Genomic DNA, 70,543 nt, shown 5'->3' with positions numbered 1-70,543 from the left:
CCCTTCTCCCCCATCCCCCAAGCCCTCCCTTCTCCCACATGCCCTTCCGTCCCTCCCACCCACAAGCCCTCCATACTCCCCCACCCCCCTAAGCTCCCCACTCTCCCCCACCCCACCTAAGCCTTCCCCTCTCCACCACTCCCCAAAACCCTCCCCTCTTCCTCAACCACCTCAGCCTTCCCTTTCCCCCCACGCCCTCCCCACTTTATTGCCCCCCCCAAAACCCACCCCCCCAACCCTCCCCCCCTCACCCACTCCCCCTTCCCTCCCCCTCCCCCCCCTCACCCACTCCCCCTACCCTCCCCCTCCCCCCCCTCACCCACTCCCCCTACCCTCCCCCTCCCCCCCCTCACCCACTCCCCCTACCCTCCCCCTCCCCCCCTCACCCACTCCCCCTACCCTCCCCCTCCCCCCTCACCCACTCCCCCTACCCTCCCCCTCCCCCCTACCCCCCCAAGCCCTTCCTCCTCCACCAGTCTCCCCATACCAGATCCTCCCAGCTTCCGCTCACCCCAGACCCCACAGGTCCTCCCCAGAGGAGAAGCAGAAGAGAGTTAGTTTCAGGGCAATGTACTCGAACATAGATGGGATCACAAGCAAGGCAAGTGAACTAAGGGAAAGAGCACAAGAAGTGAACCCAGATGTAATTGGACTCACTGAAACAAAACTCTCTGGAATCATAACGAATGCCGTGTTTCCCCAGGAGTACACAATAATAAGGAAAGAGAGGGAATGTAGGGGAGGAGGAGGAGTGGCCCTACTCATGAGAAAGGAATGGAGTTTTAAGGAGATGGCTATCCCGGGCTGTGAGGGTTTCAGAGACTACATAGCAGGCACCATGACAATGGGAGGACCAAGGATAGTAGTAGCAGTAATATATAATCCTCCACCAAATGACAAAAGACCCAGTCTACGAAAGCAACAACATGGCAGTTAACATTATAATTGAGAGGGCAGCCTCTTCTGCCTGTAGAAATAGATCCCCACCTGCTCATCATGGGCGACTTCAATCACGGCAGGATTGATTGGGAGAACAAGGAACCGCATGGAGGCGAGGATACGTGGAGAGCCAAACTACTGGAGGTGGCGACTAGAAACTTCTTAACCCAGCATGTCAGTGAACCCACAAGGATGAGAGGAAACGACGAACCAGCGAGGCTCGACCTGGTTTTCACCCTGAACGACTCTGACATAAGAGAAATCAGTTTTGAGGACCCAGTAGGAATGAGCGACCACAGTGTATTGGTGTTTGAGTACCTGATTGAAGAAGGGTTATTGAACTCGAGAAGGGATACCGAAACCAAAAGGTTAGCATACCGAAAGGGAAACTATGAGAAGATAAGAAAATGCCTAGCAGATATAGCATGGGAAACAGAGCTCAGGGAAAAGACGGCCCAAGATATGATGGAATACATCACGCAAAAATGCAAGGATGCTGCAAACAAGTTTGTCCCAGTGCAAAAGGAAAACAGTGAAATGAAGATGAGAAACCCATGGTTTAATCAGAGATGTAGGCTAGCTAAGCAGCAAAGTAAAAGGGCATGGAGAAACTATAGGAATAACAGGACACTGGAGAGCAGAGAAAGATACCAGAATGCCAGGAATGAATATGTTAGGATGAGAAGAGAGGCAGAAAGACAATACGAAAATGACATCGCAAGCAAGGCAAAGACTCAGCCTAAATTGCTGCATAGCCACATCAGGAGAAAAACAACAGTAAAGGAACAGGTTATGAAATTAAGGTTAGGGGCGGAAGGATTCACTACAAACGACAAGGAAGTGTGTGAGGAACTGAATAAGAAATTCCAGGAGGTCTTCACCTTGGAGCAAGGAGAAATCCCAGAGATAAGAGAGGGAATAGCTAACCAGGAACCACTGGAAGAGTTTGAGATTACCAGCGGGGAAGTAAGGAAGTGTTTACTAGAATTGGATGTGACAAAGGCTATAGGTCCAGATGGAATCTCCCCTTGGATACTAAAGGAAGGAGCAGAAGAACTGTGCCTCCCGCTCTCCATGGTGTATAACAAATCACTGGCAACAGGGGAACTGCCAGAAATTTGGAAAGCAGCTAACGTAGTCCCGATATACAAGAAAGGGGATAGACAGGAGGCACTGAATTACAGACCAGTGTCCCTAACCTGCATACCATGCAAGTTGATGGAGAAGATTGTGCGAAGAAAGCTAGTGGAACATCTGGAGCGAAAGAACTTTGTAACACAGCATCAACATGGATTCAGGGATGGCAGGTCCTGCCTCACAGGGTTACTTGAATTCTACGACCAGGCAACAAAAATAAGGCAAGAAAGAGAAGGGTGGGCAGACTGCATATTTTTGGATTGTCAGAAAGCCTTTGACACAGTGCCACACAAGAGGCTAGTGAAAAAACTGGAGATGCAGGCTGGAGTGAAAGGGAAGGTACTCCGTTGGATACAGGAGTACCTAAGTAACAGGAGACAACGAGTCAGTGTGAGGGGTGAGGTCTCAGATTGGCGAGACGTTACGAGTGGAGTACCGCAGGGGTCAGTCCTTGGACCTATACTGTTTCTGATATATGTAAATGATCTTCCAGAGGGTATAGAATCGTTTCTCTCAATGTTTGCCGATGATGCAAAAATTATGAGGAGGATTGAAACTGAGGACGATAGTAGGAGGCTTCAAGATGACCTAGACAGACTGAGTGAATGGTCCAACAAATGGCTGTTGAAGTTCAACCCGAGTAAATGCAAAGTAATGAAACTAGGTGGTGGAAATAGGAGGCCAAACACAGGATACACAATAGGAGATGAAGTACTTAATGAATCGAACAGAGAGAAAGATCTAGGAGTTGATATCACACCAAACCTGTCTCCTGAAGCCCACATAAAAAGAATAACGTCTGCGGCATATGCGAGGCTGGCTAACATCAGAACAGCGTTCAGGAACCTGTGTAAGGAATCATTCAGAATCTTGTACACCACATATGTAAGACCAATCCTGGAGTATGCGGCCCCAGCATGGAGCCCGTACCTTGTCAAGCACAAGACGAAGCTGGAAAAAGTCCAAAGGTATGCCACTAGACTAGTCCCAGAACTAAGAGGCATGAGTTACGAGGAAAGGCTGCGGGAAATGCACCTTACGACACTGGAAGACAGAAGAGTAAGGGGAGACATGATCACAACCTACAAAATCCTCAGAGGAATCGACCGGGTAAACAAGGATAAACTATTCAACACTGGTGGGACGCGAACAAGGGGACACAGGTGGAAACTGAGTACTCACATGAGCCACAGAGACATTAGAAGGAACTTTTTTAGTGTCAGAGTAGTTAACGGATGGAATGCATTAGGCAGTGATGTGGTGGAGGCTGACTCCATACACAGTTTTAAATGTAGATATGATAGAGCCCAGTAGGCTCAGGAATCTGTACACCAGTTGATTGACAGTTGAGAGGCGGGACCAAAGAGCCAAAGCTCAACCCCCGCAAGCACAAATAGGTGAGTACAAATAGGTGAGTACCAGTTGATTGACCGTTGAGAGGCGGGACCAAAGAGCCAAAGCTCAACCCCTGCAAGCACAAATAGGTGAGTACACACACACACACACACACATATATATATATATATATATATATATATATATATATATATATATATATATATATATATATATATATATATATATATATATATATATATATATATATATATATAATATATATAAATATATATATATATATATATATATATATATATAATATATATATATATATATATAATATATATATATATATATATATATATATATATATATATATATATATATATATATATATATATATATATATATATATATATATATATATATATATATATATGTATTAGTATATTTTGGTAGCAGTCTTTCCTGTAGACATATATTATTCAATATGACCGAAAAAGTAAGATTAATAATTCTAACACGAATTTTCTCAATCTTTCGTACATTACGCTTCACTGTTGGAGGTAAATCAAAAATCAATTCTCCAAAATTCATTTTTATTTCTAGTCTGACGCGACACGGGCGCGTTTCGTAAAACTTATTACATTTTCAAAGACTTTAGTTCACAAATACACAACTGAATAGAACTTACGTATCTCCGATTTTATATCTACATTTGAGTGAGGTGGAAGGGGTGATGTGGCATTAACACAAGAAAGAACGAAATGTGGTATTAATAGGGTATTAATTTCATCAACACAAGACAGAACAAGAGTATTAATAGGGTATTAATTTCATCAACACAAGACAGAACACGAAACAATGGATATTGAATAGAAGTGTTTGTAGAAAGCCTATTGGTCCCTATTTCTTGATGCTTCTATATTGGAGCGGAGTCTTGAGGTGGGTAGAATATAGTTGTGCAATAATTGGCTGTTGATTGCTGGTGTTGACTTCTTGATGTGTAGTGCCTCGCAAACGTCAAGCCGCCTGCTATCGCTGTATCTATCGATGATTTCTGTGTTATTTACTAGGATATCTCTGGCGATGGTTTGGTTGTGGGAAGAGATTATATGTTCCTTAATGGAGCCCTGTTGCTTATGCATCGTTAAACGCCTAGAAAGAGATGTTGTTGTCTTGCCTATATACTGGTTTTTTTGGAGCTTACAGTCCCCAAGTGGGCATTTGATGGCATAGACGACGTTAGTCTCTTTTAAAGCGTTCTGTTTTGTGTCTGGAGAGTTTCTCATGAGTAGGCTGGCCGTTTTTCTGGTTTTATAGTAAATCGTCAGTTGTATCCTCTGATTTTTGTCTGTAGGGATAACGTTTCTATTAACAATATCTTTCAGGACCCTTTCCTCCGTTTTATGAGCTGTGGAAAAGAAGTTCCTGTAAAATAGTCTAATAGGGGGTATAGGTGTTGTGTTAGTTGTCTCTTCAGAGGTTGCATGGCGTTTCACTTTCCTTCTTATGATGTCTTCGACGAAACCATTGGAGAAGCCGTTGTTGACTAGGACCTGCCTTACCCTACAGAGTTCTTCGTCGACTTGCTTCCATTCTGAGCTGTGGCTGAGAGCACGGTCGACATATGCGTTAACAACACTCCTCTTGTACCTGTCTGGGCAGTCGCTGTTGGCATTTAGGCACATTCCTATGTTTGTTTCCTTAGTCTACACTAAGACACTACACTTAGTCTACATTCAGTTGTGTATTTGTGAACTAAAGTCTTTGAAAATGTAATAAGTTTTACGAAACGCGCCCGTGTCGCGTCAGACTAGAAATAAAAATGAATTTTGGAGAATTGATTTTTGATTTACCTCCAACAGTGAAGCGTAATGTACGAAAGATTGAGAAAATTCGTGTTAGAATTATTAATCTTACTTTTTCGGTCATATTTAATAATATATATATATATATATATATATATATATATATATATATATATATATATATATATATATATATATATATATAGATATATATATATATATATATATATATATATATATATATATATATATATATAGATATATATATATATATATATATATATATATATATATATATATATATATATAATATATATATATATATATATATATATATATATATATATAATATATATGTATATATATATATATATATATATATATATATATATATATATATATTATATATATATATATTATATAGGGGACGGGAGAGTTTGGGATGGTGGGGACGAGGGGATGTGGGAATGGAGAAACATGGGGAGGACAAAGGGACAGGGGAGTGGGGCATGGTGGGAAGGACTAGGGGAGAGGGAAGGTTGCTGTGGCTCATGTGCTCAACTCACATGGGTTGTTGAACAGTGACTGCCTAGACAGGTACAAGAGGAGTGTTGTTAATGCTTATATCGACCGTGCTCTCAGCCACAGCTCAGGATGGAAGCAAATCGATGAAGAATTCTATAGGGTAAGGCAGGTCCTAGTCAACAACGGCTTCTCCAATGGTTTCGTTGAAGACATCATAAGAAGGAAGGTGAAACGCCATGCAACCTCTGAAGAGACCACTAACACAACACCTGTACCCCCTATTAGACTATTTTACAGGAACTTCTTTTCCACAGCCCATAAAACGGAGGAAAGGGTCCTGAAAGATATTGTTAATAGGAACGTTATCCCTACAGACAAAAATCAGAAGATACAATTGACGATCTACTATAAAACCAAAATAACAGCCAGCCTACTCATGAAAACTCTCCAGACACAAAGCAGAAAGCTTTAAAAGAGACCAACATCGTCTATCCCTTTAAATGCCCACTTGGGGACTGTAAGCCTAAAAGAACTCAGTATATAGGCAAGACATCTCTTTCCAGGCGATTAACAATGCATAAGCAACAGGGCTCCATTAGGGAACATATAATCTCTTCCCACAACTAGACCACCACCAGAGAAGTCTTAACAAACAACACAGAAATCATCGATAGATACAGCGATAGCAGGCGGCTTGACATCTGCGAGGCACTACACATCAAGAAGTCAACACCAGCAATCAACAGGCAATTAATGCATAACTATATTCTACCCACTTCAAGACTCCGTATCAATATAGAAGCATCAAGAGGAAATATAGGCCAATAGGCCCTTTGCAGTTGCTTCCATTCTTCCCTTTCATCTATACCCCTTGAAGCGTGTTCTGTCTTGTATTGAAAGTTTGTTCACCTCATCCAAAACTGTTGTAACATATCACCTCACCCAAATGCGAGTATATAAGACAAAAGCTGTTTAAATATTAGCATAGTAAAACTCTGTTTAGTGTTTGCAAGTTATAGTTGTGTGTGTAAACTAAAGTCTTTGAAAATGTAATAATTTATTACGAAACGCGTTCAAGTGTCACGTCAGACTAGAAATTAAAATGAATTTTGGAGAATTGATTTTTGAATTACCATCAACAGTAAAAAGAAACATAAGAAATATTGAGAAAATTCGTGTTAGAATTATTAATCATACTTTTTCGGTCATATTTAACAACATATGTTTACAAGAAAGACTTCTACCAAAATATACTAATATATATATATATATATATATATATATATATATATATATATATATATATATATATATATATATATATATATATATATATATATATATATATATATATAGAAGATGTCTGCTATATACTCTGTACATATAACAAAAAACATAAGCTATCCCTGTTTTGTTTTTGACAACTAAGGAAATTTGGAGTGTGTTTGGCTTGAACAAATGGTTCTGGTATAACGACATCCAATATGTATCTGTCAGTTAACTCAGACAAGAGAATAATTCTTTCATTCCTCTTTCAGCTGTAGACGATACGTCGCTGCATACAATGGAAAGCCAAGCAGGATAACTGTAGCTATCATGTTTTGTGAGTGAATGTGTGTATACATATATACATATATATATATATGTATATATATATATATATATATATATATATATATATATATATATATATATATATATATATATATATATATATATATATATATTGGTGTATACTGGCAGCAGGTTTTTTTTCAAACATGTTTCATTGAATATGACCGCATATTCTGTATTTATTATTTTCTGGTTTAGGGCTTCTATCCCTCTAACTATTTTCTTAGCATCAGGGCTTAATTGGAATAGGAGTTCTCCAAAACTCATTTTCGTACTTTTAAGGTGAAGAAAAGAAGTGATTTACTATAGAGTGTATTACACTTATTTGTATAATTTGCACGACGTTTCGAACCTCCATGGTTCATTCTCAAGTGAACAGATCTTACAATACTAGTTGATTTTATACCCGCATTAGGTCAGGTGATAATACAATGAAGGTGAAAAACATGGGGGGATACATAAGGGATAAACATAGGGGCTGCAGAAGGCTTATTGGCCCATACGAGGCATCGCCTATCTAAACACAAAGATTAATCCAGTGTAATTGGCCTGTTATGTTGGACATTGTCTTCTGTGTTGGCATCGATATGTTCTTGTCTTGTCCTTACTCTCATGGTGGGTAGAGTAAATAGTTCCGTGATTTGGGTGTTCATGGTAGGTCGCTCTATTCTTATGTGAATTGCCTCAAGAATTTGTAATCTTCTTGAATCTTGGGTTTTGTCTATTATGCAAGTATTCTTGTTCAACATTTCTCTTGTTAGAGTAATGTCATGGGCTTGTCTCATGTGATTCCTAGGGGCACCAGATTGAAGATGGCATGTCAGACGCCTCGTCAGCTTGGTCGACGTCATACCTATGTACTTACATTGAAGGTTACATCCTTCGTGGGGGCAAGTGTACATGTATACAACGCTTGACTGCTGTAGAGGGTTCTCCGTCGGCTTCGGGCTGTTTTTGATAAGGAGTTCGGAAGTCTTCTTGGTTTTGTAGAATATTATCAGGTTTATGTTTTGGTTAGGAGTAGTGCTTTTTACTCCTTTACGGATTATTTCTTTCATTATTCTTTCCTCTTTTATATGTTCACTGTGCATGGTTGATTTGTAATATAATTTTATTGGGGGTGTTGTGGTTTCTGTTCTAGGTTCTGAATTATACCAACGGTCCAAGTGTCTTCTTATAGCAGCGTTTATTTCCGCTTTGCTATATCCGTTGTTCACCAATACCTGAGTTACTCTTTCAAACTCTCTACTCACGTTGCTCCATTCAGAGCAGTGGGTAAGCGCTCGACGAATATAAGCATTGAGAACACTGGCTTTGTATCTTTGGGGGCACTCACTTCTACCGTTCAGGCATAATCCTATGTTGGTGGGCTTGGTATATACGTTGGTGCTTAAAGAGGTTCCTGTTTTTGTTATTAGTACATCCAAGAATGGCAGACTGTTATTTTCACTATTTTCATGTGTAAATCGGAGTACTGACTCTCTCTCTTCCTTCATTGAAGGATTTCCTTCACCAGGTTGTCAAACCCCACTGAAGAGGACAGGAATGCTGGTACAGCAATTTGTGTTGCTGTGCGCACGCCAAGGCCCCCGAGTCTGACAGGAAGGGAGGCCTGTTTCCACTGTGAGTCGCTGAGGGAAAGATTGAGGGCTTTTTCTAGTGTTGATTTCAGCAAGCTGTCATACTCTTCTAATTTAATATTGTTGAAAGATGGCGAACATCTTAGAAAGTAGGTCAGCCTGGGAAGGGACAAGCATCTGGTGATGAGGTAAAGTGCATCATGAGCATCGATGTCTTCAATCCTCTCGTTCATCTATATATATATATATATATATATATATATATATATATATATATATATATATATATATATATATATATATATATATATATATAAATATATATAAATATATATATTATAAATATATATATATAAATATATATATATATATATATATATATATATATATATATATATATATATATATATATATATATATATATATATATATATATATATATATATTAGTATATTTTGGTAGCAGTCTTTCCTGTAGACATATATTATTAAATATGACCGAAAAAGTAAGATTAATAATTCTAACACGAATTTTCTCAATCTTTCGTACATTTCTTTTCACTGTTGGAGGTAAATCAAAAATCAATTCTCCAAAATTCATTTTTATTTCTAGTCTGACGCGACACGAGCGCGTTTCGTAAAACTTATTACATTTTCAAAGACTTTAGTTTACAAATACACAACTGAATAGAACTTACGCATCTCCGATTTTATATCTACATTTGAGAGAGGTGGATGGGGTGAGGTGGCATTAATAGGGTATTAATTTCATCAACACAAGACAGAACAAGAGGTGGTATTAATAGGGTATTAATTTCATCAACACAAGACAGAACACGAAACAATGGGTATTGAATAGAAGTGATTGCAGAAAGCCTATTGGTCCATATTTCTTGATGCTTCTATATTGGAGCGGAGTCTTGAGGTGGGTAGAATATAGTTGTGCATTAATTGGCTGTTGATTGCTGGTGTTGACTTCTTGATGTGTAGTGCCTCGCAAACGTCAAGCCGCCTGCTATCGCTGTATCTATCGATGATTTCTGTGTTGTTTACTAGGATTTCTCTGGCGATGGTTTGGTTGTGGGAAGAGATTATATGTTCCTTAATGGAGCCCTGTTGCTTATGCATCGTTAAACGCCTAGAAAGAGATGTTGTTGTCTTGCCTATATACTGGGTTTTTTGGAGCTTACAGTCCCCAAGAGGGCATTTGAAGGCATAGACGACGTTAGTCTCTTTTAAAGCGTTCTGTTTTGTGTCTGGAGAGTTTCTCATGAGTAGGCTGGCCGTTTTTCTGATTTTATAGTAAATTGTCAGTTGTATCTTCTGATTTTTGTCTGTAGGGATAACGTTTCTATTAACAATATCTTTCAGGACCCTTTCCTCCGTTTTATGAGCTGTGGAAAAGAAGTTCCTGTAAAATAGTCTAATAGGGGGTATAGGTGTTGTGTTAGTTGTCTCTTCAGAGGTTGCATGGCGTTTCACTTTCCTTCTTATGATGTCTTCGACGAAACCATTGGAGAAGCCGTTGTTGACTAGGACCTGCCTTACCCTACAGAGTTCTTCGTCGACTTGCTTCCATTCTGAGCTGTGGCTGAGAGCACGGTCGACGTATGCGTTAACAACACTCCTCTTGTACCTGTCTGGGCAGTCGCTGTTGGCATTTAGGCACATTTTATTTGATACTATTGGGACAGCTGAGTCTCATAGACATGAGTTCAGTTGTCACTTGTGTTTGATGTCAATTATTTAATATCTTGACATTTTTAGGGATAAATAAGTTATAAATTTTGTTTCTCCCTTTCTATTAAGGCTGTGATCCAGAAACACACTGGTAGAGGTCTCCAGCAACACGCTGGCAGGTCTCCAGCAACACGCTGGCTGGTCTCCAGCAACACGCTGGCTGGTCTCCAGCAACACACTGGCAGGTCTCCAGCAACACGCTGGCAGGTCTCCAGCAACACACTGGCAGGTCTCCAGCAACACACTGGCAGGTCTCCAGCAACACGCTGGCAGGTCTCCAGCAACACACTGGCAGGGGTCTCCAGCAACACGCTGGCAGGTCTCCAGCAACACACTGGCAGGGGTCTCCAGCAACACACTGGCAGGGGTCTCCAGCAACACACTGGCTGGTCTCCAGCAACACGCTGGCAGGTCTCCAGCAACACACTGGCAGGGGTCTCCAGCAACACACTGGCAGGTCTCCAGCAACACGCTGGCTGGTCTCCAGCAACACGCTGGCAGGTCTCCAGCAACACACTGGCAGGGGTCTCCAGCAACACGCTGGCAGGTCTCCAGCAACACACTGGCAGGGGTCTCCAGCAACACGCTGGCTGGTCTCCAGCAACACGCTGGCAGGTCTCCAGCAACACACTGGCAGGGGTCTCCAGCAACACGCTGGCAGGTCTCCAGCAACACACTGGCAGGGGTCTCCAGCAACACGCTGGCAGAGGTCTCCAGCAACACACTGGCAGGGGTCTCCAGCAACACACTGGCAGGGGTCTTCAGCAATACACTGGCAGGGGTCTCCAGCAACACGCTGGCAGAGGTCTCCAGCAACACACTGGCAGGGGTCTCCAGCAAAACGCTGGCAGAGGTCTCCAGCAACACACTGGCAGGGGTCTTCAGCAACACACTGGCAGGGGTCTTCAGCAATACACTGGCAGGGGTCTCCAGCAACACGCTGGCAGAGGTCTCCAGCAACACACTGGCAGAGGTCTCCAGCAACACACTGACAGGGGTCTCCAGCAACAAACACTGGCAGGGGTCTCCAGCAACACACGCTGGCAGGGGTCTCCAGCAACACACTGGCAGGTCTCCAGGAACACACACTGGCAGATCTCCAGCAACACACACTGGCTGGTCTCCAGCAACACACTAGAAATATATAAATATATATATATATATATATATATATATATATATATATATATATATATATATATATATATATATATATATACAGCTCCCAGTCCCTGACAACGTGAATTATTACTAAATACATTTTCTTCCTTCCGCGGCTGCCAATCTAATTTATGAGCATGTAACAAGGGTTATCACCTGAACGATAACTTAATTCCTTGAGCAATAAATTGTGTTAAGCCTCTGGTCTTATGGCAGAATGTGTGAGCAGAGTTTGGAAGATATTTTAAGGCAGCTTGGTGAGGGAAACTGTGTCTTCCTGGAGCGTCGTGACTCACATTCTTAACCATGTTTATTGTTATTAAACATTTTATGATTCTCATTATAAGACTTATCAGCTTTCACTGACAATTTCCAGCCTGTGAACAGGCGAACTACATCACTAAGTCACTGAAGTCACTGTAGGTCACTGAAGCGTGTTGGCAAGACAAGAGCTTGAATGGGAGAACGACAAATCTAACTGGAAAATGTAAGTCCATAACTTCAAAAATACTTTTTAATTAAGTAAATTAATAACAATAATTATCTTTGCAATCCTCAATAACTCTGTAGTCTCGGTTAGAGTCAAAGGTGTCAATTATGAACACTACTGACGGGTCACATGTTAGATCTTGCGGCCGGACGAAGATGTTTGGGCATGTTTACTTTTCCCTGATGCTTCTGATCGCCAAGCAGTCAATATGTACCCGGGAGTTAGGTATCTGTTGTGGGTTGCATTATCGGGATGGTCCAAAATTGACATAGTTAAACCTAAATAAGCCTAACAGTTTTCTTGTCCCAGACAACAGAATGCAATTATTCGATCCTCAGCTTAATGAACTGATATAAATCTCCACTAGTGTTTTAGTTTTATTATTATCAAAAGTGAACTGAAGATATAACGCAACTATAAGATGTAGTTATTAATACTGAAGCCATAATTTTTGGGCCCAATTTACTCAGTGAATGTTTTGTTATATAAATACGGTGAGCTTTACTGCAACAAGCTTCTCAAAAACGTAGTTCATAACATGGCTTGAGACCAACAGAATCAATATCTTCTAACTCTTCATCCAGATATTCAATAATATTCAACAACTATATATATATATATATATATATATATATATATATATATATATATATATATATATATATATATATATATATATATATATATATATATATATATATATATATATATATATATAATGCTCACTGCATCCATGGTTCCTGCCCGCCATCTGAGGAGCTGGAAGAGCTGTACAACTTGTGACAAGCAGCCTTGTACCCTGCATGTAATCAATATTGTAACTTTTTTTGTGTAATGACATTTTCAAATAAAGTTAGATAAATATACACACATACCAAAAGAATAGGGGTGGTAGGAGAAGAAAATATCAAAGTGTTCAGTGAGGATCCACAAGGTCCTCTCTGAGTACTCTTTATTTTCTTCTCCGAGGCTATGGGTCCCTACACTTGCACCAGAGGTGCAAGCACTCTAGGCACTCTAGGCAGCACAGAGGCCTTCCAGCAACTGGTATAACAGGTACGCCTTTAACCCACTGCACCACGCTCAGACCCCTAAAAGAGATGGACAGGTTCGGTGTGATATCAACCCCCCAGATCATTCTCTATATTTGACTCTTGCAGGATTTCACCTCCCAGGTGGTACCTTGTGTTCAGCCTTCTGCTCCCTTCGCTTAATTTCATTACTTTACACTTTCTTGAGTTGAACTTCAGCAGCCATTTTCTTGGCCATTCCTCCAGTTTGTCCAGATCATCCTGTAGTCTCTGTCTATCTTCATCCGTCTTGATTCTTCTCATAATTTTTGCATCATCAGCAAACATTGAGAAGAACGAGTCTATATCCTCCGGAAGATCGTTCACATATATTAGAAACAGGATGAGTCCAAGTTCTGAGCCCTGTGGGCTCCGCTGGTGACATCTCGCCACTCTGATGTTTCCCCCCTTACCGTTACTCGCTGTTTCCTGTTGCTTAAGTACTCCCTTATCCACTGGAGCACCTTCCCTTTTACTCATGCCTGTTGCTCCAACTTTTTTAACAGCCTTTTATGGGGTACTGTGTCAAAGGCTTTATGGCAATCTAGGAAAATGCAGTCGGCCCACCCTTCTCTTTCCTGCCTAATTTTTGTGGCCTGGTCATAGAATTCTATAAAACCTCTGAGGCACGATTTACCATCTCTGAACCCATGTTGGTGGCGCGTTACAAAGTTATTTCCCTCCAGATGCTCTACGAGCCTTTTCCTCGCGATCTTTTCCATCGCCTTGCATGGTATACATGTTAGGGAAACTGGCCTGTAGTTCAGTGCCTTTTGCCTGTCACCCTTCTTGTATATTGGGACTACGTTAGCAGTCTTCCAACTTTCTGGTAGGTCTCCTGTTTCCAGTGACCTGTTATACACCATAGAGAGTGGCACACTTAGTGCTTCTGCACCTTCCTTTAGTATTCATGGTCAGATTCTGTCAGGCCCAACAGCCTTTGTCACGTAAAGCTCCAGCACATACCTTTTGACCTCATCACTGGTGAGGTCAAATTTCTCCAAGGTTGCTTGGTTTGCCTCCTTCTCATTTAGTGCTGGGGCTTCTCCTTGTTCTATTGTGAAGACCTCCTGGAATTGTTGAGTTCTTCACACACCTCGTTGTCATTCTCTGTGTATCTGTTCTCCCATTTTTTTCAATTTCATCACTTGTTCCTTCACTGCTGTTTTCCTCCTGATGTGGCTGTGGAGCAATTTTGTTTGGGTCTTGGCTTTACTCGCTATGTCATTATCATATTGTCTCTGCTTCTCTCCTTACTCTGAGGTACTCATTTCTGGCCCTCTGGTATCTCTCCCGGCTCTCTGGTGTTCTGTTATTTCTGTAGTTTCTCCGTGTTCTTTTACTCAGTTGCTTCGCTACCTTACATTCCTGGATGAACATTCCATGCGGTTTTCTGTTGTTTTTCGTTTTTGTGTAAGTGAGTGCAGCTAGGTCAGTACAACCAGGTGAGTACAACTTGGTGCGTACAACTAGGTGACTACAGTTATGTGAGTACAACTAAGTGAGTACAATATGGTGAGTACAACTAAGTGAGTACAATTTGGTGAGTACAATTTGGTGAGTACAACTAGGTGATTACAACTAGATTATTACAACTAGTTGAGTACACTAGGGGAGTACAACTAGGGGACTAAAGCTAGTTGAGTACACCTAGGGGAGTACAACTAGGTGAGTAATACGTGGTGAGTACAACTAGGTAAGTACAACTTGGTTCATACAATTAGGAGCGTACAACTAGGTGATTGCAACTAGGTGAGTACAACTAGGTGAGTACAACTAGGTGAGTACATCTCACAGTCACATTACCCCCGTGTTGTATACCACTGACTGTCACATTACCCCCGTGTTGTATACCACTGACTGTCACATTACCCCCGTGTTGTATACCACTGACAGTCACATTACCCCGTGTTGTATACCACTGACTGTCACATTACCCCCGTGTTGTATACCACTGACTGTCACATTACCCCGTGTTGTATACCACTGACTGTCACATTACCCCCGTGTTGTATACCACTGACTGTCACATTACCCCCGTGTTGTATACCACTGACTGTCACATTACCCCCGTGTTGTATACCACTGACTGTCACATTACCCCCGTGTTGTATACCACTGACTGTCACATTACCCCGTGTTGTATACCACTGACTGTCACATTACCCCGTGTTGTATACCACTGACTGTCACATTACCCCGTGTTGTATACCACTGACTGTCACATTACCCCGTGTTGTATACCACTGACTGTCACATTACCCCCGTGTTGTATACCACTGACTGTCACATTACCCCCGTGTTGTAAACCACTGACTGTCACATTACCCCGTGTTGTATACCACTGACTGTCACATTACCCCGTGTTGTATACCACTGACTGTCACATTACCCCATGTTGTATACCACTGACAGTCACATTACCCCATGTTGTATACCACTGACTGTCACATTACCCCCGTGTTGTATACCACTGACAGTCACATTACCCCGTGTTGTATACCATTGACAGTCACATTACCCCGTGTTGTATACCACTGACTGTCACATTACCCCCGTGTTGTATACCACTGACAGTCACATTACCCCATGTTGTATACCACTGAGAGTCACATTACCCCGTGTTGTATACCACTGACTGTCACATTACCCCATGTTGTATACCACTGACAGTCACATTACCCCATGTTGTATACCACTGACTGTCACATTACTCCATGTTGTATACCACTGACAGTCACATTACCCCCGTGTTGTATACCACTGACTGTCACATTACCCCGTGTTGTATACCACTGACAGTCACATTACCCTGTGTTGTATACCACTGACTGTCACATTACCCCCGTGTTGTATACCACTGACTGTCACATTACCCCATGTTGTATACCACTGACAGTCACATTACCCCATGTTGTATACCACTGACTGTCACATTACCCCCATGTTGTATACCACTGACTGTCACATTACCCCATGTTGTATACCACTGACTGTCACATTACCCCCGTGTTGTATACCACTGACAGTCACATTACCCCATGTTGTATACCACTGACAGTCACATTACCCCCGTGTTGTATACCACTGACTGTCACATTACCCCGTGTTGTATACCACTGACTGTCACATTACCCCATGTTGTATACCACTGACTGTCACATTACCCCGTGTTGTATACCACTGACTGTCACATTACCCCGTGTTGTATACCACTGACTGTCACATTACCCCATGTTGTATACCACTGACAGTCACATTACCCCATGTTGTATACCACTGACTGTCACATTACCCCGTGTTGTATACCACTGACTGTCACATTACCCCGTGTTGTATACCACTGACAGTCACATTACTCCATGTTGTATACCACTGACTGTCACATTACCCCGTGTTGTATACCACTGACTGTCACATTACCCCGTGTTGTATACCACTGACAGTCACATTACTCCATGTATATACCACTGACTGTCACATTACCCCGTGTTGTATACCACTGACTGTCACATTACCCCGTGTTGTATACCACTGACAGTCACATTACCCCGTGTTGTATACCACTGACTGTCACATTACCCCGTGTTGTATACCACTGACTGTCACATTACCCCCATGTTGTATACCACTGACTGTCACATTACCCCCATGTTGTATACCACTGACAGTCACATTACCCCGTGTTGTATACCACTGACTGTCACATTACCCCCATGTTGTATACCACTGACTGTCACATTACCCCCATGTTGTATACCACTGACAGTCACATTACCCCGTGTTGTATACCACTGACAGTCACATTACCCCCATGTTGTATACCACTGACTGTCACATTACCCCGTGTTGTATACCACTGACAGTCACATTACCCCCATGTTGTATACCACTGACTGTCACATTACCCCGTGTTGTATACCACTGACAGTCACATTACCCCGTGTTGTATACCACTGACAGTCACATTACCCCGTGTTGTATACCACTGACAGTCACATTACCCCGTGTTGTATACCACTGACAGTCACATTACCCCGTGTTGTATACCACTGACAGTCACATTACCCCGTGTTGTATACCACTGACAGTCACATTACTCCATGTTGTATACCACTGACTGTCACATTACCCCGTGTTGTATACCACTGACAGTCACATTACCCCCATGTTGTATACCACTGACTGTCACATTACCCCGTGTTGTATACCACTGACAGTCACATTACCCCCATGTTGTATACCACTGACTGTCACATTACCCCGTGTTGTATACCACTGACAGTCACATTACCCCATGTTGTATACCACTGACAGTCACATTACCCCGTGTTGTATACCACTGACAGTCACATTACCCCATGTTGTATACCACTGACAGTCACATTACCCCGTGTTGTATACCACTGACAGTCACATTACCCCGTGTTGTATACCACTGACAGTCACATTACCCCGTGTTGTATACCACTGACAGTCACATTACTCCATGTTGTATACCACTGACTGTCACATTACCCCGTGTTGTATACCACTGACAGTCACATTACCCCCGTGTTGTATACCACTGACAGTCACATTACTCCATGTTGTATACCACTGACTGTCACATTACCCCATGTTGTATACCACTGACAGTCACATTACTCCATGTTGTATACCACTGACAGTCACATTACCCCGTGTTGTATACCACTGACAGTCACATTACCCCGTGTTGTATACCACTGACTGTCACATTACCCCGTGTTGTATACCACTGACTGTCACATTACCCCCATGTTGTATACCACTGACTGTCACATTACCCCCATGTTGTATACCACTGACAGTCACATTACCCCGTGTTGTATACCACTGACTGTCACATTACCCCCGTGTTGTATACCACTGACTGTCACATTACCCCGTGTTGTATACCACTGACTGTCACATTACCCCATGTTGTATACCACTGACTGTCACATTACCCCCGTGTTGTATACCACTGACTGTCACATTACCCCATGTTGTATACCACTGACTGTCACATTACCCCATATTGTATACCACTGACTGTTACATTACCCCCGTGTTGTATACCACTGACTGTCACATTACCCCGTGTTGTATACCACTGACTGTCACATTACCCCCATGTTGTATACCACTGACTGTCACATTACCCCGTGTTGTATACCACTGACTGTCACATTACCCCATGTTGTATACTACTGACTGTCACATTACCCCGTGTTGTATACCACTGACTGTCACATTACCCCCGTGTTGTATACCACTGACTGTCACATTACCCCCGTGTTGTATACCACTGACTGTCACATTACCCCGTGTTGTATACCACTGACAGTCACATTACTCCATGTTGTATACCACTGACAGTCACATTACTCCATGTTGTATACCACTGACTGTCACATTACCCCATGTTGTATACCACTGACTGTCACATTACCCCGTGTTGTATACCACTGACAGTCACATTACCCCATGTTGTATACCACTGACAGTCACATTACCCCATGTTGTATACCACTGACTGTCACATTACCCCATGTTGTATACCACTGACTGTCACATTACCCCGTGTTGTATACCACTGACAGTCACATTACCCCTATGTTGTATACCACTGACTGTCACATTACCCCATGTTGTATACCACTGACAGTCACATTACCCCGTGTTGTATACCACTGACTGTCACATTACCCCGTGTTGTATACCACTGACAGTCACATTACCCCATGTTGTATACCACTGACAGTCACATTACCCCGTGTTGTATACCACTGACTGTCACATTACCCCCATGTTGTATACCACTGACTGTCACATTACCCCGTGTTGTATACCACTGACTGTCACATTACCCCGTGTTGTATACCACTGACAGTCACATTACCCCATGTTGTATACCACTGACAGTCACATTACCCCGTGTTGTATACCACTGACTGTCACATTACCCCATGTTGTATACCACTGACAGTCACATTACCCCGTGTTGTATACCACTGACTGTCACATTACCCCATGTTGTATACCACTGACAGTCACATTACCCCATGTTGTATACCACTGACAGTCACATTACCCCGTGTTGTATACCACTGACTGTCACATTACCCCATGTTGTATACCACTGACAGTCACATTACCCCATGTTGTATACCACTGACAGTCACATTACCCCATGTTGTATACCACTGACTGTCACATTACCCCATGTTGTATACCACTGACAGTCACATTACCCCATGTTGTATACCACTGACTGTCACATTACTCCATGTTGTATACCACTGACAGTCACATTACCCCCGTGTTGTATACCACTGACTGTCACATTACCCCGTGTTGTATACCACTGACAGTCACATTAGCCTGTGTTGTATACCACTGACTGTCACATTACCCACGTGTTGTATACCACTGACTGTCACATTACCCCATGTTGTATACCACTGACAGTCACATTACCCCATGTTGTATACCACTGACTGTCACATTACCCCCATGTTGTATACCACTGACTGTCACATTACCCCATGTTGTATACCACTGACTGTCACATTACCCCCGTGTTGTATACCACTGACAGTCACATTACCCCATGTTGTATACCACTGACAGTCACATTACCCCCGTGTTGTATACCACTGACTGTCACATTACCCCGTGTTGTATACCACTGACTGTCACATTACCCCATGTTGTATACCACTGACTGTCACATTACCCCGTGTTGTATACCACTGACTGTCACATTACCCCGTGTTGTATACCACTGACTGTCACATTACCCCCATGTTGTATACCACTGACAGTCACATTACCCCATGTTGTATACCACTGACTGTCACATTACCCCGTGTTGTATACCACTGACTGTCACATTACCCCGTGTTGTATACCACTGACAGTCACATTACCCCGTGTTGTATACCACTGACTGTCACATTACCCCATGTTGTATACCACTGACAGTCACATTACCCCATGTTGTATACCACTGACTGTCACATTACCCCATGTTGTATACCACTGACTGTCACATTACCCCATGTTGTATACCACTGACTGTCACATTACCCCCGTGTTGTATACCACTGACAGTCACATTACCCCATGTTGTATACCACTGACAGTCACATTACCCCGTGTTGTATACCACTGACTGTCACATTACCCCGTGTTGTATACCACTGACTGTCACATTACCCCATGTTGTATACCACTGACTGTCACATTACCCCGTGTTGTATACCACTGACTGTCACATTACCCCGTGTTGTATACCACTGACTGTCACATTACCCCCATGTTGTATACCACTGACAGTCACATTACCCCATGTTGTATACCACTGACTGTCACATTACCCCGTGTTGTATACCACTGACTGTCACATTACCCCGTGTTGTATACCACTGACAGTCACATTACCCCGTGTTGTATACCACTGACAGTCACATTACTCCATGTTGTATACCACTGACTGTCACATTACCCCGTGTTGTATACCACTGACTGTCACATTACCCCGTGTTGTATACCACTGACAGTCACATTACCCCGTGTTGTATACCACTGACTGTCACATTACCCCGTGTTGTATACCACTGACTGTCACATTACCCCCATGTTGTATACCACTGACTGTCACATTACCCCATGTTGTATACCACTGACAGTCACATTACCCCGTGTTGTATACCACTGACTGTCACATTACCCCCATGTTGTATACCACTGACTGTCACATTACCTCCATGTTGTATACCACTGACAGTCACATTACCCCGTGTTGTATACCACTGACAGTCACATTACCCCTATGTTGTATACCACTGACTGTCACATTACCCCGTGTTGTATACCACTGACAGTCACATTACCCCATGTTGTATACCACTGACTGTCACATTACCCCGTGTTGTATACCACTGACAGTCACATTACCCCGTGTTGTATACCACTGACAGTCACATTACCCCGTGTTGTATACCACTGACAGTCACATTACCCCGTGTTGTATACCACTGACAGTCACATTACTCCCATGTTGTATACCACTGACAGTCACATTACCCCCGTGTTGTATACCACTGACAGTCACATTACTCCATGTTGTATACCACTGACTGTCACATTACCCCATGTTGTATACCACTGACAGTCACATTACTCCATGTTGTATACCACTGACAGTCACATTACCCCGTGTTGTATACCACTGACAGTCACATTACCCCAGTGTTGTATACCACTGACTGTCACATTACCCCGTGTTGTATACCACTGACTCGTCACATTACCCCATGTTGTATACCACTGACTGTCACATTACCCCCATGTTGTATACCACTGACAGTCACATTACCCCGTGTTGTATACCACTGACTGTCACATTACCCCGTGTTGTATACCACTGACTGTCACATTACCCCCGTGTTGTATACCACTGACTGTCACATTACCCCATGTTGTATACCACTGACTGTCACATTACCCCGTGTTGTATACCACTGACTGTCACATTACCCCCATGTTGTATACCACTGACTGTCACATTACCCCGTGTTGTATACCACTGACTGTCACATTACCCCGTGTTGTATACCACTGACAGTCACATTACCCCATGTTGTATACCACTGACAGTCACATTACCCCGTGTTGTATACCACTGACTGTCACATTACCCCATGTTGTATACCACTGACAGTCACATTACCCCGTGTTGTATACCACTGACTGTCACATTACCCCATGTTGTATACCACTGACAGTCACATTACCCCATGTTGTATACCACTGACAGTCACATTACCCCGTGTTGTATACCACTGACTGTCACATTACCCCATGTTGTATACCACTGACAGTCACATTACCCCATGTTGTATACCACTGACAGTCACATTACCCCATGTTGTATACCACTGACTGTCACATTACCCCATGTTGTATACCACTGACAGTCACATTACCCCATGTTGTATACCACTGACTGTCACATTACTCCATGTTGTATACCACTGACAGTCACATTACCCCCGTGTTGTATACCACTGACTGTCACATTACCCCGTGTTGTATACCACTGACAGTCACATTAGCCTGTGTTGTATACCACTGACTGTCACATTACCCCACGTGTTGTATACCACTGACTGTCACATTACCCCATGTTGTATACCACTGACAGTCACATTACCCCCAGGTTGTATACCACTGACTGTCACATTACCCCCATGTTGTATTACCACTGACTGTCACATTACCCCATGTTGTATACCACTGACTGTCACATTACCCCCGTGTTGTATACCACTGACGTCACATTACCCCATGTTGTATACCACTGACAGTCACATTACCCCCGTGTTGTATACCACTGACTGTCACATTAACCCCGTGTTGTATACCACTGACTGTCACATTACCCCATGTTGTATACCACTGAATTTCACATTAACCTGACTCCTACCCGTGTTGTATACCACTGACTGTTCACATTACCCCGTGTTGTATACCACTGACTGTCACATTACCCCCATAGTTGTATACCACTGACAGTCACATTACCCCATGTTGTATACCACTGACTGTCACATTACCCCGTGTTGTATACCACTGACTGTCACATTACCCCGTGTTGTATACCACTGACAGTCACATTACCCCGTGTTGTATACCACTGACAGTCACATTACTCCATGTTGTATACCACTGACTGTCACATTACCCCGTGTTGTATACCACTGACTGTCACATTACCCCGTGTTGTATACCACTGACAGTCACATTACCCCGTGTTGTATACCACTGACTGTCACATTACCCCGTGTTGTATACCACTGACTGTCACATTACCCCCATGTTGTATACCACTGACTGTCACATTACCCCCATGTTGTATACCACTGACAGTCACATTACCCCGTGTTGTATACCACTGACTGTCACATTACCCCCATGTTGTATACCACTGACTGTCACATTACCTCCATGTTGTATACCACTGACAGTCACATTACCCCGTGTTGTATACCACTGACAGTCACATTACCCCTATGTTGTATACCACTGACTGTCACATTACCCCGTGTTGTATACCACTGACAGTCACATTACCCCCATGTTGTATACCACTGACTGTCACATTACCCCGTGTTGTATACCACTGACAGTCACATTACCCCGTGTTGTATACCACTGACAGTCACATTACCCCGTGTTGTATACCACTGACAGTCACATTACCCCGTGTTGTATACCACTGACAGTCACATTACTCCATGTTGTATACCACTGACTGTCACATTACCCCGTGTTGTATACCACTGACAGTCACATTACCCCCGTGTTGTATACCACTGACAGTCACATTACTCCATGTTGTATACCACTGACTGTCACATTACCCCATGTTGTATACCACTGACAGTCACATTACTCCATGTTGTATACCACTGACAGTCACATTACCCCGTGTTGTATACCACTGACAGTCACATTACCCCGTGTTGTATACCACTGACTGTCACATTACCCCGTGTTGTATACCACTGACTGTCACATTACCCCCATGTTGTATACCACTGACTGTCACATTACCCCCATGTTGTATACCACTGACAGTCACATTACCCCGTGTTGTATACCACTGACTGTCACATTACCCCCGTGTTGTATACCACTGACTGTCACATTACCCCCGTGTTGTATACCACTGACTGTCACATTACCCCATGTTGTATACCACTGACTGTCACATTACCCCCGTGTTGTATACCACTGACTGTCACATTACCCCATGTTGTATACCACTGACTGTCACATTACCCCATATTGTATACCACTGACTGTCACATTACCCCCGTGTTGTATACCACTGACTGTCACATTACCCCGTGTTGTATACCACTGACTGTCACATTACCCCCATGTTGTTTACCACTGACTGTCACATTACCCCGTGTTGTATACCACTGACTGTCACATTACCCCATGTTGTATACCACTGACTGTCACATTACCCCGTGTTGTATACCACTGACTGTCACATTACCCCCGTGTTGTATACCACTGACTGTCACATTACCCCCGTGTTGTATACCACTGACTGTCACATTACCCCGTGTTGTATACCACTGACAGTCACATTACCCCGTGTTGTATACCACTGACAGTCACATTACTCCATGTTGTTTACCACTGACTGTCACATTACCCCGTGTTGTATACCACTGACTGTCACATTACCCCGTGTTGTATACCACTGACAGTCACATTACCCCGTGTTGTATACCACTGACTGTCACATTACCCCGTGTTGTATACCACTGACTGTCACATTACCCCCATGTTGTATACCACTGACTGTCACATTACCCCCATGTTGTATACCACTGACAGTCACATTACCCCGTGTTGTATACCACTGACTGTCACATTACCCCCATGTTGTATACCACTGACTGTCACATTACCTCCATGTTGTATACCACTGACAGTCACATTACTCCGTGTTGTATACCACTGACAGTCACATTACCCCTATGTTGTATACCACTGACTGTCACATTACCCCGTGTTGTATACCACTGACAGTCACATTACCCCCATGTTGTATACCACTGACTGTCACATTACCCCGTGTTGTATACCACTGACAGTCACATTACCCCGTGTTGTATACCACTGACAGTCACATTACCCCGTGTTGTATACCACTGACAGTCACATTACCCCGTGTTGTATACCACTGACAGTCACATTACTCCATGTTGTATACCACTGACTGTCACATTACCCCGTGTTGTATACCACTGACAGTCACATTACCCCCGTGTTGTATACCACTGACAGTCACATTACTCCATGTTGTATACCACTGACTGTCACATTACCCCATGTTGTATACCACTGACAGTCACATTACTCCATGTTGTATACCACTGACAGTCACATTACCCCGTGTTGTATACCACTGACAGTCACATTACCCCGTGTTGTATACCACTGACTGTCACATTACCCCGTGTTGTATACCACTGACTGTCACATTACCCCCATGTTGTATACCACTGACTGTCACATTACCCCCATGTTGTATACCACTGACAGTCACATTACCCCGTGTTGTATACCACTGACTGTCACATTACCCCCGTGTTGTATACCACTGACTGTCACATTACCCCCGTGTTGTATACCACTGACTGTCACATTACCCCATGTTGTATACCACTGACTGTCACATTACCCCCGTGTTGTATACCACTGACTGTCACATTACCCCATGTTGTATACCACTGACTGTCACATTACCCCATATTGTATACCACTGACTGTCACATTACCCCCGTGTTGTATACCACTGACTGTCACATTACCCCGTGTTGTATACCACTGACTGTCACATTACCCCCATGTTGTTTACCACTGACTGTCACATTACCCCGTGTTGTATACCACTGACTGTCACATTACCCCATGTTGTATACCACTGACTGTCACATTACCCCGTGTTGTATACCACTGACTGTCACATTACCCCCGTGTTGTATACCACTGACTGTCACATTACCCCCGTGTTGTATACCACTGACTGTCACATTACCCCGTGTTGTATACCACTGACAGTCACATTACTCCATGTTGTATACCACTGACAGTCACATTACTCCATGTTGTATACCACTGACTGTCACATTACCCCATGTTGTATACCACTGACTGTCACATTACCCCGTGTTGTATACCACTGACAGTCACATTACCCCATGTTGTATACCACTGACAGTCACATTACCCCATGTTGTATACCACTGACTGTCACATTACCCCGTGTTGTATACCACTGTCTGTCACATTACCCCCATGTTGTATACCACTGACTGTCACATTACCCCGTGTTGTATACCACTGACTGTCACATTACCCCGTGTTGTATACCACTGACAGTCACATTACCCCGTGTTGTATACCACTGACTGTCACATTACCCCGTGTTGTATACCACTGACAGTCACATTACCCCGTGTTGTATACCACTGACTGTCACATTACCCCGTGTTGTATACCACTGACTGTCACATTACCCCCATGTTGTATACCACTGACTGTCACATTACCCCCATGTTGTATACCACTGACAGTCACATTACCCCGTGTTGTATACCACTGACTGTCACATTACCCCCATGTTGTATACCACTGACTGTCACATTACCTCCATGTTGTATACCACTGACAGTCACATTACTCCGTGTTGTATACCACTGACAGTCACATTACCCCTATGTTGTATACCACTGACTGTCACATTACCCCGTGTTGTATACCACTGACAGTCACATTACCCCCATGTTGTATACCACTGACTGTCACATTACCCCGTGTTGTATACCACTGACAGTCACATTACCCCGTGTTGTATACCACTGACAGTCACATTACCCCGTGTTGTATACCACTGACAGTCACATTACCCCGTGTTGTATACCACTGACAGTCACATTACTCCATGTTGTATACCACTGACTGTCACATTACCCCGTGTTGTATACCACTGACAGTCACATTACCCCCGTGTTGTATACCACTGACAGTCACATTACTCCATGTTGTATACCACTGACTGTCACATTACCCCATGTTGTATACCACTGACAGTCACATTACTCCATGTTGTATACCACTGACAGTCACATTACCCCGTGTTGTATACCACTGACAGTCACATTACCCCGTGTTGTATACCACTGACTGTCACATTACCCCGTGTTGTATACCACTGACTGTCACATTACCCCCATGTTGTATACCACTGACTGTCACATTACCCCCATGTTGTATACCACTGACAGTCACATTACCCCGTGTTGTATACCACTGACTGTCACATTACCCCCGTGTTGTATACCACTGACTGTCACATTACCCCCGTGTTGTATACCACTGACTGTCACATTACCCCATGTTGTATACCACTGACTGTCACATTACCCCCGTGTTGTATACCACTGACTGTCACATTACCCCATGTTGTATACCACTGACTGTCACATTACCCCATATTGTATACCACTGACTGTCACATTACCCCCGTGTTGTATACCACTGACTGTCACATTACCCCGTGTTGTATACCACTGACTGTCACATTACCCCCATGTTGTTTACCACTGACTGTCACATTACCCCGTGTTGTATACCACTGACTGTCACATTACCCCATGTTGTATACCACTGACTGTCACATTACCCCGTGTTGTATACCACTGACTGTCACATTACCCCCGTGTTGTATACCACTGACTGTCACATTACCCCCGTGTTGTATACCACTGACTGTCACATTACCCCGTGTTGTATACCACTGACAGTCACATTACTCCATGTTGTATACCACTGACAGTCACATTACTCCATGTTGTATACCACTGACTGTCACATTACCCCATGTTGTATACCACTGACTGTCACATTACCCCGTGTTGTATACCACTGACAGTCACATTACCCCATGTTGTATACCACTGACAGTCACATTACCCCATGTTGTATACCACTGACTGTCACATTACCCCGTGTTGTATACCACTGTCTGTCACATTACCCCCATGTTGTATACCACTGACTGTCACATTACCCCGTGTTGTATACCACTGACTGTCACATTACCCCGTGTTGTATACCACTGACAGTCACATTACCCCATGTTGTATACCACTGACAGTCACATTACCCCGTGTTGTATACCACTGACTGTCACATTACCCCATGTTGTATACCACTGACAGTCACATTACCCCGTGTTGTATACCACTGACTGTCACATTACCCCATGTTGTATACCACTGACAGTCACATTACCCCATGTTGTATACCACTGACAGTCACATTACCCCGTGTTGTATACCACTGACTGTCACATTACCCCATGTTGTATACCACTGACAGTCACATTACCCCATGTTGTATACCACTGACAGTCACATTACCCCATGTTGTATACCACTGACAGTCACATTACCCCATGTTGTATACCACTGACAGTCACATTACCCCGTGTTGTATACCACTGACTGTCACATTACCCCATGTTGTATACCACTGACAGTCACATTACCCCATGTTGTATACCACTGACAGTCACATTACCCCCGTGTTGTATACCACTGACTGTCACATTACCCCGTGTTGTATACCACTGACAGTCACATTACCCCGTGTTGTATACCACTGACAGTCACATTACCCCGTGTTGTATACCACTGACAGTCACATTACCCCGTGTTGTATACCACTGACAGTCACATTACCCCGTGTTGTATACCACTGACAGTCACATTACCCCATGTTGTATACCACTGACAGTCACATTACCCCGTGTTGTATACCACTGACAGTCACATTACCCCATGTTGTATACCACTGACTGTCACATTACCCCATGTTGTATACCACTGACTGTCACATTACCCCATGTTGTATACCACTGACTGTCACATTACCCCATGTTGTATACCACTGACAGTCACATTACCCCATGTTGTATACCACTGACTGTCACATTACCCCATGTTGTATACCACTGACTGTCACATTACCCCATGTTGTATACCACTGACTGTCACATTACCCCATGTTGTATACCACTGACAGTCACATTACCCCATGTTGTATACCACTGACTGTCACATTACCCCATGTTGTGCACCACTTAAGTGTACAGTTCCTTTATTCATACCTCATATCCAAGTTCCTCACGTCTTCTTCAAGTGGTACATAGTCCTCTATGTACCTCACTTTCTGTGCTTGGTGATTATCCTCCTATCACCATCTCCCTCCATCCTCCTTCCACTCCTCTTAACTGTGAGATGCTTTATGGTATTAACATAATTTTCCCTCCAAAATAAAAGTCATTTTCCTCTTCGTGTGCCAATCAGTGAGAGACATGGCTCTCAGAACCTGCGACATGTTATCTTCTTCCAGAGAGTTAACTATCAAATCCTAATCCAGAATTTCAACTAATGGAACTCATGTTCATATGCCTGCTGAGTCGTGTTTCCAGGGTGAGTAGAAATGACAAACATTTTGCCATGAACGTGTCCATCTGTTGACATGATCGTCAGTATTCAGTACACACGGCGCGGCAGGATGGGACAGTCATCAATAACTGAGGACCAGCCGGCGAGGAGGGCTCCCTCTGGCTCCTCAAGATTTATGTCTAGTCAACACACACACACCGGCTGCCCGCCTCCGTCTCCCTCACTGGTTCACACAGGTCTACTGTCTCCCTCACTGGTTCACACAGGTCTACTGCCTCCCTCACTGGTTCACACAGGTCTACTGCCTCCCTCACTGGTTCACACAGGTCTACTGCCTCCCTCACTGGTTCACACAGGTCTACTGCCTCCCTCACTGGTTCACACAGGTCTACTGCCTCCCTCACTGGTTCACACAGGTCTACTGCCTCCCTCACTGGTTCACACAGGTCTACTGCCTCCCTCACTGGTTCACACAGGTCTACTGCCTCTTTCACTGGTTCACACAGGTCTACTCCCTCCCTCACTGGTTCACACAGGTCTACTGCCTCCCTCACTGGTTCACACAGGTCTACTGCCTCCCTCACTGGTTCACACAGGTCTACTGCCTCCCTCACTGGTTCACACAGGTCTACTGCCTCCCTCACTGGTTCACACAGGTCTACTGTCTCCCTCACTGGTTCACACAGGTCTACTGCCTCCCTCACTGGTTCACACAGGTCTACTGCCTCTTTCACTGGTTCACACAGGTCTACTCCCTCCCTCACTAGTTCACACAGGTCTACTGCCTCTTTCACTGGTTCACACAGGTCTACTCCCTCCCTCACTGGTTCACACAGGTCTATTGCCTCCCTCACTGGTTCTCACAGGTCTACTCCCTCCCTCACTAGTTCACACAGGTCTACTGCCTCTTTCACTGGCTCACACAGGTCTACTGCCTCCCTCACTGGTTCACACAGGTCTACTGTCTCCCTCACTGGTTCACACAGGTCTACTGCCTCTTTCACTGGCTCACACAGGTCTACTGCCTCCCTCACTGGTTCTCACAGGTCTACTGTCTCCCTCACTGGTTCACACAGGTCTACTGTCTCCCTCACTAGTTCTCAAAGGTCTACTGTCTCCCTCACTGGTTCTCACAGGTCTACTGTCTCCCTCGCTGGTTCACACAGGTCTACTGTCTCCCTCACTGGTTCTCACAGGTCTACTGCCTCCCTCACTGGTTCACACAGGTCTACTGCCTCCCTCACTGGTTCTCACAGGTCTACTGTCTCCCTCACTGGTTCACACAGGTCTACTGTCTCCCTCACTGGTTCTCACAGGTCTACTGACTCCCTCACTGGTTCTCACAGGTCTACTGTCTCCCTCACTGGTTCTCACAGGTCTACTGCCTCGCTCACTGGTTCACATATGTCTACTGCATCTCACACTTGTTCACACAGGTCTACTGCCTCCTTCACTGGTTCACACAGGTCTACTGCCTCCTTCACTGGCTCACACAGGTCTACTGCCTCCCTCACTGGTTCACACAGGTCTACTCCCTCCCTGACTGGTTCACACAGGTCTACTGCCTCCCTCACTGGTTCACACAGGTCTACTGCCTCCCTCACTGGTTCACATATGTCTACTGCCTCTCACACTTGTTCACACAGGTCTACTCCCTCCCTCACTGGTTCACACAGGTCTACTGCCTCCTTCACTGGCTCACACAGGTCTACTGCCTCCCTCACTGGTTCACACAGGTCTACTCCCTCCCTCACTGGTTCACACAGGTCTACTGCCTCCCTCACTGGTTCACACAGGTCTACTCCCTCCCTCACTGGTTCACACAGGTCTACTGCCTCCCTCACTGGTTCACACAGGTCTACTGCCTCCCTCACTGGTTCACACAGGTCTACTCCCTCCCTCACTGGTTCACACAGGTCTACTGCCTCCCTCACTGGTTCACACAGGTCTACTGCCTCCCTCACTGGTTCACACAGGTCTACTGCCTCCCTCACTGGTTCACACAGGTCTACTCCCTCCCTCACTGGTTCACACATGTCTACTGCCTCTCACACTTGTTCACACAGGTCTACTCCCTCCCTCACTGGTTCACACAGGTCTACTGCCTCGCTCACTGGTTCACACAGGTCTACTGTCTCCCTCACTGGCTCACACAGGTCTACTGCCTCCTTCACTGGTTCACACAGGTCTACTGCCTCGCTCACTGGTTCACACAGGTCTACTGCCTCCTTCACTGGTTCACACAGGTCTACTGCCTCCTTCACTGGCTCACACAGGCCTACTGCCTCCTTCACTGGCTCACACAGGTCTACTGCCTCCTTCACTGGCTCACACAGGTCTACTGTCTCCCTCACTGGTTCACACATGCCATTGTTTACGGCCTCCTCAGTCATGTACACTGAAGAGACGCTCGCCGCATAATACAACATCTCTCCCAGTACTGATCACTAGTTCCTGAACATTACAGTTCTGTTGACAAATTTCCAGAGACCCTTTCCAGTACTGTTCTTCGAGACATGTACATTACAGTACTTCACAGTAATGCTGTATAATACCACAAACATTTCCATAGTCCCCTTTCCAGTACTGGTCGCTTGATGAAGCATCGAGTGTGCACAGAAATTATAAAATGAAAGTGGAATATGTGTGGTACAAACAAATAGCCGACGGTCATAGTTTCAGAAACTCTGGAAACACTTCACGATCAAAACGAAATATATATTTTATAAGACATATTGACGATATTTTCAATAATTTATACATTTAGGTACTTATTTTGTAACAACTTAACGTATTACATGTCTAAAACTGAGGTATGTATTTTAATACGACATAACACGTATTAATCTTAAAACAACTGCAATAAATAATAAATTTGTGCTTAGGTAATGTATACTCCAGAGAAGTTATGGAAAAATGCATTACTTTTCTTTATCCCGCAAAACAATTGAAGAATCACCAGAGGAGTTCAGTGATGATAGCGTCGCTGGCGTCTGTATTGGAGGTGAGCCTCGTGCAGAGGGCGCTAGAGTACCCGCTCACGACACACTAGACTCAACATCTCGCTGCTGACTAGCTGTGTCAATCCGGTCACGTAACCGTGTCAATAGGGAACCGTGAGGACACCTGCTCGCCAGAAACTGCTGCAATTTACCCACGGTATATCTTCAGAACCACGTGTCGGAAAATCCGACACCATATAATAATATCATACAGGCAGATAATATTGCTGTGTTGTATAAACAAGTTAACCCATAGAAAATGTAACTTGCAGTGGAATTTCCGTCTATAGAAAACGGGATATCATTACCACATACTATTATAAATTCACCACCTATTATGGTGGGAATTATTCTTAAATACATTAGTCTTTGGACTTTACCATCATAAAAACATCTCATATAAATTAACTTAATTATCAGAATTAAAATAGAGTAAATGTGACCCTTCTATCACTTACTGACATCTGGACAATGTAGGCCAGTAGCGTCAGTAACGGGGGAGTGGTCAGCCATTGTTATTGTTGTTAAGACCACAGAGTCGTGGAGCGAATTACGGCTCTTATAAATTCTCTTGGACGAAGTGTTATGGAAGATCAGAGTAGTGATCTGCCATCATCAACACGCTGTCATCAATCTCAAGGGAAGTGTCTTTCCGAAAACTGTTTATCTTTCATTTATGGCCATTAATGTCACCCTAGATATTGGGTGAGCCAGTTAGATCACAAATGATCGACTCAAACAAGGTAATTAAGCCTAGGTCTTTATGGTTCCATGTACAGTGTTTTCTCTGATATAGCTGTCATATATTAGGATTCTGGCTTTAGCTAGCGCCCTTTTGACAGGTCAAGACGAGGAAGCATGCTTTGTGTACCAGTTACTGGGTGATGGAAGCTACCTCAAAGAGGATAATTCGGTGTCTACATCCTAGTTATATCTGGTGGACTAAGGCCTGCTGTACAATAAGATAAGGAACCTCTTCAATGTATGTAGTTAATACTGTTGTTTGATTGGCTGCATATATATAAATTCAATATAAACCCCCCCTAATGTGTAGAGGATCGATTTGTGAGATTATTGCAGAAATACAGTCCACTTAACATCATACAAATTGCTATTGAAGTATACAAATTAACGTAAATATAAATTCTATATAAATTCATATAAATTAAATATATATAAATCTCACAGGTCGGTTCCCACACCACGGGTGCTCCTGTTTCTCATACATGGTGGTGGCCCACTGCTCCTGTTTCTCATACATGGTGGTGGCCCACTGCTCCTGTTTCTCATGCATGGTGGTGGCCCACTGCTCCTGTTTCTCATACATGGTGGTGGCCCACTGCTCCTGTTTCTCATACATGGTGGTGGCCCACTGCTCCTGTTTCTCATGCATGGTGGTGGCCCACTGCTCCTGTTTCTCATGCATGGTGGTGGCCCACTGTTCCTGTTTCTCATACATGGTGGTGGCCCACTGCTCCTGTTTCTCATGCATGGTGGTGGCCCACTGCTCCTGTTTCTCATGCATGGTGGTGGCCCACTGCTCCTGTTTCTCATACATGGTGGTGGCCCACTGCTCCTGTTTCTCATACATGGTGGTGGCCCACTGCTCCTGTTTCTCATGCATGGTGGTGGCCCACTGCTCCTGTTTCTCATACATGGTGGTGGCCCACTGCTCCTGTTTCTCATACATGGTGGTGGCCCACTGCTCCTGTTTCTCATGCATGGTGGTGGCCCACTGCTCCTGTTTCTCATACATGGTGGTGGCCCACTGCTCCTGTTTCTCATACATGGTGGTGGCCCACTGCTCCTGTTTCTCATACATGGTGGTGGCCCACTGCTCCTGTTTCTCATGCATGGTGGTGGCCCACTGTTCCTGTTTCTCATACATGGTGGTGGCCCACTGCTCCTGTTTCTCATACATGGTGGTGGCCCACTGCTCCTGTTTCTCATGCATGGTGGTGGCCCACTGCTCCTGTTTCTCATACATGGTGGTGGCCCACTGCTCCTGTTTCTCATACATGGTGGTGGCCCACTGCTCCTGTTTCTCATGCATGGTGGTGGCCCACTGCTCCTGTTTCTCATACATGGTGGTGGCCCACTGCTCCTGTTTCTCATGCATGGTGGTGGCCCACTGCTCCTGTTTCTCATACATGGTGATGGCCCACTGCTCCTTTTTCTCATACATGGTGGTGGCCCATGACTCCAGTTTCTCATACATGGTGGTGGCCCATGGCTCCAGTTTCTCATACATGGTGGTGGCCCACTGCTCCAGTTTCTCATACATGGTGGTGGCCCACTGCTCCAGTTTGTCATACATGGTGGTGGCCCATGGCTCCAGTTTGTCATACATGGTGGTGGCCCATGGCTCCAGTTTGCCATACATGGTGGCCCACTGCTCCAGTTTCTCATACATGGTGGTGGCCCATGGCTCCAGTTTGCCATACATGGTGGTGGCCCATGGCTCCAGTTTCTCATACATGGTGGTGGCCCATGGCTCCAGTTTCTCATACATGGTGGTGGCCCATGGCTCCAGTTTCTCATACATGGAGGTGGCCCATGGCTCCAGTTTCTCATACATGGTGGTGGCCCATGACTCCAGTTTCTCATACATGGTGGTGGCCCATGACTCCAGTTTCTCATACATGGTGGTGGCCCATGGCTCCTGACTCACATACCTGGGATGGCCACTTTCAGGGTAGATTATGCATTTCAGTTAAACGCTATTCATATGGGAGTTGTTACTGACTATTTAGCACTGCTGTGATAAATAATGCTCTCTGGGGATGATTTTTTTTCCTTCTGTGTATTTATTTGGTAATTGTTTTTTGACAATTTCATTGTATAATTTATAGCAGGAAATCCTGCTATATAGTAGTCCTGCTTTATAGTAGCAAATCCTCATATCGGACATATCATGCTATCACATATATCATATTTATATCCTGCTTTATTGTAGCAAATCCTCATATCGGACATAGACAAGAACACAACCTATAGCACTGTATCATCCTTTGCAGACGACACTAGGATCTTCATGAGAGTAGGCAACATAGAGGACACGGCAAACCTCCAGTCAGATGTAGATCAGGTCTTTCTATGGGCTACAGAAAATAATATGGTGTTTAACGAGGATAAGTTCCAGCTCATGCGCTATGAAAAAAATGAAAATATAAAAACGGAAACCACGTACAAAACTCAGGCAAATCATAACATAGAACGAAAAAGCAATGTAAAGGATCTGGGTGTACTCATGTCGGAAGACCTTACCTTTAAAGAACACAATAAAGTAGCCGTTACAACTGCAAGAAAAATGACAGGTTGGATAACGAGAACTTTTCACACTAGAGGTGCTATACCGATGATGATACTTTTCAAAACGCTAGTGCTCTCTAGAGTGGAGTACTGCTGCACAATGACAGCCCCTTTCAAAGCGGGAGAAATTTCTGACCTGGAGAGCGTGCAGAGATCCTTTACTGCTAGAATCCACTCAGTAAAACATCTAAACTATTGGGACCGACTAAAGAGCCTAAATCTGTACTCCCTTGAGCGCAGGCGGGAGAGATACATAATAATTTACACGTGGAAAATAATTGAGGGGCTGGTCCCAAACCTGCACACAGAAATAACATCACATGAGACCAGAAGACATGGCAGGATGTGCAGAATACCCCCGTTGAAAAGCAGAGGTGCAATAGGTACTCTGAGAGAGAGCTCTATCAACATCAGAGGCCCGAGACTGTTCAACACGCTTCCACTACACATAAGGGGCATAACTGGCAATCCCCTCACAGTGTTCAAGAAAGAACTGGATAAGCACCTCCAAAGGATACCTGATCAACCAGGCTGTGACTCATAAGTCAGGCTGCGAACAGCCGCGTCCAACAGCCTGGTTGATGAGTACGGCAACCAGGAGGCCTGGTCGACGAACGGGCCGCGGGGACGCTAAGCCCCGGAAGCACCTCAAGGTAACCTCAAGGTAAGGAATAGTTTCATATAATTTGGTAATTTGAGACCTGAGTTGACTGTCCACCATGGTAATTTGACCCACTGTTGTCCTTCTCTGTACAGTACGGAATACAGATATTGTTGATATTGCATAGAAACCCACACTTATGTATTTTATGTTAGGATTAACACCAAGAACTTCACACTCGCCTGGGAGCGAAGGACTGAGTACGTGGTTCAAGGTCTCAGTATGCGGATAGGACGAAACTTACATATAATAACGACTACAACTTACGACTAATAAAAAAAATTTAGTCATATATTTATGGTATAATGTAATCAATGCGGTTTACTTTATTTACCACTTTTCAGTATGTTACTGCTGAGTGTGATTTACCTTTAGGTACGGGTGACCTTTAGTGTCTGGGGTGTGTGCACCACACTGTAACAGCCTAACTGTTCATAGTTAAGTATTGTTTATATACTGAATTGAATAGACGCGTTTGCGCGCCCGCACGTTAGTGTGCTGCGAGAGTAAACTCTTGGTGTGGCTTTGCCATAACACATCAGTGCTAGGGAAGAGATTGGTGCAATGGTGTCAAGTGTAATTTTGTATGTGAGTTCCATCACACACTTGCCCTTTTCAGGAATTGGTTCGATGTACTCTTTCTTTGTATGTTGAAGGAAGTAGTGAAGAGTTATATAGTCATGTATGTTATCAGTCGGGAAATTAGTACATAAAAATAGGAGCTTGGCTTATTTGAGGTGACACAACCTGAACTCGGGTCAGGTCGCTAGCGTGGCCGGTGGTGGCACCTTATCCTCCCCCAACCCCAAGATGTCTCATAGCCACATCCTCCCTCAACCCCAAGATGTCTCATAGCCACATCCTCCCTCAACCCCAAGATGTCTCATAGCCACATCCTCCCTCAACCCCAAGATGTCTCATAGCCACATCCTCCCCCAACCCCAAGATGTCTCATAGCCACATCCTCCCTCAACCCCAAGATGTCTCATAGCCACATCCTCCCTCAACCCCAAGATGTCTCATAGCCACATCCTCCCCCAACCCCAAGATGTCTCATAGCCACATCCTCCCTCAACCCCAAGATGTCTCATAGCCACATCCTCCCTCAACCCCAAGATGTCTCATAGCCACATCCTCCCCCAACCCCAAGATGTCTCATAGCCACATCCTCCCTCAACCCCAAGATGTCTCATAGCCACATCCTCCCTCAACCCCAAGATGTCTCATAGCCACATCCTCCCCCAACCCCAAGATGTCTCATAGCCACATCCTCCCTTTGTTTTAATTCTTTACAATCGAGAAATTTATGTTTAGTATTCAATATTGTAATTTAATAACTCAATTTATTCAAGAATCTATGTATTTAACATCATTTTGGTGTAAAGATTCAATCCCTTAACTGGCCCAATACACATTAATTTGGCCTGTGTAATGGATTGATGGCCGTCGGTGTGACTACTGGATCAGGAACAGTGGCTAGTGGAGCAGGAACAGTGTGGCTAGTGGAGCAGGAACAGTGTGGCTAGTGGAGCAGGAACAGTGTGGCTAGTGGAGCAGGAACAGTGGCTAGTGGAGCAGGAACAGTGTGGCTAGTGGAGCAGGAACAGTGGCTAGTGGAGCAGGAACAGTGGCTAGTGGAGCAGGAACAGTGGCTAGTGGAGCAGGAACAGTGTGGCTAGTGGAGCAGGAACAGTGGCTAGTGGAGCAGGAACAGTGGCTAGTGGAGCAGGAACAGTGTGGCTAGTGGAGCAGGAACAGTGGCTAGTGGAGCAGGAACAGTGTGGCTAGTGGAGCAGGAACAGTGGCTAGTGGAGCAGGAACAGTGTGGCTAGTGGAACAGGAACAGTGGCTAGTGGAGCAGGAACAGTGGCTAGTGGAGCAGGAACAGTAGCTAGTGGAGCAGGAACAGTGGCTAGTGGAGCAGGAACAGTGACTAGTGGAGCAGGAACAGTGGCTAGTGGAGCAGGAACAGTGTGGCTAGTGCAGCAGGAACAGTGGCTAGTGGAGCAGGAACAGTGGCTAGTGGAGCAGGAACAGTGGCTAGTGGAGCAGGAACAGTGGCTAGTGGAACAGGAACAGTGGCTAGTGCAGCAGGAACAGTGGCTAGTGGAGCAGGAACAGTGGCTAGTGGAGCAGGAACAGTGGCTAGTGGAGCAGGAACAGTGTGGCTAGTGCAGCAGGAACAGTGGCTAGTGGAGCACGAACAGTGTGGCTAGTGGAGCAGGAACAGTGACTAGTGGAGCAGGAACAGTGTCTAGTGGAGCAGGAACAGTTGCGAGTGGAGCAGGAACAGTGACTAGTGGAGCAGGAACAGTGTCTAGTGGAATAGGAACAGTGTGGCTAGTGGAGCAGGAACAGTGTAGCTAGTGGAGCAGGAACAGTGGCTAGTGGAGCAGGAACAGTGACAAGTGGAGCAGGAACAGTGTGGCTAGTGGAGCAGGAACAGTGTGGCTAGTGGAGCAGGATCAGTGACTAGTGGAGCAGGAACAGTGTCTAGTGGAGCAGGAACAGTGACTAGTGGAGCAGGAACAGTGACAAGTGGAGCAGGAACAGTGACTAGTGGAGCAGGAACAGTGTCTAGTGGAATAGGAACAGTGTGGCTAGTGGAGCAGGAACAGTGTGGCTAGTGCAGCAGGAACAGTGGCTAGTGGAGCAGGAACAGTGACAAGTGGAGCAGGAACAGTGACTAGTGGAGCAGGAACAGTGTCTAGTGGAATAGGAACAGTGTGGCTAGTGGAGCAGGAACAGTGTGGCTAGTGCAGCAGGAACAGTGGCTAGTGGAGCACGAACAGTGTGGCTAGTGGAGCAGGAACAGTGACTAGTGGAGCAGGAACAGTGTCTAGTGGAGCAGGAACAGTTGCGAGTGGAGCAGGAACAGTGTGGCTAGTGGAGCAGGAACAGTAGCTAGTGGAGCAGGAACAGTGGCTAGTGGAGCAGGAACAGTGACTAGTGGAGCAGGAACAGTGTCTAGTGGAATAGGAACAGTGTGGCTAGTGGAGCAGGAACAGTGTGGCTAGTGGAGCAGGAACAGTGGCTAGTGGAGCAGGAACAGTGACAAGTGGAGCAGGAACAGTGTGGCTAGTGGAGCAGGATCAGTGACTAGTGGAGCAGGAACAGTGTCTAGTGGAATAGGAACAGTGTGGCTAGTGGAGCAGGAACAGTGACTAGTGGAGCAGGAACAGTGTGGCTAGTGGAGCAGGATCAGTGACTAGTGGAGCAGGAACAGTGTCTAGTGGAATAGGAACAGTGTGGCTAGTGGAGCAGGAACAGTGGCTAGTGGAGCAGGAACAGTGGCTAGTGGAGCAGGAACAGTGGCTAGTGGAGCAGGAACAGTGGCTAGTGGAGCAGGAACAGTGTGGCTAGTGGAGCAGGAACAGTGGCTAGTGGAGCAGGAACAGTGGCTAGTGGAGCAGGAACAGTGACTAGTGCAGCAGGAACAGTGTGGCTAGTGGAGCAGGAACAGTGGCTAGTGGAGCAGGAACAGTGGCTAGTGGAGCAGGAACCGTGGCTAGTGGAGCAGGAACAGTGGCTAGTGGAGCAGGAACAGTGGCTAGTGGAGCAGGAACAACGACTAGTGGAGCAGGAACCGTGGCTAGTGGAGCAGGAACAGTGGCTAGTGGAGCAGGAACAGTGGCTAGTGGAGCAGGAACAACGACTAGTGGAGCAGGAACCGTGGCTAGTGGAGCAGGAATAGTGGCTAGTGGAGCAGGAACAGTGGCTAGTGGAGCAGGAACAGTGGCTAGTGGAGCAGGAACAGTGGCTAGTGGAGCAGGAACAGTGGCTAGTGGAGCAGGAACAGTGGCTAGTGGAGCAGGAACAGTGGCTAGTGGAGCAGGAACAGTGTGGCTAGTGGAGCAGGAACAGTGGCTAGTGGAGCAGGAACAGTGGCTAGTGGAGCAGGAACAGTGTGGCTAGTGGAGTAGGAACAGTGTGGCTAGTGGAGCAGGAACAGTGGCTAGTGGAGCAGGAACAGTGGCTAGTGGAGCAGGAACAGTGGCTAGTGGAGCAGGAACAGTGGCTAGTGCAGCAGGAACAGTGGCTAGTGGAGCAGGAACAGTGGCTAGTGGAGCAGGAACAGTGACTAGTGGAGCAGGAACAGTGGCTAGTGGAGCAGAAACAGTGTGGCTATTGGAGCAGGAACAGTGGCTAGTGGAGCAGGAACAGTGTGGCTAGTGGAGCAGGAACAGTGGCTATTGGAGCAGGAACAGTGGCTAGTGGAGCAGGAACAGTGGCTAGTGGAGCAGGAACAGTGTGGCTAGTGGAGTAGGAACAGTGGCTAGTGGAGCAGGAACAGTGGCTAGTGGAGCAGGAACAGTGTGGCTAGTGGAGCAGGAACAGTGGCTAGTGGAGCAGGAACAGTGTGGCTATTGGAGCAGAAACAGTGGCTAGTGGAGCAGGAACAGTGGCTAGTGGAGCAGGAACAGTGGCTAGTGGAGCAGGAACAGTGGCTAGTGGAGCAGGAACAGTGACTAGTGGAGCAGGAACAGTGGCTAGTGAAGCAGGAACAGTGTGGCTAGTGGAGCAGGAACAGTGGCTAGTGGAGCAGGAACAGTGTCTAGTGGAGCAGGAACAGTGGCTAGTGGAGCAGGAATAGTGACTAGTGGAGCAGGAACAGTGGCTAGTGGAGCAGGAACAGTGGCTAGTGGAGCAGGAACAGTGTGGCTATTGGAGCAGGAACAGTGTGGCTAGTGGAGTAGGAACAGTGTGGCTAGTAGAGCAGGAACAGTGGCTAGTGGAGCAGGAACAGTGGCTAGTGGAGCAGGAACAGTGTGGCTAGGGGAGCAGGAACAGTGGCTAGTGGATCAGGAACAACGACTAGTGGAGCAGGAACCGTGGCTAGTGGAGCAGGAACAGTGGCTAGTGGAGCAGGAACAGTGACTAGTGGAGCAGGAACAGTGGCTAGTGGAGCAGGAACAGTGGCTAGTGGAGCAGGAACAGTGGCTAGTGGAGCAGGAACAGTGACAAGTGGAGCAGGAACAGTGTGGCTAGTGGAGCAGGAACAGTGACAAGTGGAGCAGGAACAGTGTGGCTAGTGGAGCAGGAACAGTGGCTAGTGGAGCAGGAACAGTGTGGCTAGTGGAGCAGGAACAGTGTGGCTAGTGGAGCAGGAACAGTGGCTAGTGGAGCAGGAACAGTGTGGCTAGTGGAGCAGAAACAGTGGCTAGTGCAGCAGGAACAGTGTGGCTAGTGGAGCAGGAACAGTGGCTAGTGGAGCAGGAACAGTGACAAGTGGAGCAGGAACAGTGTGGCTAGTGGAGCAGGAACAGTGACAAGTGGAGCAGGAACAGTGTGGCTAGTGGAGCAGGAACCGTGGCTAGTGGAGCAGGAACAGTGGCTAGTGGAGCAGGAACAGTGTCTAATGGAGCAGGAACAGTGGCTAGTGGAGCAGGAACAGTGTCTAGTGGAGCAGGAACAGTGGCTAGTGTAGCAGGAACAGTGGCTAGTGGAGCAGGAACAGTGACTAGTGGAGCAGGAACAGTGGCTAATAGAGCAGGAACAGTGGCTAGTGGAGCAGGAACAGTGTGGCTAGTGGAGCAGGAACAGTGGCTAGTGGAGCAGGAACAGTGTGGCTAGTGGAGCAGGAACAGTGGCTAGTGGAGCAGGAACAGTGGCTAGTGGAGCAGGAACAGTGACTAGTGGAGCAGGAACAGTGTCTAGTGGAGCAGGAACAGTGTCTAGTGGAGCAGGAACAGTGTCTAGTGGAGCAGGAACAGTGACTAGTGGAGCAGGAACAGTGGCTAGTGGAGCAGGAACAGTGGCTAATAGAGCAGGAACAGTGGCTAGTGGAGCAGGAACAGTGTGGCTAGTGGAGCAGGAACAGTGGCTAGTGGAGCAGGAACAGTGTGGCTAGTGGAGCAGGAACAGTGGCTAATAGAGCAGGAACAGTGGCTAGTGGAGCAGGAACAGTGGCTAGTGGAGCAGGAACAGTGGCTAGTGGAGCAGGAACAGTGGCTAGTGGAGCAGGAACAGTGACTAGTGGAGCAGGAACAGTGGCTAATAGAGCAGGAACAGTGGCTAGTGGAGCAGGAACAGTGTGGCTAGTGGAGCAGGAACAGTGGCTAGTGGAGCAGGAACAGTGTGGCTAGTGGAGCAGGAACAGTGGCTAGTGGAGCAGGAACAGTGGCTAGTGGAGCAGGAACAGTGACTAGTGGAGCAGGAACAGTGTCTAGTGGAGCAGGAACAGTGTCTAGTGGAGCAGGAACAGTGTCTAGTGGAGCAGGAACAGTGACTAGCGGAGCAGGAACAGTGGCTAGTGGAGCAGGAACAGTGGCTAATAGAGCAGGAACAGTGGCTAGTGGAGCAGGAACAGTGTGGCTAGTGGAGCAGGAACAGTGGCTAGTGGAGCAGGAACAGTGTGGCTAGTGGAGCAGGAACAGTGTGGCTAGTGGAGCAGGAACAGTGACTAGTGGAGCAGGAACAGTGACTAGTGGAGCAGGAACAGTGGCTAGTGGAGCAGGAACAGTGACTAGTGGAGCAGGAACCGTGGCTAGTGCAGCAGGAACAGTGGCTAGTGGAGCAGGAACAGTGTGGCTAGTGGAGCAGGAACAGTGGCTAGTGGAGCAGGAACAACGACTAGTGGAGCAGGAACAGTGGCTAGTGGAGCAGGAACAGTGACAAGTGGAGCAGGAACAGTGGCTAGTGGAGCAGGAACAGTGACTAGTGGAGCAGGAACAGTGGCTAGTGGAGCAGAAACAGTGTGGCTATTGGAGCAGGAACAGTGGCTAGTGGAGCAGGAACAGTGTGGCTAGTGGAGCAGGAACAGTGGCTATTGGAGCAGGAACAGTGGCTAGTGGAGCAGGAACAGTGGCTAGTGGAGCAGGAACAGTGTGGCTAGTGGAGTAGGAACAGTGGCTAGTGGAGCAGGAACAGTGGCTAGTGGAGCAGGAACAGTGACTAGTGGAGCAGGAACAGTGGCTAATGGAGCAGAAACAGTGTGGCTATTGGAGCAGGAACAGTGGCTAGTGGAGCAGGAACAGTGTGGCTAGTGGAGCAGGAACAGTGGCTATTGGAGCAGGAACAGTGGCTAGTGGAGCAGGAACAGTGGCTAGTGGAGCAGGAACAGTGTGGCTAGTGGAGTAGGAACAGTGGCTAGTGGAGCAGGAACAGTGGCTAGTGGAGCAGGAACAGTGTGGCTAGTGGAGCAGGAACAGTGGCTAGTGGAGCAGGAACAGTGTGGCTATTGGAGCAGAAACAGTGGCTAGTGGAGCAGGAACAGTGGCTAGTGGAGCAGGAACAGTGGCTAGTGGAGCAGGAACAGTGGCTAGTGGAGCAGGAACAGTGACTAGTGGAGCAGGAACAGTGGCTAGTGAAGCAGGAACAGTGTGGCTAGTGGAGCAGGAACAGTGGCTAGTGGAGCAGGAACAGTGTCTAGTGGAGCAGGAACAGTGGCTAGTGGAGCAGGAATAGTGACTAGTGGAGCAGGAACAGTGGCTAGTGGAGCAGGAACAGTGGCTAGTGGAGCAGGAACAGTGTGGCTATTGGAGCAGGAACAGTGTGGCTAGTGGAGTAGGAACAGTGTGGCTAGTAGAGCAGGAACAGTGGCTAGTGGAGCAGGAACAGTGGCTAGTGGAGCAGGAACAGTGTGGCTAGGGGAGCAGGAACAGTGGCTAGTGGATCAGGAACAACGACTAGTGGAGCAGGAACCGTGGCTAGTGGAGCAGGAACAGTGGCTAGTGGAGCAGGAACAGTGACTAGTGGAGCAGGAACAGTGGCTAGTGGAGCAGGAACAGTGGCTAGTGGAGCAGGAACAGTGGCTAGTGGAGCAGGAACAGTGACAAGTGGAGCAGGAACAGTGTGGCTAGTGGAGCAGGAACAGTGACAAGTGGAGCAGGAACAGTGTGGCTAGTGGAGCAGGAACAGTGGCTAGTGGAGCAGGAACAGTGTGGCTAGTGGAGCAGGAACAGTGTGGCTAGTGGAGCAGGAACAGTGGCTAGTGGAGCAGGAACAGTGTGGCTAGTGGAGCAGAAACAGTGGCTAGTGCAGCAGGAACAGTGTGGCTAGTGGAGCAGGAACAGTGGCTAGTGGAGCAGGAACAGTGACAAGTGGAGCAGGAACAGTGTGGCTAGTGGAGCAGGAACAGTGACAAGTGGAGCAGGAACAGTGTGGCTAGTGGAGCAGGAACCGTGGCTAGTGGAGCAGGAACAGTGGCTAGTGGAGCAGGAACAGTGTCTAATGGAGCAGGAACAGTGGCTAGTGGAGCAGGAACAGTGTCTAGTGGAGCAGGAACAGTGGCTAGTGTAGCAGGAACAGTGGCTAGTGGAGCAGGAACAGTGACTAGTGGAGCAGGAACAGTGGCTAATAGAGCAGGAACAGTGGCTAGTGGAGCAGGAACAGTGTGGCTAGTGGAGCAGGAACAGTGGCTAGTGGAGCAGGAACAGTGTGGCTAGTGGAGCAGGAACAGTGGCTAGTGGAGCAGGAACAGTGGCTAGTGGAGCAGGAACAGTGACTAGTGGAGCAGGAACAGTGTCTAGTGGAGCAGGAACAGTGTCTAGTGGAGCAGGAACAGTGTCTAGTGGAGCAGGAACAGTGACTAGTGGAGCAGGAACAGTGGCTAGTGGAGCAGGAACAGTGGCTAATAGAGCAGGAACAGTGGCTAGTGGAGCAGGAACAGTGTGGCTAGTGGAGCAGGAACAGTGGCTAGTGGAGCAGGAACAGTGTGGCTAGTGGAGCAGGAACAGTGGCTAATAGAGCAGGAACAGTGGCTAGTGGAGCAGGAACAGTGGCTAGTGGAGCAGGAACAGTGGCTAGTGGAGCAGGAACAGTGGCTAGTGGAGCAGGAACAGTGACTAGTGGAGCAGGAACAGTGGCTAATAGAGCAGGAACAGTGGCTAGTGGAGCAGGAACAGTGTGGCTAGTGGAGCAGGAACAGTGGCTAGTGGAGCAGGAACAGTGTGGCTAGTGGAGCAGGAACAGTGGCTAGTGGAGCAGGAACAGTGGCTAGTGGAGCAGGAACAGTGACTAGTGGAGCAGGAACAGTGTCTAGTGGAGCAGGAACAGTGTCTAGTGGAGCAGGAACAGTGTCTAGTGGAGCAGGAACAGTGACTAGCGGAGCTGGAACAGTGGCTAGTGGAGCAGGAACAGTGGCTAATAGAGCAGGAACAGTGGCTAGTGGAGCAGGAACAGTGTGGCTAGTGGAGCAGGAACAGTGGCTAGTGGAGCAGGAACAGTGTGGCTAGTGGAGCAGGAACAGTGTGGCTAGTGGAGCAGGAACAGTGACTAGTGGAGCAGGAACAGTGACTAGTGGAGCAGGAACAGTGGCTAGTGGAGCAGGAACAGTGACTAGTGGAGCAGGAACCGTGGCTAGTGCAGCAGGAACAGTGGCTAGTGGAGCAGGAACAGTGTGGCTAGTGGAGCAGGAACAGTGGCTAGTGGAGCAGGAACAACGACTAGTGGAGCAGGAACAGTGGCTAGTGGAGCAGGAACAGTGACAAGTGGAGCAGGAACAGTGACAAGTGGAGCAGGAACAGTGTGGCTAGTGGAGCAGGAACAGTGACTAGTGGAGCAGGAAAAATGGCTAATAGAGCAGAAACAGTGACTAGTGGAGCAGGAACAGTGACTAGTGGAGCAGGAACAGTGACTAGTGGAGCAGGAACAGTGGCTAGTGCAGCAGGAACAGTGACTAGTGGAGCAGGAAAAATGGCTAATAGAGCAGAAACAGTGACTAGTGGAGCAGGAACAGTGACTAGTGGAGCAGGAACAGTGACTAGTGGAGCAGGAACAGTGGCTAGTGCAGCAGAAACAGTGGCTAGTGCAGCAGGAACAGTGACTAGTGGAGCAGGAACAGTGGCTAGTGGAGCAGGAACAGTGACTAGTGGAGCAGGAACAGTGGCTAGTGCAGCAGGAACAGTGGCTAGTGCAGCAGGAACAGTGACTAGTGGAGCAGGAACAGTGGCTAGTGCAGCAGGAACAGTGGCTAGTGCAGCAGGAACATTTGGACTTAGTGTGAATTAAAGTAAAGTTGTTATTTGAAGTTTACTACACTGTTTGAGATCCAAATCATTGCCTCTAGAAAATATCAGGGAGGTAATGGAGTTATAGAGTGTAGTTCACATAGTTTGTGATAAAAAATTATTTTATTGATATTATGGTGTTTAGCAGATTTTCCCCATCATATTATTTCTGAATCCACGATCCTGTGTTACTATGTTATAAGTGTCCCGTAGTTCCACCAAACATTCTTATATAGTATATATTCTCTCTTAATTGGTGTAAACCACATTTAACGTAAAAATGTTTCCCCCTCTCCCCCATTATCATGGAATTGGGGATTCACATTCTTGGTTTCCTGGAGCTAATTGTCTGATCCCTCCTTTGCAGTCTATTGGCTTAATTTTACCGTGGGTATAAAGGTGGTGGTGGCAGTTTTAAAGTCTCTTCAATAAGCTTGGGTATAGTCCAAGGCTTGGTGAATTATTGTAGCCTATAGGAGCAGTGTTCTCATACCCGTGGCACCTAGTGATCACACACTAAGTGTACAAGGCAGCTCTGGGGGCTACAAGTGTTCTTATACCCGTAGCACCTGGTGATCACACACTGTGTACAAGGCAGCTCTGGGGGCTACAAGTGTTCTTGTACCCGTGGCTCCTGGTGATCACACACCAAGTGTACAAGGCAGCTCTAGGGGCTACAAGTGTTCTTATACCCGTGGCACCTGGTGATCACACACTAAGTGTACAAGGCAGCTCTGGGGGCTACAAGTGTTCTTGTACCCGTGGCACCTGGTGATCACACACCTAGTGTACAAGGCAGCTCTGGGGGCTACAAGTGTTCTTATACCCGTGGCACCTGGTGATCACACACCTAGTGTACAAGGCAGCTCTGGGGGCTACAAGTGTTCTTATACCCGTGGCACCTGGTGATCACACACCTAGTGTACAAGGCAGCTCTGGGGGCTACAAGTGTTCTTATACCCGTGGCACCTGGTGATCACACACCTAGTGTACAAGGCAGCTCTGGGGGCTACAAGTGTTCTTGTACCCGTGGCACCTGGTGATCACACACCTAGTGTACAAGGCAGCTCTGGGGGCTACAAGTGTTCTTGTACCCGTGGCACCTGGTGATCACACACTGTGTAAAAGGCAGCTCTGGGGGCTACAAGTGTTCTTGTACCCGTGGCATCTGGTGATCACACACCTAGTGTACAAGGCAGCTCTGGGGGCTACAAGTGTTCTTGTACCCGTGGCACCTGGTGATCACACACTGTGTACAAGGTAGCTCTGGGGGCTACAAGTGTTCTTGTACCCGTGGCACCTGGTGATCACACACTGTGTACAAGGCAGCTCTGGGGGCTACAAGTGTTCTTGTACCCGTGGCACCTGGTGATCACACACTGTGTACAAGGCAGCTCTGGGGGCTACAAGTGTTCTTGTACCCGTGGCACCTGGTGATCACACACTAAGTGTACAAGGCAGCTCTGGGGGCTACAAGTGTTCTCATACCCGTGGCACCTGGTGATCACACACCTAGTGTACAAGGCAGCTCTGGGGGGCTACAAGTGTTCTTATACCCGTGGCACCTGGTGATCACACACTAAGTGTACAAGGCAGCTCTGGGGGCTACAAGTGTTCTTATACCCGTGGCTCCTGGTGATCACACACCTAGTGTACAAGGCAGCTCTGGGGGCTACAAGTGTTCTTGTACCCGTGGCACCTGGTGATCACACACCTAGTGTACAAGGCAGCTCTGGGGGCTACAAGTGTTCTTGTACCCGTGGCACCTGGTGATCACACACTAAGTGTACAAGGCAGCTCTGGGGGCTACAAGTGTTCTTGTACCCGTGGCACCTGGTGATCACACCTAGTGTACAAGGCAGCTCTGGGGGCTTCAAGTGTTCTTATACCCGTGGCACCTGGTGATCACACACCTAGTGTACAAGGCAGCTCTGGGGGCTACAAGTGTTCTTATACCCGTGGCACCTGGTGATCACACACCTAGTGTACAAGGCAGCTCTGGGGGCTACAAGTGTTCTTGTACCCGTGGCACCTGGTGATCACACACCTAGTGTACAAGGCAGCTCTGGGGGCTACAAGTGTTCTTGTACCCGTGGCACCTGGTGATCACACACTAAGTGTACAAGGCAGCTCTGGGGGCTACAAGTGTTCTTGTACCCGTGGCACCTGGTGATCACACACTGTGTACAAGGCAACTCTGGGGGCTACAAGTGTTCTTGTACCCGTGGCACCTGGTGATCACACACCTAGTGTACAAGGCAGCTCTGGGGGCTACAAGTGTTCTTATACCCGTGGCACCTGGTGATCACACACTGTGTACAAGGCAGCTCTGGGGGCTACAAGTGTTCTAATACCCGTGGCACCTGGTGATCACACACCTAGTGTACAAGGCAGCTCTGGGGGCTACAAGTGTTCTTGTACCCGTGGCACCTGGTGATCACACACCTAGTGTACAAGGCAGCTCTGGGGGCTACAAGTGTTCTTGTACCCGTGGCACCTGGTGATCACACACCTAGTGTACAAGGCAGCTCTGGGGGCTACAAGTGTTCTTGTACCCGTGGCACCTGGTGATCACACACTGTGTACAAGGCAGCTCTGGGGGCTACAAGTGTTCTTGTACCCGTGGCACCTGGTGATCACACACTGTGTACAAGGCAGCTCTGGGGGCTACAAGTGTTCTTGTACCCGTGGCACCTGGTGATCACACACTGTGTACAAGGCAGCTCTGGGGGCTACAAGTGTTCTTGTACCCGTGGCACCTGGTGATCACACACCTAGTGTACAAGGCAGCTCTGGGGGCTACAAGTGTTCTTATACCCGTGGCACCTGGTGATCACACACCTAGTGTACAAGGCAGCTCTGGGGGCTACAAGTGTTCTTATACCCGTGGCACCTGGTGATCACACACTAAGTGTTCAAGGCAGCTCTGGGGGCTACAAGTGTTCTTGTACACGTGGCACCTGGTGATCACACACTAAGTGTACAAGGCAGCTCTGGGGGCTACAAGTGTTCTTATACCCGTGGCACCTGGTGATCACACACCTAGTGTACAAGGCAGCTCTGGGGGCTACAAGTGTTCTTATACCCGTGGCACCTGGTGATCACACACCTAGTGTACAAGGCAGCTCTGGGGGCTCCAAGTGTTAATATCGACACCGTTAACTAACGACCATTTAGTAAGAGACTATACAACGATATAGTAAGAGACGTTGAGGTTTACGTCCGTTACAACACCGTTACGCGTGGTGGTTCCCGCTCCCACACTTGTGACGTGCCCTGATCACGGTCTCGCGCTTGTGACGTGCCCTGGTCACGGTCTCGCGCTTGTGACGTGCCCTGGTCACGGTCTCCCACTTGTGACGTGCCCTGGTCACGGTCTCCCACTTGTGACGTGCCCTGGTCACGGTCTCCCACTTGTGACGTGCCCTGGTCACGGTCTCGCGTTTGTGACGTGCCCTGATCACGGTCTCGCGCTTGTGACGTGCCCTGATCACGGTCTCGCGCTTGTGACGTGCCCTGATCACGGTCTCGCGCTTGTGACGTGCCCTGATCACGGTCTCCCGCTTGTGACGTGCCCTGATCACGGTCTCCCGCTTGTGACGTGCCCTGATCACGGTCTCCCGCTTGTGACGTGCCCTGATCACGGTCTCCCGCTTGTGACGTGCCCTGATCACGGTCTCGCGCTTGTGACGTGCCCTGATCACGGTCTCCCGCTTGTGACGTGCCCTGATCACGGTCTCCCGCTTGTGACGTGCCCTGATCACGGTCTCCCGCTTGTGACGTGCCCTGATCACGGTCTCCCGCTTGTGACGTGCCCTGATCACGGTCTCCCGCTTGTGATGTGCCCTGATCACGGTCTCCCGCTTGTGATGTGCCCTGGTCACGGTCTCGAGCTTGTGATGTGCCCTGATCACGGTTTCCCGCTTGTGATGTGCCCTGGTCACGGTCTCGCGCTTGTGACGTGCCCTGGTCACGGTCTCACACTTGTGACGTGCCCTGATCACCGTCACGCACTCACCCTCGTCTTGTGCCCGCAGGCTTCCTGTTCACTGTTGCAAGTGTTACTTCCACTTGGACCGTCTGGATACACTTAACCTTGATGAACTTAATGTTCCTCCTTACATAACAAACAACTTGTGAAGCCTGAAGCACCAGCGGGATTATGTAACCAAAATCATATGGGAAGTTTTCAAGCACATAAAATGAGGCTCGTAATTTATTTTTAAACTAATATGAACTCGTTATGTACAGTCGCTCACAAGAACTGTAGTAGGCTTGCAAACCCGAATACATTACACATAGGCCTACAGGTTCCAGAAGAATAGATGAAACTTCAGCATTTTATGAGTAATGCCTGACAGACCAATAGAACTTTATCTAACATAGGGCATTCACCAAACCAGGTTACCACTATGTTTAACAACGCAGAAGTTTGCAAAGTATATTGGATATAAACCGAGGTGGGAATTAGACGGAGCTAGGCCCTGATTGGTGGACGGTGACCGCAGGCAGTGTCTCTGCGCACCTCTCACACGCATGCACGGTGGGGGGCAGAGAGAGACAAAAGACCTAGCAAGGACCTGACACAGCACACACCAGCATTTGGGGATATTCATCTTGGCTGAATTATTGGGACCTCGTCCGTCTTCCATTCTACCTCTCATGAGAAGCCTAGCATCGCTTCAACCATCCTCCCAGAAGAATACAGATCAAGGGGAGCTCCGGTCAGTAATATTAGATCATGTCAGTACCGTACAACGAGGTCGGCCGTACTAACCTCTAGGCGACCGCCACCACACAACATTCATCGGTTGCGGAAGAGTGAAGAGGCTAGCAGGTTGCGGGTTGGTTAGGATTTGAGTCCGCGCTCTGAAACTCTAGCAAGAGTTACAAACCCAAGTGGACCTTCCTAAGAAGCTCCAGCTGTCCTCTAGCCTCTCCTGGTGCACTGCCCGCGCTCTTTCACCTTCACTACACCCAGGCTCACAAAAAACGATTGGTGGAAGAATGGAAAACTGACCATTAGGATGCACAAACTAATATCATTATAATAATAGTGCACATTAACGATTACCACCAACTCTGACGATGCTTGTATTCGCATTATTGCAAACAATCACGTTTCCCTGTACACCCATTTGCTTCCGTTACAGTTGGGTAAACACGGCGTACTCTGATATTTTCTTCCTTTGAGGTAGGAATCATTGTGATTTCAAAGGGCACTTTGAGCTCGTGGTCTTCCATAGTTCATGTGCCGTAAAGCCCACCAGAAGAGAAGCAAGATATTACACTTCACGTGTGTGTCTCTACAGGAAGGTATTTAACTTCCAACCTGTGTCAATCTGCATGGATCACACGTGATAATCAGCGCTGGTGAGAGATGAAAGCCAGCATCAGAGCCGTTCAAACAGCCTCGCTCCCACTGTAGTTCTTGTCATGGCCAGTTGATCTCTTCATATGAATGCCTATTGTTAATCTAATAACTTTAGTTGGTTCTATCATGTTATATATGTATATATATATATATATATATATATATATATATATATATATATATATATATATATATATATATATATATATATGTCGTACCTAGTAGTCAGAACGCACTTCTCAGCCTACTATGCAAGGCCCGATTTGCCTAATAAGCCAAGTTTTCCTGAATTAATATATTTTCTCTAATTTTTTTCTTATGAAATGATAAAGCTACCCATTTCATTATATATGAGGTCAATTTCTTTTATTGGAGTTAAAATTAACGTAGATATATGACCGAACCTAACCAACCCTACCTAACCTAACCTAACCTATCTTTATAGATTAGGTTAGGTTAGGTAGCAGAAAAAGTTAGGTTAGGTTAGGTAGTCGAAAAACAATTAATTCATGAAAACTTGGCTTATTAGGCAAATCGGGCCTTGCATAGTAGGCTGAGAAGTGCGTTCTGGCTACTAGGTACGACATATATATATATATATATATATATATATATATATATATATATATATATATATATATATATATATATATATATATATATATATATATATATATATATATATATATATATATTCACGATAATTAACACGTGATTAAAAATATGACAGTGCCAGACCACGGAGGAAGAATTGAAACATGAATTTCCATAAGTACTTTCGTATATTAATACATTTTCAGAAGGACTTCTGAAGATGTATTAATTTATTTTACTCTCCAAAATTCATTTTTATTAATGGTCTGACGCCTGGAAGCGTTTTGTAATGGCTTCTTACATTCTCAAAGACTTGTTTACACTTAACACTACTTATGATACACTTGATACACTGTGTTTGAAACATTTGACATAACTGTTGCTTTTCATTGGTTTTGGGTGAGGTGGGTATTCGGTGAGGTGGGTACATGAGAATGGTTTTTCATGTGTTTTTCATGCGAGGGAAATCTTCGAACCCTCTTTACTGATTGCTTTGAAATTTTGACACAACGTTGCATTCGAATAGGCGCATCTTTTTATATACCTACTATATACACGCCTCACCTGTGACCGGAAAAACATGCTTTTTTTTTTAAACAGTGCCATCTTTTGGATGTAAGAGGAACACACGCTGTGATCTCCGAAAGTTCTTCACCGATTGCTTTGAAATTTTGACTCAACGTTCCACTCCAATACGCACGACTTTTTATATAGCTACTATATAGATGCCACACCTGTGACAGGTAAAAACATACTTTTTGGGAAAAACAATGCCATCTGTTGCATGTAATGGCAACACACGATATACTAAATATGTTACGATTCCATTTCATTGTTTCCGATTGCTTTGGCAAACTGAATTTTCATTGATTTCGATTGATCTTCATTTTGATTTTAATATTTTGTGTGACATTGCATTGGAATTTAGCTGTGTTGTTTACCATGCCATTCATTTCGTGAGTGTAAGTATAGATGCTACACCTGTGACAGGTAAAAAACATGCATATTTTTTAAAAACAACCCCATCTGTTGCACATAAGGCCAACACACGATATACTAAATATGTTATGGTTTTCTTATATTTCAGTGATGGGAACATCAAATGATTTGACGTTCCCAATTTTCTAATAGAACATCATCTTATTTGGCAATGCATTGGATGAGGGAGTGGGGAATGGAAGGGAAGACGAGGGGACGGGAGTGGGAGATGGTGGGGAGGACGAGGGGACAGGGGAGTGGGGAATGGTTGGGAGGACGATGGGACAGGGAAGTAAGGAATGGTTGGGCGACGAGGGGATAGGGAGGGGTAAATGGTGGGGGAGGACTGGGTGACAGAGGAAGGCTGCTGTGGTACAGCTAGTATATAAATAATAATGGAATTGTTCGTTTGTGAATAACCGCTAATCTCCGAAAGTTCTTATATATCTTGTCATGTAATTCCCCTTGCATTGCCGAGGAAAGCTGCATCTTCCTACCACCCTTAACACTTTCATGCTACTATTGGGAGTCAATAGCAATGCTAATTGCTATTGGGAACCTGGTGGTTGGGCACATAATGGTGATGATGTCCATGTAGCATGCGGGCTTCTTGGTAAGGGCACAATGCAGTCAATAATGAGTAAGGAAAATGGGTGTGATGACACAGGAATAAGGATAAATGGTGCCTTTGGAATAGGAACAATACGTTGACCTGGCATTGGACATGTATGATACGTATTAACAATGGATTTTACATCTCGTGCCATGGCTGGCCAAAAATAGTCTTGTAGAAGGGCATTATATGATTTACTGATGCCATAATGAGACATTGGGCCATGAGCTAGAGAGATAATCTCTTTTCTTAAAGTTGTTGGAACCACTAACTGATTCACATTAGCCCAGTCATCTTCTACCTTGAGTTTACTGGGTCTGTTTTTACGGTACAATATTTGATTAGTTTTTTTTTTTTTGAGATATATACAAGTGTTGTTACATTCTTGTACAGCCACTAGTACGCGTAGCGTTTCGGGCAAGTCCTTAATCCTATGGTCCCTGGAATACGATCCCCTGCCGCGAAGAATCGTTTTTTCATCCAAGTACACATTTTACTGTTGCGTTAAACAGAGGCTACAGTTAAGGAATTGCGTCCAGTAAATCCTCCCCGGCCAGGATACGAACCCATGACATAGCGCTCGCGGAACGCCAGGCGAGTGTCTTACCACTACACCACGGAGACTAAAGTTCCATTATAAAACCCTGGGTTGGCATCGGTCTTAATCTGAGCTTGATAAAACAAAGGAGTTAAAGAAATGTCAGTTTGTTGTAACTTCCAGAAGCCTAACCAGTTGAGATTTGCTGGGAGGCCTCGCGCGTCTTGATGAACAGCTGTTGCAACTTGTGGTGGTTGAGCGGCTTGAGCACGGGTAGTCACTAGAACAGGCTGGGAGATGTCTGCTGAATCTTCTGTCACGGTTACCTCTTCCTCTGCTGCATAAGTCATGGCACGATTTTCTTCCGTGACGGAGTCACATACTCAAATTGTCACAGATGCTCAAATTGGTGGAGTCTTGTTGGTTTGCTATGTCGTTGCCCAGAAGCTGTGTAACGGAGGGTTGGGGAAATAGCTCTCTTTTGTCCATTATCCCGCCCCAGTATACTATTCTGGAGTCCCCCCCCCCCCCGAGTTCCTACTGCAACCTCTCTAGTTCACACCTTGTAACCTAGGTATTTGATTGCCTAGGTGTCACGGCCACAAGGCCTTGTAACTTCATCAGCTACCAACTCTAGAGAACTCTAGAACATTTCACTGCCACGAACGTATAAGAGAAACGAAAGGAAAGAAATGAATAATGAAGTAATTAGTGAGGGTTTGGGGTGAAGGAGGTAGAGTGGCAGGAGTAAGTGGGAGGAGTCAGGAGTGTCGTCAGGTGAAAGAGAAAGTGGGAGAGAGGCGGAGGGAGTAGGAAGTGAGTAGGAGAGGTAGAAGGGTAGATAGGTAGAAGTAGAAGTGTAGAAAGTAGAAGTAGAAATTTCACTCACTATCCATTCTAGTTCATTACATACAAGACAAGGAATGGAACTTGTCTGTATCACAAAATTTGCAAAGATGTTATTAACATGTGTCAATTGGAACCATGTTCCATGCAAGATTCTTTAATTCAATAATATCAGGAGTATTCTATACTCTAGCTGGCCATATATCAGAAATTTCAAGATCTTGGGAACACAATTAAAATCAAATGAAAAGTAAGTGAATTCAAGTTTTACCTAAATAAACATATGAATTTGAATTTGAATTTTGAAGTATTTATTTAGCATGATGAATATCAGAATTCAAGGAATCAAACTGAAGATTCATTATGTCCAGATAAACAATGTGAGCCACCACACAGAACTTTGAGTCACTACAGCCGTCCGGCCCTAGAGATCACACGACATCTTGGTACACGAAATAAGTCACCTTTTATGTTCAACTCACCAAGTGTCTGCCTATAGCTGGATAGAGAGGGGGGAGAGTGTGCAGTTGACAGAGTCCCCCTGTCCGGCTGACAGCCTGCCTGGCTATGCTCTCCACTGCTCAGCTGGCTGTTCCCCTGTCTCTCTCGAATCTACAGCTCCCCGAGTATTTATGGGGAACCTAGTAACTAAACTCCGCCCACAAGTAGATAGCCCCTGGCCATCTACCAAGCCACACCTTAACCAGCGGCTTGTTTGAAGGACACCCCTGGCTAGCCGCCTGCAATTATGAGCTTAGCAGAAACAAGGTCAACTTCACACGACCTGACCTTGGTCACTTGGTGATCATTAACACTCTATAGGTGTGACTATCAAACCGACAAAATGGCTCCTCTCAAATCCTGTCTAGCTGACTCCTGTACTATGTATATATTAAATAAAACTAAACACAACACCTTAACGGTGTTACAGTTGAATTCCTGGCATGGGGAAAGGTTTTCCCGATTTGCGACTTGCATCTTTCCAGGAATAAATGGACACTCCAAGTGGACTGTGGCGAGCGTATATGGTGTAGATGCAGTGAGGTCAGTGATCATAACGGTTTCTTCAGTGTAGGTGACTTGAGGTGCAGCAGCTTTTAGTAAATTACTCAGCAGCGAAGCTCGGTCCCTCAAGATACGTATTGGGCTCTTTCCCTCGGATGCTCTACCGTTGGAAGAGACAGTTCCCTGGATACACACTTGTCTGTCATATACAACAAGTTCAGTAACAGGAACATTTACATGTATATCTTAGTAGGCTTAGAAGGTTGAGGCTTAGGCTTAGGTGAAGCAGTGCTAATAGTTCTGCAATTAGGGGTTAGGATATTTATCAATAAGGTGTCCATAAGTTTTACAGTACCTGCAGTTAAGTGCATCATTAATGTCTTTATGACTTATTTTAGATGGAGCATGACTGGACCAAGATGGTTTACTGGAATATGAATCAAACGATTTATGGATAAGACTGTATCAGCTAACTGGGCACATTTGCTGAGGTTCGTCCCTCCCTTATCTGCATCATATAGGCGTATGGGGTTAGGTATTCTTCACAAATATTCTTTCATTAAAATTTAATTAAATTACTCACTAAAGGTGGTAACCTAAGCTTAGTCTAGCCATTTTTTAAAGTACCTGGTTTTTGTCTGCACATACTCCAAGTAGATTTGAGACTGAGTCTTGACACAGTTCCTGAAACGTCGTCAATTACTTTCAGTGGAAAATACATTTACATCAGGGACTGCTTGCTTGAGTACATCGTAGTCAGTCTCGGTGGCACGAGCACTGTTGGTCAAGGGAGCTCTACCTGTAAGGTGAGATCTGAGAAGTACTGACCATTGGTTCCCTAGGCCAGAGTAACTGAGTGGCCAAGGCTTCGAAAAAAAAAATTAATCCACCTGTCTCTACAAAAGGCGTCACCATTTTGATGCAGTGCATGGGGTTAAAACTTACCGGTAAGTTGGCTTCTGCTTCTTAACGCTGAGATGTGGATTCTACCTCCTGAAACCGGTACTCGAGTGCGGTGTCTGATTTCCCACGTTCTAAGCGTAGTGTGATGGCAACTTCGTCTTCTTCTTCTTGTTTCTAGAGTTGTAGCTCTTGAGCTAGGCTTTGTAGTCGTTCTACTTCTCGTCGACGTTGTAAGTCAGCTTCTTGTTCTTGACGTTGATGGTGTAGTTCAGCTTCTTATTGCTGGCGTTGATGCAATAATGCAGGTTCTTGTTCTAATATCTGGAGTCGCTGTTATTCACATGCAAGATCTAATTCAGCTTTTTGCTCGTAGAACCGGAGTTGTTCTTGTTCACGTTCACGGGCTAATGCAGCGTTTTGTCTTCTTATTTCCCGTTAGTGTTCGTCGGAAGCAGCGTCTCGTTGGGATAACTCGATCTTTAATTTCATGAGAGTGAGTGTAGATTTATCAGCAACTTTATGTTGGTCCTGCTGTTCTGAAGTGATAAGATCATTGTCAGCGAGGTGGTCTAGAATCAGGTTATGAAGCTCAGCTTTGGTAGCCTCATGTGGAGGAGAGATGTGATACTCTGTAGATAATGTTATTTATTCAGCTCTATTACCATGAATTAAAGTCGCAAGCTCCTCCTCAGGCTTGGAACGAGATGCGACTAATCGAAACATACTCAAGATTGTATAAAGACAAATAATAATGGAAGAAAATGCGAGTACCTTGTAGGCGAACCAATAAGTGAAGATTACTAGACTGCCTTGTAGGTGATGTGGCAATAAGCACGAGAATGGTTGTTGTATACCTGGCAACACTGTACGTAAGTAATTATCCTGAAAGACAAAAATAAATTTACAAGCTATATTACTATACTATACATAATAACCTGAAATAAAACTAAGTTTTTGACTTTAGTAAAGACTTGGAGACACAATATAAATGAATGTTTCGAGGTAGTAAAATATGAAGACGATGTTGAGATGTCTCTACCCTGTACTCTAGTGAGGATAAGGGCAAGAGTTGTCCGACTGGAGTCTAGGCAATTAACTGCAGTTACACTCCTTGTGCTCTGTAAAAGAATAGTAAACTCCCTACGTGAGCAGGTAATCATGAACTTTGAACGAAGGCTTAGGGATGCAGGGAGTGTCAACACTGTGATAAGAACAGCTGTACGAGTCCTGAACGTACAACACAGTTCTGAATGCGAAAATATCTTTAGTCCAATACTTCCTCCTAAGTTCGCTATGTAAAGTTTTTTTTACATGCAGGCATGCAAATAAATACTATAAAACAACATAGGAACATATCAACAAAGCAAACAGAAAACCACCGGCCAGAAGGAGCGACAGCAAAGTTCAACATTAAGTAAAACTGGAGAAAACTCAAGAGAAACACAACATGCATCAAGTCAAGAACATAACACAAAACATAATGCAATGTAAACATGCAGGCACGCATGCAAATAATTGAAAGAAAACAAAACATAGGAACAGATTAAACAAATAAAACAAATTAGCACTGGCCTGAAGGACCGACAACAAAGCACAACATGAAGTACAACATGAAAGATAACACAAAACACAAGACACGTAAAGCAGAAACATAAAAATAAAAAATACAGGCCATATATATACAACACAAAATACCCACAAACCACAACCCAAGAACATGAACAAGATAACGCACAAGAAACTACCGGCCTCGCAACAAACAACGGGAGAGGCACGCGAACATAAGGATAAGAAACACACATAAAAAAACACACAATAGGGCAAACAAGCAGCCAGAGAGGCACACAACACTACACAAAGCACATAAACAGGATATTAGCTCACATACTTGCCCGGAAACCGGACCCTCGGGAACCGCATATTAAATGCTTCCCAGAGCAACCACCGCCGAGGGTTTTGTACATCCATTGGGGAAGTCATAACATCCAGAACCCCGAAAACAAACACCCGCAAACAAGGTATCCAGATCCGGCGGCATCACAGACGCCGGCAACACGTCCCCAAGGGCCTCAAAGCGTATCCTCACAAGAACGAACTTGACAGAGGGCACCACTACAGGGGCACCCGCGGCCACGGGCACACCAACAGTCAATGGCAGGGAACCCGGACAGCGCGCATCCTTCCGTAATGTCCCCACCAGGCCATGCCCAGCACCAGCATCCACACCATCCCTGGCAGAGGAAGCCACAAATGTGTGGCCACGTCTGTGGTAGAAAATAATAAAAAAAAAAAAAAAAAGAGGAAGCCACCACCCCCCACTGCAGAGAGCCCCCAGGTGGAGAAAGAACAGAAGGCACGTCAGAGACACGGGCACCGACACCAGCAGGCACATGGACCTCCGCCACCACCAACCACGTAGACAGCGACGCATCTGGATCCACACCGTCGACACCCGAAGACCCACAGTCACTGAAGTCACCAACATCGGCCCATGCAAAAGATGAGCGCCTGGAACGTTTGGCCTCCGGCCAGATATCGTCAGAGTCAGAGGTGGACCCAGAAACACGGGCACCACTAGCCGGACGAACCGACGTCCGACGCAGAACGGCAGCAGCCTCTACCACAGAGAGAACCGGGCCACACACAGCAGGAGGCTTCGCGGCCACCCCAACACCCAGCACAGCCGGGACACGAGGCGAGGACGCAGGGCCAGGCACAGCAGTCGAAAACGAGGGAGAGGAAGACGGTGACGCCTCGCAGTGATCACCAGGAAGGCCCACGGGAGCAGCGGGGACAGCGACAGGAGCAGGAAGATCATCCAATGGCACTGCAATACCCGGAGGATGGTCCGCAACAATCAGAGGAATGTCGAGCGACGCAGGGGGAGCCGCATCAGCTAATGGGACACTCACCTCCTCACCCCCGGAGTCCTCTTCCAGAGGGAGCAGCGGGAAATCCTCCTCCCGGAAATAGTTGACGGGAGCAACCATTGCCCCTGTGCACCCGGCAGCCTGATGCCCCAATAGGCCACATCAAAAACATGTAAGGGGTTGCCGGGCATAGTTCACACGGACGTAGTACCCCATAAGCCGGACAAAAGATGGTATATCTGACCGCATGCACATCCCCAGAGAACAAATGTTCGTCCACATACCTGCATACCTCCCTGAGGAGAGCGTGTTCACCTGCACACTGACGACAGCTCCAAACCTCTGGAAGTAACGTCGGAGCAGGTTTTCGGGAAACTCCAGGGGTGCCCCATGCACACTCACATACGTTAAGGCACCACTACGGTCCGCAATGGACACAGAGCCGGCACCACCCGACAACGAACGCCCCTTGTAACGTCGGAGGAAGTCACGGTGTTCCTCCTCCCCGACGAACTTGAGAATAACCCGGTGAGCAGTTATAAGCTCAACACCGTAGATGGCCATCATTGGGACACGGAGCATGTCACACATAACTATCTCGACTTCCGGGTATCCAGCATGGCCAGTGAACTCCAGGCCCACGGAGTTCACTCTTACAACAGGGGGGAAGATGGCCTCCCATCACAAGCTCGCCACATCAACACTTAGCCAGGCAGCAACAGCAGGGAGGGCAGAGACGCCCACACCCCCTGGCTACCAAAGCAGCAAACAACCCCAACAACCAGGGACGGTAGGCAATACGTCCACACTTCACGGCTGCCAGGGCGCAACTCGTTATGTAAAGTGGAACTTAAAAGTTCGAACACAAATCAAAGTACCAGATAAGTACCCGAGGGAGGTGATCTGTCTGAATGAGTCACCTCTGTTGAGACAAAATTAATGTTAGTAATTAAGATATAACAATAGTTTAGAAGACTACCCATTACGAGCAGGAATTTGAGCATAAAACATCATGTAATTAAAAGTCAGTCTAATAAAATGATCACAAATTGCTACACCTGTAAAGTAGATATGTTCAGTCACTAGTATGAAAATCTAAAAATGAATTCTTAAGAAATGCAAAGTATAACATAAATGCTGCTTTGGCCCTTGCAAATGTGTAAGAGGCAGGATGAAACAAGAAACATATGAACAAAGTTCAGAATAAAGCTAGTTTGCAGAGGCAAACTAGCCGGCAGGCCAACTTGCCTGCCAGCGAGCCGGACCAGTCACTGGGTAGTACACGGTGCAGGAGCGTGTGGCAGGTCAAATAACTCATCTTGGCTGACATAGAGTGGACTTTCAGTGTGATGACATAGAAGACGAGTGGAAGAGGCAGTTCCACTGATATGCAGGGGATTTATATGACAGATTAAAATAATGTAATATCAATGTAGCATTTTGGAATCTTGGTAGGAAGTCTCCAGGTAGGTAGCAATCTCCTGGTAGTCATTAATACTCATCCACCGCCTAAGTCGCAGAGGAGTGAATAACACTTAGTAGGCCAGACAGAGGCTTAAGGATGGCGCCGGTATATCCCTGCAAAGAAAAAAAGATAACTGGAACATATTACTAGTATACGTAACTAGAATAAACCACTGGATCTCACCCTTGGAGCACACCCCTGGAGCCCACCACGTGCGCATACCCCTGGAGCCCACCACTTGCGCACACCCCCTGGAACACACCCCTGGAGCATGCCACTGGAGCACACCCCTGGAGCCCATCACTTGCATACACATCTGGAGCACACCCCTGGAGCCCATCACTTGCACACACCACTGGAACACACCACTGGAGCACACCCCTGGAGCACACCACTAGAACACACCACTAGAACACACCACTGGAACACACCACTGAAGTACACCCCTGGAGCATACCACTGGAGCACACGACTGGAGCACACCCTTGGAGCACACCACTGGAGCACACCCCTGGACTACACCACTGGACCACACCACTGGACCACACCACTGGACCACACCCCTGGACCACAACCCTGGACCACACCCCAGGAGCACACCACTGGAGCACACCCCTGGAGCACACTCCTGGAGCACACACCTGGAGCACACCCCAGGAGCTCACCACTGGAGCACACCCCTGGAGCACACCCCAGGAGCTCACCACTGGAGCACACCACTGGAGCACACCCCCTAGAACACACTCCTGGAGCACACCACTGGACCACACCCCTGGATCACACTCGTGGACCACACCCCTGGACCACACCCTTGGACCACACCCCAGGAGCACACCACTGGACAATACCACTAGACCACATCCCTGGACCACATCCCTGGACCACATCCCTGGACCACACCACTGGACAATACCACTGGGCCACATCCCTGGACAACACTCCTATACCCCATCACTGGACCACATCCTTGGAACACACCCCAGGAGCACACCACTGGAGCACACCACTGGACCAAACCACTGGACCACACCCCTGGACCACACCCCTGGACCACACCCCAGGAGCACACCACTGGAGCACACCCCTGGAGCACACTCCTGGAGCACACACCTGGAGCACACCCCAGGAGCTCACCACTGGAGCACACCCCTGGAGCACACCCCAGGAGCTCACCACTGGAGCACACCACTGGAGCACACCCCCTAGAACACACTCCTGGAGCACACCACTGGACCACACCCCTGGATCACACTCGTGGACCACACCCCTGGACCACACCCTTGGACCACACCCCAGGAGCACACCACTGGACAATACCACTGGACAACATCCCTGGACCACATCCCTGGACCACATCCCTGGACCACACCACTGGACAATACCACTGGGCCACATCCCTGGACAACACTCCTATACCCCATCACTGGACCACATCCTTGGAACACACCCCAGGAGCACACCACTGGAGCACACCACTGGACCATACACCTGGACCACATCCCTGGAATACATTCCTGGACCACACCACTGGACCACACCACTGGACCACAACACTGGACCACAACACTGGACCACACCACTGGACCACAACACTGGAACACAACACTGGACCACACCACTGGACCACACCACTGGACCACAACACTGGACCACAACACTGGACCACAACACTGGACCACACCACTGGACCACAACACTGGACCACAACACTGGACCACACCACAGGACCACAACACTGGAACACAACACTGGACCACACCACTGGACCACAACACTGGACCACAACACTGGACCACACCACTATACCACAACACTGGACCACAACACTGGACCACAACACTGGACCACACCACTGGACCACAACACTGGACCACAACACTGGACCACAACACTGGACCACAACACTGGACCACACCACTGGACCACAACACTGGACCACAACACTGGACCACACCACAGGACCACAACACTGGACCACACCACTGGACCACAACACTGGACCACAACACTAGACCACAACACTGGACCACAACACTGGACCACAACACTACAGGACACAATAACTGCGGACAATGTGCTGGCTCAACCCCCGGGTCGTCCAGGCCTGATAATGGTAGAGGGGAGCGAGACACCAGGCAACACCTGCAGGAGAGACCACACAACACCTGCAGCAGGAACCACACAACACCTGCAGGAGAGACCACACAATACCTGCAGGAGGAACCACACAATACCTGCAGCAGGAACCACACAATACCTGCAGGAGGAACCACACAATACCTGCAGGAGGAACCACACAACACCTGCAGGAGGAACCACACAATACCTGCAGGAGGGACCACACAATACCTGCAGGAGGAACCACACAATACCTGCAGGAGGGACCACACAATACCTGCAGGAGGGACCACACAATACCTGCAGGAGGGACCACACAACACCTGCAGGAGGAACTACACAACACCTGCAGGAGGAACCACACAATACCTGCAGGAGGAACCACACAATACCTGCAGGAGGGACCACACAACACCTGCAGGAGGGAACACACAATATCTACAGGAGGAACCACACAACACCTGCAGGAGGAACCACACAACACCTGCAGGAGGAACCACACAATACCTGCAGGAGGGACCACACAATATCTACAGGAGGAACCACACAATACCTGCAGGAGGAACCACACAATACCTGCAGGAGGAACCACACAATACCTGCAGGAGGAACCACACAACACCTGCAGGAGGAACCACACAACACCTCCAGGAGGAACCACACAATACCTGCAGGAGGGACCACACAACACCTGCAGGAGGAACTACACAACACCTGCAGGAGGAACCACACAATACCTGCAGGAGGAACCACACAATACCTGCAGGAGGAACCACACAATACCTGCAGGAGGAACCACACAACACCTGCAGGAGGAACCACACAACACCTGCAGGAGGAACCACACAATACCTGCAGGAGGGACCACACAATATCTACAGGAGGAACCACACAATACCTGCAGGAGGAACCACACAATACCTGCAGGAGGGACCACACAATACCTGCAGGAGGGACCACACAATACCTGCAGGAGGAACCACACAATACCTGCAGGAGGGACCACACAATACCTGCAGGAGGGACCACACAACACCTGCAGGAGGAACCACACAATACCTGCAGGAGGAACCACACAATACCTGCAGGAGGGACCACACAACACCTGCAGGAGGAACCACACAATACCTGCAGGAGGAACCACACAATACCTGCAGGAGGAACCGCACAACACCTGCAGGAGGAACCACACAATACCTGCAGGAGGAACCACACAATACCTGCAGGAGGAACCACACAATACCTGCAGGAGGAACCACACAACACCTGCAGGAGGAACCACACAATACCTGCAGGAGGGACCACACAATAACTGCCAAGTGAATATGTGTGTGACTGGACGATCTTCTCTCTGCGTTTGTGGAATGTTCTCCAAAAATGCGCCAAGATAAATTAATGAGAGAGGGACAGACAGTAATAAGAAGGAAGGAGACAGCAATAATGGCAGGATAAAAGAGACCATAAATTATCATCAAGGAGAGAGCCTCTTTGTGTCTCACTCCGGAAATTTACTTCTTAAGGAAAATTATACAGAAAACATCAACTTAATCTTCGAATGACCGAAATATTCGTAATTGTTTTCGTGTGTGTGTAAACTCATGTAAATATACCTCCCCTCTTGATATGCATGTAGTGAAACCTCAGCTCCTGAGACCCGCCTCTCCAATCATTGGTTGGTTAATGTAGACTAGTTTCCAGCATTTATCTTAACAGATTACATATAGAAGGTGAGTGTAGTGTTTGCGGCCACCATTCCGTTCAGAGTTTTATCATTGGTAAGAAGTCTTAAGTTAACAAGCAAGTGCCTCTGTTCATTTTCAATATCGAGCAGTGTCCATATCTTGTTTTACTAATAATAGTTTTGAATGTAAATGTTTTTCTTATCTGTCTTTGAATTTGTTATGTGGTTATCATTCCCCTCTCCTCTCCCTCTCGTGCGTGATGAGCTTCAGTTCTTGGTCCCCGGCACTGCAGTTGGATCCTGTCATGTTTGACACATGTTTTCCATAAACATTTCACAATTTAGTCACATTTTATTGAGTGTATTTATGGAAGGTTTCGATGCTGGTTTTGCATCACATATTTGTTTTATGCGTGGTTTAAATACTCCTTCGTCTTGATTCCTAAAGAAAATCGTAACATTCCTCAGTTCTACAGATGCTGCTAACGGTATTCTGAAAACATAGGCCTGTTGTAATTGTTTAATAGTTATGCTGACCTCAAGGTCTTTTCTTTCTATTTTAATGAAAGTTTTCCTCTCCTTATATTTACACTGTTTCTGGGGACTCCTTTCCCATGCCCCAGTATTTAAAACTTTGCACTTTACGGTTGATTTTAAGTAGCCACCAAGGTCTATATAGTTCCTTTAGCATTTTCCTACACCCTCCTTCTGCCTTGATCACTTTCATTATTTAACTATTAAACTGCGCAACACATAATATGATGTGGTGAGTAACTGCCGCCGAATTGCTCACCACATCATAAGATGTGTGGGTGCACTGTGCAAGATTTTAAAGTCCCGCGGCTACACGGGGACCACATCAGCTTCCTCAAGACTCTAGTAACCATCCCCCATCTTGAAAAAAAATCTGAGTCCCTCACGTTCCTTCTATGGGCCTTAGTAAGAAAATGATGACCATTGTTTGGCAACATCACCATTCAGTGTCTGAAAGTTTAGGGTCAACCATAGAAGAGACACTAAACTTTTAGCAACAGTAAATAAGAAATTACCATGAATATATTTGTGGCAAAATGTGTGCTATATTTAATTTTAACATTTACGCTTATAAAATATGTATACATATATTATTATGAATAAGTATGTGCGGTGTCTGTTTATCTATACCTGTATATGTATACGTATTTTTACAAAGTTATACATAATAGACAGTTCCTTTAACACACAAATACAACCTGTTTGCATGAAAAAAACTAAATAAATAAAGTGAGAAACAATGAAAATAAATCAACAAAGTTATTTGCATGCGGCATCTCAACTCATTTTACCTAAAAAATATGCAACTTCTCCAGGTCACTACAGCTAAACCCCAAGACCCAGACACTTTTTAATTGGATTTTTGTGCTTCCTGAAGGCTAATTAACAATGTCATAAGAAATAATAATTTTTTCAGAATTTTTTTTCTAGAGCACATTGGGATGTCAGCTATTAACAGTTAGCAGTCAAAGGGTTTCACAATATGTGCAATGATGAATCTTATTTAATCTGCATTCTATTTCAGCTCGTTAACTAGTATTATGTAATGATTGGTCCTAATTCAGATCTTTATGGTGCTTAACGCGTGACTCTCACCAACTGTGTCGTGTTGAGGTCCCCTGTACCACTGCTTTATCCAGCCAAGTGTTTCCACATTACTGATGCTCTCCAGCACTTGTTAACAACAAAGAAAGAAGCAACCTTCCTATATTGTTTTATAGTTGTCATCATTCAAGAAAATGATCAACAGACTTGTCAGTTATGACCTTGTTTTACCAGACTCGTGATGGAGTTTTAGAGAAAGTTTAGTTACTCCAAATATCTCATTAGTCTTCATCTTATTTACTTTAGGAGAGGTGTTAAGTAACACTTGTCAGCACCACTAGTAAACGTATAGTGGCTTATGCCCTTCTCCTTCATTTGAATATAAATAATATAAAGGTTCTTTCACATATCTCTGGCAGTTTACCTTTTGATGTTGACAAGTGTAATATTGCAACACAGTATGTACGCAACGTCACTGGGGACATTTTTGTCTAACTTTAAAGCACCAACGACAGCGCCAAATCAGCAGTAATACCAGAATAGTAGTAAACTAATCTTGTGCAGTCAAATAGAACCCTTAACAGTGACATTATACGAGAACTCTTTGACGAATTTAATATATTAGAATATTGCAAACAGGAGCTATCGGATCCATTGTTGATCACAATGCAATGTGTCCAACGAAAAATCTGTATTGGGCAAATAACAAAATCAGTAACAATAGCAGACGATGTTAAAGTTCAGATTTAACTTTAGCACAAGAATCTCTGGAAGTTTGCTTGTATTGGGATCCAGATCAAGTAAAGTAAAAAACATGTAGACAAAGACAGGCATGCACTACAGCATTTCAGTTTATACTGTGAAAACATTAAGTCATTTAGAGATAAATCTAAACTCACGCTACATGAAATGGCAAAATATCTTATTACAAATTATGACGTATCTGAAATTATTGCACTGTATCCATGTTTCTCTTTCTCGTAGACATATGACACATGTGGGACTAATGCATAAGCTGTGTGGTGTGAATAATAATATACATCAGGGTTTCGATATTCCTGTAATACCCCACATCCAAAAATAATTATTGAATTAACAAAAGACCATAAGAAGCGACCTATGTTTCTAACTAGGTGACGTTATATGTGTGTAAGGTGTGAAACTCTCAGGAGGTCTGAGGTGACGCACGTTGATAAGGTGAACCCCCTTTGTGAGATTTTATTGTGTATTTGAAGTTGGTGTAATTTAGATACACCATAAATAGGTGTATAGTGAATGACCTACTTTACCTACACCCGAGTGCCTGGGGATTATATGTGAAACTTATCGATAAATCATCGATAGATACAGCGATAGCAGGAGACTCGACATCAGCGAGGCACTACACATCAAAAATCAACAGCCAATTATTGCCTAACTATATTCTACCCACTTCAAGACCCCGAACCAACATAGAAGCAGCAAGAGAAAATATGGATCAATAGGCCTACTGTAGTTAATTTTATTCTTATGTTTTCATACCCAATTTATATCCACCTCACCCAAAACATTTGTCATATCACCTCACCCAAAACCAATATAAGCATGATATATGATATGTGCTCCTGTGCCAGGTAAGTCCACTACGGGCTCACCATAGCCCGTGTTACTTTGAACTTTTTGTTCCCAGTAGCTGAATCTTAAACCACAAAATATGTGTAAACCAGTCTTTGAAAATGTAAGAAGCCCTTACGAAATGCTTTTAGGCGTCAGACCAAAAATAAAAATGTATAAAAATGAATTTTGGAGAATATGTACAGTATATATAATATGTATAACATGAAAAAATATTCATAATTTTGAACATGTTTGATATATATATATATATATATATATATATATATATATATATATATATATATATATATATATATATATATATATATATATATATATATATATGTCGTACCTAGTAGCCAGAACTCACTTCTCAGCCTACTATTCAAGGCCCGATTTGCCTAATAAGCCAAGTTTTCCTGAATTAATATATTTACTATAATTTTTTTCTTATGAAATGATAAAGCAACCCTTTTCTCTATGTATGAGGTCAATTTTTTTTTATTGGAGTTAAAATTAACGTAGATATATGACCGAACCTAACCAACCCTACCTAACCTAACCTAACCTATATTTATAGGTAAGGTTAGGTTAGGTAGCCAAAAAAAGCTAGGTTAGGTTAGGTTAGGTAGGTTAGGTAGACGAAAAAACATTAATTCATGAAAACTTGGCTTATTAGGCAAATTGGGCCTTGAATAGTAGGCAGAGAAGTGCGTTCTGGCTATTAGGTACGACATATATATATATATATATATGTATATATGTATATATATGTCGTACCTAGTAGCCACGAACGCACTTCTCAGCCTACTATGCAAGGCCGGATTTGCCTAATAAGCCAAGTTTTCCTGAATTAAGGTTTTTTCGACTACCTAACCTACCAAACCTAACCTAACCTAACGTTTTAGGCTACCTCACCTAACCTAACCTATAGAGATAGGTTAGGTTAGGTTAGGTAGGGTTGGTTAGGTTCGGTCATATATCTACGTTAATTTTAAGTCCAATAACAAAACATTGACCTCATACATAATGAAATGGGAAGCTTTATCATTTCATAAGAAAAAAATTAGAGAAAATATATTATTTCAGGAAAACTTGGCTTATTAGGCAAATCGGGCCTTGCATAGTAGGCTGAGAAGTGCGTTCTGGCTACTAGGTACGACACATATATATACATATATATATATATATATATATATATATATATATATATATATATATATATATATATATATATATATATATATATATATATGTCGTACCTAGTAGCCAGAACTCACTTTTTGGCCTACTATTCAAGGCCCGATTTGCCTAATAAGCCAAGTTTTCATGATTTAATTGTTTTTCGGCAACCTAACCTAACTAACCTAACCTAACCTAACTTTTTCCGCTACCTAACCTAACCTAACCTATAAAGATAGGTTTGGTTAGGTTAGGTAGGGTTGGTTAGGTTCGGTCATATATCTACGTTAATTTTAACTCCAATAAAAAAAAATTTACCTCATACATAATGAAATGGGAAGCTTTATCATTTCATAAGAAAAAAATTAGAAAAAATATATTAATTCATGAAAACTTGGCTTATTAGGCAAATCGGGCCTTGAATAGTAGGCCAAAAAGTGAGTTCTGGCTACTAGGTACGACATATATATATATATATATATATATATATATATATATATATATATATATATATATATATATATATATATATACATATATATATACATATATATATATATATCTATATATATATATATATATATATATATATATATATATATATATATATATATATATATGTCGTACCTAGTAGCCAGAACTCACTTCTCAGCCTACTATTCAAGGCCCGATTTGCCTAATAAGCCAAGTTTTCATGAATTAATGTTTTTTCGTCTACCTAACCTACCTAACCTAACCTAACCTAGCTTTTTTTGGCTACCTAACCTAACCTTACCTATAAATATAGGTTAGGTTAGGTTAGG

The 70,543-nt window shown here is 45.6% G+C and overlaps 4 protein-coding genes across 4 annotated transcripts; 1 reads left to right on the top strand and 3 right to left on the bottom strand.

The window, feature by feature from the left end:
* Positions 1-31,102: 31,102 nt before the first annotated feature.
* LOC138365020 (variable charge X-linked protein 3B-like) lies at positions 31,103-31,510 on the bottom strand. The gene has a single exon (XM_069325116.1). The coding sequence runs from the start codon at positions 31,508-31,510 to the stop codon at positions 31,103-31,105; it is 408 nt and encodes a 135-aa protein (XP_069181217.1).
* A 12-nt stretch (positions 31,511-31,522) lies between these two features.
* On the bottom strand, positions 31,523-31,903 carry LOC138365019 (variable charge X-linked protein 1-like). The gene has a single exon (XM_069325115.1). The coding sequence runs from the start codon at positions 31,901-31,903 to the stop codon at positions 31,523-31,525; it is 381 nt and encodes a 126-aa protein (XP_069181216.1).
* A 1,738-nt stretch (positions 31,904-33,641) lies between these two features.
* Positions 33,642-35,120, bottom strand: LOC138365018 (apolipoprotein A-IV-like). The gene has a single exon (XM_069325114.1). The coding sequence runs from the start codon at positions 35,118-35,120 to the stop codon at positions 33,642-33,644; it is 1,479 nt and encodes a 492-aa protein (XP_069181215.1).
* Positions 35,121-45,959: 10,839 nt separating this feature from the next.
* On the top strand, positions 45,960-46,400 carry LOC138365017 (uncharacterized). The gene has a single exon (XM_069325113.1). It carries the CDS (start codon positions 45,960-45,962, stop codon positions 46,398-46,400), a length of 441 nt encoding a protein of 146 aa, XP_069181214.1.
* Positions 46,401-70,543: the final 24,143 nt, after the last annotated feature.

This window comes from Procambarus clarkii, chromosome 15 (assembly GCF_040958095.1).
Source record: "Procambarus clarkii isolate CNS0578487 chromosome 15, FALCON_Pclarkii_2.0, whole genome shotgun sequence".
In the NCBI taxonomy this organism is placed as follows: domain Eukaryota; kingdom Metazoa; phylum Arthropoda; class Malacostraca; order Decapoda; family Cambaridae; genus Procambarus; species Procambarus clarkii.
Note: the sequence above shows the minus strand (reverse complement) of the source record. Positions and strands in the feature narration are given on the sequence as shown.

Bases quoted from the DNA above. Each gene is read 5' to 3' on its own strand.
- LOC138365017 (XM_069325113.1), top strand. From the start codon at position 45,960: ATGGCTAATAGAGCAGAAACAGTGACTAGTGGAGCAGGAACAGTGACT.
- LOC138365019 (XM_069325115.1), bottom strand. From the start codon at position 31,903: ATGTTGTATTATGCGGCGAGCGTCTCTTCAGTGTACATGACTGAGGAG.
- LOC138365018 (XM_069325114.1), bottom strand. From the start codon at position 35,120: ATGTATGAGAAACTGGAGTCATGGGCCACCACCATGTATGAGAAACTG.
- LOC138365020 (XM_069325116.1), bottom strand. From the start codon at position 31,510: ATGTGTGAACCAGTGAGGGAGGGAGTAGACCTGTGTGAACCAGTGAGG.